The sequence below is a fragment of the Oncorhynchus mykiss genome, chromosome 19 (genome assembly GCF_013265735.2).
Source record: "Oncorhynchus mykiss isolate Arlee chromosome 19, USDA_OmykA_1.1, whole genome shotgun sequence".
In the NCBI taxonomy this organism is placed as follows: domain Eukaryota; kingdom Metazoa; phylum Chordata; class Actinopteri; order Salmoniformes; family Salmonidae; genus Oncorhynchus; species Oncorhynchus mykiss.
In genome coordinates, this window is record NC_048583.1 from 64,169,268 (window position 1) to 64,241,356 (window position 72,089).

Genomic DNA, 72,089 nt, shown 5'->3' on the forward strand with positions numbered 1-72,089 from the left:
AGGACAGGACAGAACGGGACAGGACAGAGCAGGACAGGACAGAGCAGAACAGGACAGAGCAGAAAGGAACAGGACAGAGCAGAACAGGACAGGACAGGGCAGGGCAGAGCAGAACAGGAAAGGACAGGACAGAGCAGAACGGGACAGGACAGAGCAGAGCAGAACAGGACAGAGCAGTACAGGACATAGCAGGACAGAGCAGGACAGAACAGGACCGAACAAAACAGGACAGAACAGGACAGAGCAGAACAGGACAGGACAGGACAGGACAGGACAGGACAGAACAGGACAGAGCAGAACAAGACAGGACAGGACAGGGCAGAGCAGAACAGGACAGGACAGAGCAGGACGGGACAGGACAGAACAGGACAGAGCGGAACAGGACACGACAGAACAGCACAGGACAGGACAGAACAGGAAAGAGCAGAACAGGACAGGACAGGACAGAACAGGACAGAGCAGAACAGGACAGAACAGGACAGAACAGAGCAGAACAGGACAGAACAGGACAGAGCAGAACAGGACAGGACAGAGCAGAACAGGACAGAACAGGACAGAGCAGGACAGGACAGGACAGAACAGATCAGGAAACAGCAGGACAGGACAGAGCAGAACGGGGCAGGACAGAGCAGAAAGGAACAGGACAGAGCAGAACAGGACAGGACAGGACAGAGCAGAAAGGAACAGGACAGAGCAGAACAGGACAGAACAGGACAGGACAGAGCAGAACAGGACTGGACAGGACAGGGCAGAGCAGAACATGACAGGACAGGACAGAGCAGAACGGGACAGGACAGGACAGAGCAGAACGGGACAGGACTGGACAGGACAGAGCAGAATAGGACAGGACAGGACAGAGCAGAACGGGACAGAGCAGAACAGGACAGGACTGAACAGAACAGGACAGGACAGGGCAGAGCAGAACAGGACAGGACAGGACAGAGCAGAACGGGACAGGACAGGACAGAGCAGAAAGGAACAGGACAGAGCAGAACAGGACAGGACAGGACAGAGCAGAACATGACAGGACAGAGCAGAACAGGACAGGACAGAACAGAGCAGAACGGGACCAGACAGGACAGAGCAGGACAGGACAGAGCGGAACAGGACAGGACAGGACAGAGCAGGACAGGACAGAGCAAAACAGGACAGGACAGATCTTAACAGGACAGGACAGGACAGGAGAGAACAGAACAGGACAGAGCAGAACAGGACAGGACAGAGCGGAACAGGACAGAGCAGAAAAGGACAGGACAGAACAGGACAGGACAGGACAGAGCAGAGCAGAACAGAGCAGAACAGGACAGGACAGAGCAGGACAGGACAGGACAGGGCAGGACATAGCAGAACAGAGCAGAGCAGAACAGAACAGATCAGAGCAGAACAGGTCAGGACAGAGCAGAACAGAACAGGACAGGACAGGACAGGGCAGGACAGAGCAGAAAAGAACAGGACAGGACAGAGCAGAACAGGACAGGACAGGACAGGACAGAGCAGGACAGGACAGGACAGGACAGGACAGAGCAGAGCAGAGCAGCACAGGACAGAGCAGAGCAGAACAGGACAGAGCAGAGCAGAACAGGACAGGACAGGACAGAGCAGAGCAGAGGAGAGCAGAACAGGACAGGACAGGACAGAGCAGAGCAGAACAGGACAGGACAGGACAGAGCAGAGCAGAACAGAACAGGACAGGACAGAACAGAACAGGACAGGACAGGACAGGACAGAACAGGACAGAGCAGAACAGGACAGGACTGAACAGAACAGGACAGGACAGGGCAGAGCAGAACAGGACAGGACAGGACAGAGCAGAATGGGACAGGACAGGACAGGACAGAGCAGAAAGGAACAGGACAGAGCAGAACAGGACAGGACAGGACAGAGCAGAACATGACAGGACAGAGCAGAACAGGACAGGACAGAACAGAGCAGAACAGGACAGGACAGAGCAGGACAGGACAGAGCAGAACAGGACAGGACAGGACAGAGCAGGACAGGACAGAGCGGAACAGGACAGGACAGGACAGAGCAGGACAGGACAGAGCAAAACAGGACAGGACAGAGCTTAACAGGACAGGACAGGACAGGAGAAAACAGAACAGGACAGAGCAGAACAGGACAGGACAGAGCGGAACAGGACAGAGCAGAAAAGGACAGGACAGAACAGGACAGGACAGGACAGAGCAGAACAGAGCAGAACAGGACAGGACAGAGCAGGACAGGACAGGACAGGGCAGGACAGAACAGAGCAGAGCAGAACAGAACAGATCAGAGCAGAACAGGACAGGACAGAGCAGAACAGAACAGGACAGGACAGGACAGGGCAGGACAGAGCAGAACAGAACAGGACAGGACAGAGCAGAACAGGACAGGACAGGACAGGACAGAGCAGGACAGGACAGGACAGGACAGGACAGAGCAGAGCAGAGCAGAACAGGACAGAGCAGAGCAGAACAGGACAGAGCAGAGCAGAACAGGACAGGACAGAGCAGAACAGGGCAGGATAGGACAGGACAGAACAGAACAGGACAGGACAGAACAGGACAGAGCAGAACAGAGCAGAACAGGACAGGACAGGACAGGACAGAGCAGGACAGGACAGGAAAGGGCAGGACAGAGCACAACAGAGCAGAACAGAACAGATCAGAGCAGAACAGGACAGGACAGAGCAGAACAGAACAGGACAGGACAGGACAGGACAGAGCAGGACAGGACAGGACAGGACAGGACAGGACAGGGCAGGACAGAGCAGAACAGAACAGAACAGGACAGGACAGAGCAGAGCAAAACAGGACAGGACAGGACAGGACAGAGCAGGACAGGACAGGACAGGACAGAGCAGAGCAGAGCAGAACAGGACAGAGCAGAACAGGACAGGACAGGACAGAGCAGAGCAGAGCAGAACAGGACAGAGCAGAGCAAAACAGGACAGGACAGGACAGAGCAGAAGAGGACAGGACAGGACAGAGCAGAGCAGAGCAGAGCAGAGCAGAACAGAACAGGACAGGACAGGACAGAACAGGACAAGACAGAGCAGAACAGGACAGGATAGGACAGGACAGGACAGAGCAGAGCAGAGCAGAGCAGAACAGGACAGAGCAGAGCAGAACAGGACAGGACAGGACAGAGCAGAAGAGGACAGGACAGGACAGAGCAGAACAGAACACGACAGAGCAGAACAGGACAGAACAGGACAGGATAGAGCAGAACAGGACTGGACAGAACAGGACAGGAAAGGGCAGGGCAGATCAGAACAGGACAGGACAGGACAGAGCAGAACGGGACAGGACAGGACAGAGCAGAATAGGACAGGACAGGACAGAGCAGAACGGGACAGAGCAGAACAGGACAGAACAGGACAGGACAGAGCAGAACAGGACTGGACAGAACAGGACAGGACAGGGCAGAGCAGAACAGGACAGCACAGGACAGAGCAGAACGGGACAGGACAGGACAGGACAGAGCAGAACAGGACAGAGCAGAACAGGACAGAACAGGACAGGACAGAGCAGAACAGGACTTGACAGAACAGGACAGGACAGGGCAGAGCAGAACAGGACAGGACAGGACAGAGCAGAATGGGACAGGACAGGACAGAGCAGAACATGACAGGACAGAGCAGAACAGGACAGGACAGGACAGAGCATAACATGACAGGACAGAGTAGAACAGGACAGGACAGGACAGAGCAGAACGGGACAGGACAGAGCAGGACAGGACAGAGCAGAACAGGACAGGACAGGACAGAGCAGGACAGGACAGAGCGGAACAGGACAGGACAGGACAGAGCAGGACAGGACAGAGCAGAACAGGACAGGACAGAGCGGAACAGGACAGGACAGAACAGAACAGGACAGAGCAGAATAGGACAGGACAGAGCGGAACAGGACAGAGCAGAACAGGACAGGACAGAACAGGACAGAACAGGACAGGACAGGACAGGACAGAACAGGACAGAGCAGAACAGAGCAGAACAGGACAGGACAGGACAGAGCAGGACAGGACAGGACAGGGCAGGGCAGGACAGAGCAGAGCAGAACAGAGCAGAACAGAACAGAACAGAGCAGAACAGGACAGAACAGGACAGGACAGGACAGAGCAGAGCAGAGCAGAACAGGACAGAGCAGAACAGGACAGGACAGGACAGAGCAGAAGAGGACAGGACAGGAAAGAGCAGAGCAGAACAGGACAGAGCAGAACAGGACAGGACAGGACAGAGCAGAAGAGGACAGGACAGGAAAGAGCAGAGCAGAACAGAACAGGACAGGACAGAGCAGAACAGGACAGAACAGGACATGACAGGACAGGACTGGACAGAGCAGAGCAGAACAGAGCAGAGCAGAGCAGAGCAGAACAGGACAGCAGAGCAGAGCAGAACAGGACAGGACAGGACAGGACAGAGCAGAAGAGGACAGGACAGGACAGAGCAGAACAGAACAGGACAGGACAGGACAGGACAGGACAGAGCAGAACAGGACAGGACAGAGCGTAACAGGACAAGACAGAGCAGGACAGAACAGGACAGGACAGAGCGTAACAGGACAAGACAAAGCAGGACAGAACAGGACAGGACAGAGCGTAACAGGACAAGACAGAGCAGGACAGAGCGTAACAGGACAGGACAGAGCAGGACAGGACCGGCCTGGAGTATCCCACACCTGCGCTCCCTATTCACCCCAGTGTTTACCCACTGTCATCCACAATTACAGGCTCTGGGGGCTGGGCTCTCTGCCCTCCACAGGGCCTCCGCACCCTGCCTGCACCCTGCCTGCACCCTGCAGCCTCCAGCCTGGGCCCTTATGGCTGCCTAATTGAGCATGGCACTCTGCTGATTGAATTAACAGCTCCGTCTCTGGGACCGACCTTTTCCCCTGGTTAGGGTAGAGGACGGGGGCTGTTGGCAGTGCGGGAATAGGGACTCCCCAGCCTGGAAAGAAGAGAGAACAGAGACCCTGTCCTGTAGGCTACCATCTCACAGTGAAAAGAGAGAGAGAAAGAGAGAGAGAGAAAGAGAGAGCGAGAGAGAGAGAGAGAGAGAGAGAGGGAGAGAGAGAGCGAGAGGGAGAGAGAGAGCGAGAGGGAGAGAGAGAGAGAGAGAGGGAGAGAGAGAGAGAGAGCGAGAGAGAGGGAGAGAGAGAGAGAGAGGGAGAGAGAGAGAGAGCGAGAAAGAAGGAGAGAGAGAGAGAGACAGAGATAGAAACACAGGGTCAAGAGGGGGGAGGATGGGAAGTTGTTGAAACTGTCAAGAAAATGTGTCCCTTTCTGTTGGCAAAGCCAGACTGGAAATGGAACCGGGGGCAACCAGAGGTCCTTGTCTTCACAGGAAAGACCACCAGCCAGCCGATAGGCTGCTGGGTCCTAAACTACGGCCTTCCGCTGAGGCAACACATAGGCTACCTAAAACATTATTTTTTTAAACCTTCGGTATCCCCAGACGATTTTGTTCACAATTTTGTTGTCGCCCTGAACTAGCTCAGCCGATTCAAGTCGTCAAGGGCTTGATTATTAGTTGAGAAGTTGGTGTGAAAGTTCTGGATCAAAAACATGGAACGCGAGACGTTTGAAAAAGTCTGACCTCTCTGTTCTGACAGAGAAGCTGGGAGAGACATAGAGTGCATCCTAGATGGCTCCCTTTTCCCTATACAGTGGGGCAAAAAAGTATTTAGTCAGACACCAATTGTGCAAGTTCTCCCACTTAAAAATATGAGAGAGGCCTGTAATTTTCGCCATAGGTACACTTCAACTATGACAGACAAAATGAGAAAAAAAATCCAGAAAATCACATTGTAGGATTTTTTATGAATTTATTTGCAAATTATGGTGGAAAATAAGTATTTGGTCACCTACAAACAAGCAAGATTTCTGGCTCTCACAGACCTGTAACTTCTTCTTTAAGAGGCTCCTCTGTCCTCCACTCGTTACCTGTATTAATGGCACCTGTTTGAACTTGTTATCAGTATAAAAGACACCTGTCCACAACATGGGGGTGGAAACATCATGCTTTGGGGCTGTTTTTCTGCAAAGGGACCAGGACGACTGATCCGTGTAAAGGAAAGAATGAATGGGGCCATGTATCGTGAGATTTTGAGTGAAAACCTCCTTCCATCAGCAAGGGCATTGAAGATGAAATGTGGCTGGGTCTTTCAGCATGACAATGATCCCAAACACACTGCCCGGGCAACGAAGGAGTGGCTTCGTAAGAAGCATTTCAAGGTCCTGGAGTGGTCTAGCCAGTCTCCAGATCTCAACCCCATAGAAAATCTTTGGAGGGAGTTGAAAGTCCGTGTTGCCCAGCAACAGCCCCAAAACATCACTGCTCTAGTGGAGATCTGCATGGAGGAATGGGCCAAAATACCAGCAACAGTGTGTGAAAACCTTGTGAAGACTTACAGAAAACATTTGACCTCTGTCATTGCCAACAAAGGGTATATAACAAAGTATTGAGATAAACTTTTGTTATTGACCATAATTTGCAAATAAATTCATTAAAAATCCTACAATGTGATTTTCTGGATTTTTTTTCTAATTTTGTCTGTCATAGTTGAAGTGTACCTATGATGAAAATTACAGGCATCTCTCATCTTTTTAAGTGGGAGAACTAAATAATTTTTTGCCCCACTGTATAGAATCATCTCTCTGACCATCTCATGGCATCTCTCGTCCTCTCTCTGGTTCTCTTTGTCGTATTCCCTATATAGTGCACTACTATAGACCAGAGACCCTATTCCCTATATAGTGCACTACTATAGACCAGAGACCATATTCCCTATATAGTGCACTACTATAGACCAGAGACCATATTCCCTATATATGACATTGCTTTTGACCAGGCCACTATATAGATAATAGGTTGCCATTAGGGATTCTATACTAGAATGATTGAGTCATTATACAGAGGATTTTAGTCATTTTAAATTTAACAGACTCTCTGAGCCAGAGCCACTACAGCAGTGAGTCATTTAACAGACTCTCTGATCCAGAGCCACTACAGTAGTGAGTCATTTAACAGACTCTCTGATCCAGAGCCACTACAGTAGTGAGTCATTTAACAGACTCTCTGATCCAGAGCCACTACAGTAGTGAGTCATTTAACAGACTCTCTGATCCAGAGCCACTACGGTAGTGAGTCATTTAACAGACTCTCTGATCCAGAGCCACTACAGTAGTGAGTCATTTAACAGACACTCTGATCCAGAGCCACTACAGCAGTGAGTCATTTAACAGACTCTCTGATCCAGAGCCACTACAGTAGTGAGTCATTTAACAGACTCTCTGATCCAGAGCCACTACAGTAGTGAGTCATTTAACAGACTCTCTGATCCAGAGCCACTACAGTCGTGAGTCATTTAGCAGACTCTCTGATCCAGAGCCACTACGGTAGTGAGTCATTTAACAGACTCTCTGATCCAGAGCCACTACAGTAGTGAGTCATTTAACAGACTCTCTGATCCAGAGCCACTACAGTAGTGAGTCATTTAACAGACTCTCTGATCCAGAGCCACGACAGTAGTGAGTCATTTAACAGACTCTCTGATCCAGTAGTGCGTAAATACAGTTTAGTTCTGGTCCACCGTGGGAATCGAACCCAAAATCCTGCCGTTTGCAAGCGCCATGCTCTACCAAAAGAGCTACAGGAAGGCCGGACATGGGCGACCTCCACAATGTCCCGTACCAGGAAAGGTGGTGGTGTTTTGGGGTTAGGAGAGGAGAGGAGAGGAGAGGAGAGGAGAGGAGAGGAAAGATGGTGGTGTTTTGGGGTTAGGAGAGGAGAGGTGTTTTGGGGTTAGGAGAGGAGAGGTGGTGGTGTTTTGGGGTTAGGAGAGGAGAGGTGTTTTGGGGTTAGGAGAGGAGAGGTGTTTTGGGGTTAGGAGTGGAGAGGTGTTTTGGGGTTAGGAGAGGAGAGGTGGAAGTTTTTGGGGGTTAGGAGAGGAGAGGTGGTGGTGTTTTGGGGTTAGGAGAGGAGAGGTGGTGGTGTTTTGGGGTTAGGAGAGGAGAGGTGGTGGTGTTTTGGGGTTAGGAGAAGAGAGGTGTTTTGGGGTTAGGAGAGGAGAGGTGGAAGTATTTTGGGGTTAGGAGAGGAGAGGTGGTGGTGTTTTGGGGTTAGGAGAGGAGAGGTGGTGGTGTTTTGGGGTTAGGAGAGGAGAGGTGTTTTGGGGTTAGGAGAGGAGAGGAGAGGTGTTTTGGGGTAAGGAGAGGTGGAAGTATTTTGGGGTTAGGAGAGGAGAGGAGAGATGTTTTGGGGTTAGGAGAGGAGTGAGAGGTGTTTTGGGGTTAGGAGAGGAGAGGTGTTTTGGGGTTAGGAGAGGAGAGGTGTTTTGGGGTTAGGGGAGGAGAGGAGAGATGTTTTGGGGTTAAGAGAGGATAGGAGTGGTGTTTTGGGTTTAGGAGATGATAGGAGAGATGTTTTGGGGTTAAGAGAGGAGAGGAGAAATGTTTTGGGGTTAAGAGAGGAGAGGAGAGGAAAGGAGAGGAGAGGAGAGGTGTTTTGGGGTTAGGAGAGGAGAGGAGAGATGTTTTGGGGTTAGGAGAGGAGTGAGAGGTGTTTTGGGGTTAGGAGAGGAGAGGTGTTTTGGGGTTAGGAGAGGAGAGTGTTTTGAGGTTAGGAGAGAAGAGGAGAGGAGATGTGTTTTGTGGTTAGGAGAGGAGAGGAGTGGTGTTTCGGGGTTAGGAGAGGCGAGGAGAGGTGTTTTGGGTTTAGGAGAGTAGAGGTGTTTTGGGGTTAGGAGAGGAGAGGTGTTTTGAGGTTAGGAGAGGAGAGGTGTTTTGGGGTTAGGAGAGGAGAGGTGTTTTGGGGTTAGGAGAGTAGAGGTGTTTTGGGGTTAGGAGAGGAGAGGTGTTTTGGGGTTAGGAGATGAGAGGTGTTTTGGGGTTAGGAGAGGAGAGGTGTTTTGGGGTTAGGAGAGGAGAGGTGTTTTGGGGCTAGGATAGGAGAGGAGAGGTGTTTTGGGGTTAGGAGAGGAGAGGTGTTTTATGTGTTTTGGGGTTAGGAGAGGAGAGGAGAGGTGTTTTGGGGTTAGGAGAGGAGAGGTGGAAGTTTTTGGGGGTTAGGAGAGGAGAGGTGGTGGTGTTTTGGGGTTAGGAGAGGAGAGGTGTTTTGGGGTTAGGAGAGGAGAGGAGAGGAGAGGTGTTTTGGGGTAAGGAGAGGTGGAAGTATTTTGGGGTTAGGAGAGGAGAGGAGAGATGTTTTGGGGTTAGGAGAGGAGTGAGAGGTGTTTTGGGGTTAGGAGAGGAGAGGTGTTTTGGGGTTAGGAGAGGAGAGGTGTTTTGGGGTTAGGGGAGGAGAGGAGAGATGTTTTGGGGTTAAGAGAGGATAGGAGTGGTGTTTTGGGTTTAGGAGATGATAGGAGAGATGTTTTGGGGTTAAGAGAGGAGAGGAGAGATGTTTTGGGGTTAAGAGAGGAGAGGAGAGGAAAGGAGAGGAGAGGAGAGGTGTTTTGGGGTTAGGAGAGGAGAGGAGAGATGTTTTGGGGTTAGGAGAGGAGTGAGAGGTGTTTTGGGGTTAGGAGAGGAGAGGTGTTTTGGGGTTAGGAGAGGAGAGTGTTTTGAGGTTAGGAGAGAAGAGGAGAGGAGATGTGTTTTGTGGTTAGGAGAGGAGAGGAGTGGTGTTTCGGGGTTAGGAGAGGCGAGGAGAGGTGTTTTGGGGTTAGGAGAGTAGAGGTGTTTTGGGGTTAGGAGAGGAGAGGTGTTTTGAGGTTAGGAGAGGAGAGGTGTTTTGGGGTTAGGAGAGGAGAGGTGTTTTGGGGTTAGGAGAGTAGAGGTGTTTTGGGGTTAGGAGAGGAGAGGTGTTTTGGGGTTAGGAGATGAGAGGTGTGTTGGGGTTAGGAGAGGAGAGGTGTTTTGGGGTTAGGAGAGGAGAGGTGTTTTGGGGCTAGGATAGGAGAGGAGAGGTGTTTTGGGGTTAGGAGAGGAGAGGTGTTTTGGGGTTAGGAGAGGAGAGGAGAGGTGTTTTGGGGTTAGGAGAGGAGAGGTGGAAGTTTTTGGGGGTTAGGAGAGGAGAGGTGGTGGTGTTTTGGGGTTAGGAGAGGAGAGGTGGTGGTGTTTTGGGGTTAGGAGAGGAGAGGTGGAGGTATTTTGGGGTTAGTAGAGGAGAGGTGGTGGTGTTTTGGGGTTAGGAGAGGAGAGGTGGTGGTGTTTTGGGGTTAGGAGAAGAGAGGTGTTTTGGGGTTAGGAGAGGAGAGGTGGAAGTTTTTTGGGGTTAGGAGAGGAGAGGTGGTGGTGTTTTGGGGTTAGGAGAGGAGAGGTGGTGGTGTTTTGGGGTTAGGAGAGGAGAGGTGTTTTGGGGTTAGGAGAGGAGAGGAGAGGAGAGGTGTTTTGGGGTAAGGAGAGGTGGAAGTATTTTGGGGTTAGGAGAGGAGAGGAGAGATGTTTTGGGGTTAGGAGAGGAGTGAGAGGTGTTTTGGGGTTAGGAGAGGAGAGGTGTTTTGGGGTTAGGAGAGGAGAGGTGTTTTGGGGTTAGGGGAGGAGAGGAGAGATGTTTTGGGGTTAAGAGAGGATAGGAGTGGTGTTTTGGGTTTAGGAGATGATAGGAGAGATGTTTTGGGGTTAAGAGAGGAGAGGAGAGATGTTTTGGGGTTAAGAGAGGAGAGGAGAGGAAAGGAGAGGAGAGGAGAGGTGTTTTGGGGTTAGGAGAGGAGAGGAGAGATGTTTTGGGGTTAGGAGAGGAGTGAGAGGTGTTTTGGGGTTAGGAGAGGAGAGGTGTTTTGGGGTTAGGAGAGGAGAGTGTTTTGAGGTTAGGAGAGAAGAGGAGAGGAGATGTGTTTTGTGGTTAGGAGAGGAGAGGAGTGGTGTTTCGGGGTTAGGAGAGGCGAGGAGAGGTGTTTTGGGGTTAGGAGAGTAGAGGTGTTTTGGGGTTAGGAGAGGAGAGGTGTTTTGAGGTTAGGAGAGGAGAGGTGTTTTGGGGTTAGGAGAGTAGAGGTGTTTTGGGGTTAGGAGAGGAGAGGTGTTTTGGGGTTAGGAGATGAGAGGTGTTTTGGGGTTAGGAGAGGAGAGGTGTTTTGGGGTTAGGAGAGGAGAGGTGTTTTGGGGCTAGGATAGGAGAGGAGAGGTGTTTTGGGGTTAGGAGAGGAGAGGTGTTTTGGGGTTAGGAGAGGAGAGGAGAGGTGTTTTGGGGTTAGGAGAGGAGAGGAGAGGAGAGGTGTTTTGGGGTTAGGAGAGGAGAGGAGAGATGTTTTGGGGTTAAGAGAGGAGATGTGTTTTGGGGTTAGGAGAGGAGAGGAGAGGTGTTTTGGGGTTAGGAGAGGAGAGGTGTTTTGGGGCAACTCCAGTCCAGGACAGTGATCCTATTAGTCTTCAAGGCATTAAAATGATTCCTAATTGGAGACAGAAAGAAGTCATTAATTTGAACGACAAAAGAAGACCTGAGGGTAAAGGTCTGCCAAAGGTCATGTAAGGTACGATTAAAGTGTTGGCTCTGACCGTTGGCTCTGACCTTTCCCCTGGGGGAACACCACAACTCTGCTCTCTAAACCGGCACTGATCAGCCAGGCACTGTACAACCGTTCCAGGCATTGGTTCAGGGTTCCACTGAGCAAAACGCCTCACCTCCAGATGAACCCCCAGTCGAACCAGCTTCGGGGAGCGATCAGAGCAGCATACCCCTGCACCAGTGAACTGTGGAGGGACACCCCCCTCCCATGTCCCCCCATCCCATCCCCTCCCCCCCCAGACCCCATGCCCCCTCATTCTTTCCCTTCCCCCCCCAGACCCCATGCCCCCATACCATCCCCTCCCCCCCTAGACCCCATGCCCCCCCAGACCTCAGGCCCCACTAGACCCAATGGCCCTGTTTAACAAGCCAGCCAGCACGTTCTCTGCTGTCACTTCTCACACATTTGTTTGTCCTCTGATGATACAGGCTTTTTTGGCCCACTGATGATACAGGCTTGGTTGGCCCTCTGATGATACAGGCTTGGTTAGCCCTCTGATGATACAGGCTTGGTTGACCCTCTGATGATACAGGCTTGGTTGGCCCTCTGATGATACAGGCTTGGTTGGTCCTCTGATGATACAGGCTTGGTTGGGCATCTGATGATACAGGTGGCTATCGGGGGGAGGGGCAAAGCAGAATTTGGAACACACACTCCCCCCCCAGACCGTCATGGGGTCAGGAGTTTAGTGGGTCATCACCATCATCATTGCTCTCCTCAGCTGCCTGTATCCTCTGGGTGGATAGTTAAACATCTCTCCTCAGCCTGCCTGTATCCTCTGGGTGGATAGTTAAACATCTCTCCTCTTAGCCTGCCTGTATCCTCTGGGTGGATAGTTAAACATCTCTCCTCTCAGCCTGCCTGTATCCTCTGGGTGGAGAGTTAAACATCTCTCCTCAGCCTGCCTGTATCCTCTGGGTGGATAGTTAAACATCTCTCCTCTCAGCCTGCCTGTATCCTCTGGGTGGAGAGTTAAACATCTCTCCTCAGCCTGCCTGTATCCTCTGGGTGGATAGTTAAACATCTCTCCTCTCAGCCTGCCTGTATCCTCTGGGTGGATAGTTAAACATCTCTCCTCTTAGCCTGCCTATATCCTCTGGGTGGATAGTTAAACATCTCTCCTCTTAGCCAGCCTGTATCCTCTGGGTGGATAGTTAAACATCTCTCCTCTTAGCCTGCCTGTATCCTCTGAGTGGATAGTTAAACATCTCTCCTCTTAGCCTGCCTGTATCCTCTGGGTGGATGGTTAAACATCTCTCCCCAGCCAGCCTGTATCATCTGGGTGGATAGTTAAACATCTCTCCTCTTAGCCTGCCTGTATCCTCTGGGTGGATAGTTAAACATCTCTCCTTAGCCTGCCTGTATCCTCTGGGTGGATAGTTAAACATCTCTCCTCTTAGCCTGCCTGTGTCCTCTGGGTGGATAGTTAAACATCTCTCCTCTTAGCCTGCCTGTATCCTCTGGGTGGATAGTTAAACATCTCTCCTCAGCCTGCCTGTATCCTCTGGGTGGATAGTTAAACATCTCTCCTCTCAGCCTGCCTGTATCCTTTGGGTGGATAGTTAAACATCTCTCCTCAGCCTGCCTGTATCCTCCGGGTGGGTAGTTAAACATCTCTCCTCTTAGCCTGCCTGTATCCTCTGGGTGGATAGTTAAACATCTCTCCACTCAGCCTGCCTGTATCCTCTGGGTGGAGAGTTAAACATCTCTCCTCTCAGCCTGCCTGTATCCTCTGGGTGGATAGTTAAACATCTCTACTCAGCCTGCCTGTATCCTCTGGGTGGATAGTTAAACATCTCTCCTCTTAGCCTGCCTGTATCCTCTGGGTGGATAGTTAAACATCTCTCCTCAGCCTGCCTGTATCCTCTGGGTGGATGGTTAAACATCTCTCCTCAGCCTGCCTGTATCCTCTGGGTGGATAGTTAAACATCTCTCCTCTTAGCCTGCCTGTATCCTCTGGGTGGATAGTTAAACATCTCTCCTCTTAGCCTGCCTGTATCCTCTGGGTGGATAGTTAAACATCTCTCCTCAGCCTGCCTGTATCCTCTGGGTGGATAGTTAAACATCTCTCCACTCAGCCTGCCTGTATGCTCTGGGTGGAGAGTTAAACATCTCTCCTCTTAGCCTGCCTGTATCCTCTGGGTGGATAGTTAAACATCTCTCCTCTTAGCCTGCCTGTATCCTCTGGGTGGATAGTTAAACATCTCTCCTCTCAGCCTGCCTGTATCCTCTGGGTGGATAGTTAAACATCTCTCCTCAGCCTGCCTGTATCCTCCGGGTGGGTAGTTAAACATCTCTTCTCTTAGCCTGCCTGTATCCTCTGGGTGGATAGTTAAACATCTCTTCTCTTAGCCTGCCTGTATCCTCTGGGTGGATAGTTAAACATCTCTCCTCTTAGCCTGCCTGTATCCTCTGGGTGGATAGTTAAACATCTCTCCTCTTAGCCTGCCTGTATCCTCTGGGTGGATAGTTAAACATCTCTCCTCAGCTTCCTGTATCCTCTGGGTGGATAGTTAAACATCTCTCCTCTTAGCCTGCCTGTATCCTCTGGGTGGATAGTTAAACATCTCTCCTCTTAGCCTGCATGTATCCTCTGAGTGGATAGTTAAACATCTCTCCTCAGCCTGCCTGTATCCTCTGGGTGGATAGTTAAACATCTCTCCTCTTAGCCTGCCTATATCCTCTGGGTGGATAGTTAAACATCTCTCCTCTTAGCCTGCCTGTATCCTCTGGGTGGATAGTTAAACATCTCTCCTCAGCCTGCCTGTATCCTCTGGGTGGATAGTTAAACATCTCTCCTCTTAGCCTGCCTGTATCCTCTGGGTGGATAGTTAAACATCTCTCCTCAGCCTGCCTGTATCCTCTGGGTGGATAGTTAAACATCTCTCCTCTTAGCCTGCCTGTATCCTCTAGGTGGATAGTTAAACATCTCTCCTCTTAGCCTGCCTGTATCCTCTGGGTGGATAGTTAAACATCTCTCCTCTTAGCCTGCCTGTATCCTCTGGGTGGATAGTTAAACATCTCTCCTCTTAGCCTGCCTGTATCCTCTGAGTGGATAGTTAAACATCTCTCCTCTTAGCCTGCCTGTATCCTCTGGGTGGATGGTTAAACATCTCTCCTCAGCCTGCCTGTATCCTCTGGGTGGATAGTTAAACATCTCTCCTCTTAGCCTGCCTGTATCCTCTGGGTGGATAGTTAAACATCTCTCCTTAGCCTGCCTGTATCCTCTGGGTGGATAGTTAAACATCTCTCCTCTTAGCCTGCCTGTGTCCTCTGGGTGGATAGTTAAACATCTCTCCTCTTAGCCTGCCTGTATCCTCTGGGTGGAGAGTTAAACATCTCTCCTCTCAGCCTGCCTGTATCCTCTGGGTGGATAGTTAAACATCTCTCCTCTCAGCCTGCCTGTATCCTCTGGGTGGATAGTTAAACATCTCTCCTCTCAGCCTGCCTGTATCCTCTGGGTGGATAGTTAAACATCTCTCCTCAGCCTGCCTGTATCCTCTGGGTGGATAGTTAAACATCTCTCCTCTCAGCCTGCCTGTTTCCTCTGGGTGGATAGTTAAACATCTCTCCTCTCAGCCTGCCTGTATCCTCTGGGTGGATAGTTAAACATCTCTCCTCAGCCTGCCTGTATCCTCTGGGTGGATAGTTAAACATCTCTCCTCAGCCTGCCTGTATCCTCTGGGTGGATAGTTAAACATCTCTCCTCTTAGCCTGCCTGTATCCTCTGGGTGGATAGTTAAACATCTCTCCTCAGCTGCCTGTATCCTCTGGGTGGATAGTTAAACATCTCTCCTCAGCGTGCCTGTATCCTCTGGGTGGATAGTAAAACATCTCTCCTCAGCCTGCCTGTATCCTCTGGGTGGGTAGTTAAACATCTCTCCTCTTAGCCTGCCTGTATCCACCCAATTTTTCAGTTTTTGATTTGTTAAAAAGGTTTGAAATATCCAATAAATGTCGTTCCACTTCATGATTGTGTCCCACTTGTTGTTGATTCTTCACAAAAAAAATACAGTTTTATATCTTTATGTTTGAAGCCTGAAATGTGGCAAAAGGTCACAAAGTTCAAGGGGGCCGAATACTTTCGCAAGGCACTGTACCTGGGTGTCTGGTTAGACTGTAAACTCTCCTTCCAGACTCACATTATGCATCTCCAATCCAAAATTAAATCTAGAATTGGCTTCCTATATCGCAACAAAGCATCCTTCACTCATGCTGCCAAACATACCCTCGTAAAACTGACCATCCTACCGATCCTCGACTTCGGTGATGTCATCTATAAAATAGCCTCCAACACTCTACTCAGCAAACTGGATGCAGTCTATCACAGTGCCATCCGTTTTGTCACCAAAGCCCCATACACTACCCGCCATTGCAACCTGTACGCTCTCGTTGGTTGGCCCTCGCCAACCAACTCGTCGCCAAACCCACTGGCTACAGGTTATCTACAAGTCTCTGCTAGGTAAAGCCCTGCCTTATCTCAGCTCACTGGTCACCATAGCAGCACCCACTCGTAGCACACGCTCCAGCAGGTATATCTCACTGGTCACCCCCAAAGCCAATTCCTCCTTTGGTCGTCTTTCGTTCCAGTTCTCTGCTGCCCATGACTGGAACGAATTGTAAAAATCTCTGAAGCTGGAGACTCACATCTCGCTAGCTTTAAGCACCAGCTGTCAGAGCAGCTCACAGATCACTGCACCTGTACATAGCCCACCTGTAATAGCCCATCTATCTACCTACCTCATCCCCATACTGTATTTATTTATTTATCTTGCTCCTTTGCACCCCAGTATCTCTACCTGCACATCCATCTTCTGCCGATCTACCATTCCAGTGTTTAATTGCTATATTGTAATTACTTCGCCACCATGGCCTATTTATTTCCTTATCTTACCTCATTTGCACTCACTGTATATAGACTTTTTGTTTTATTTTGTTCTACTGTATTATTGACTGTATGTTTTGTTTATTCCATGTTTAACTCTGTGTCGTTGTATGTGTCGAATTGCTACGCTTTATCTTGGCCAGGTCGCAGTTGCAAATGAGAACTTGTTCTCAACTAGTCTACCTGGTTAAATAAAGGTGGTTAAAAACTCCATTGGTTACCGTAGCCAGAAAACACTACTGGTTACCATAGCCAGAAAACACTACTGGTTACCATAGCCAGAAAACACCACTGGTTACCACAGACAGAAAACACTACTGGTTACCGTACTACTGGTTACCATAGCCAGAAAACACCACTGGTTACCACAGACAGAAAACACCACTGGTTACCACAGACAGAAAACACCACTGGTTACCACAGACAGAAAACACCACTGGTTACCACAGACAGAAAACACCACTGGTTACCACAGACAGAAAACACCACTGGTTACCACAGACAGAAAACACCACTGGTTACCACAGACAGAAAACGCCACTGGTTACCACAAACAGAAAACACCACTGGTTACCACAGACAGAAAACACCACTGGTTACCACAGACAGAAAACACCACTGGTTACCACAAACAGAAAACACCACTGGTTACCACAGACAGAAAACACCACTGGTTACCACAGACAGAAAACACCACTGGTTACCACAAACAGAAAACACCACTGGTTACCACAGACAGAAAACACCACTGGTTACCACACACAGAGAACACCACTGGTTACCACAGACAGAAAACATCACTGGTTACCACAGACAGAAAACACCACTGGTTACCACAGACAGAAAACACCACTGGTTACCATAGCCAGAAAACACCACTGGTTACCACAGACAGAAAACACCACTGGTTACCATAGACAGAAAACACCACTGGTTACCATAGACAGAAAACACCACTGGTTACCATAGCCAGAAAACACCACTGGTTACCACAGACAGAAAACACCACTGGTTACCACAGACAGAAAACACCACTGGTTACCACAGACAGAAAACACCACTGGTTACCATAGCCAGAAAACACCCTGGTTACCACAGACAGAAAACACCACTGGTTACCACAGACAGAAAACACCACTGGTTACTATAGCCAGAAAACACCACTGGTTACCACAGACAGAAAACACCACTGGTTACCATAGCCAGAAAACACTACTGGTTACCATAGACAGAAAACACCACTGGTTACCACAGACAGAAAACACCACTGGTTACCACAGACAGAAAACACCACTGGTTACCATAGCCAGAAAACACTACTGGTTACCATAGCCAGAAAACACCACTGGTTACCACAGACAGAAAACACCACTGGTTACCACAGACAGAAAACACCACTGGTTACCATAGCCAGAAAATACCACTGGTTACCACAGACAGAAAACACCACTGGTTACCACAGACACAAAACACCACTGGTTACCATAGCCAGAAAACACCACTGGTTACCACAGACAGAAAACACCACTGGTTACCACAGACAGAAAACACCACTGGTTACCACAGACAGAAAACACCACTGGTTACCACAGACAGAAAACACCACTGGTTACCACAGACAGAAAACACCACTGGTTACCACAGACAGAAAACACCACTGGTTACCACAGACAGAAAACACCACTGGTTACCATAGCCAGAAAACACCACTGGTTACCACAGACAGAAAACACCACTGGTTACCACAGACAGAAAACACCACTGGTTACCATAGCCAGAAAACACCACTGGTTACCACAGACAGAAAACACCACTGGTTACCACAGACAGAAAACACCACTGGTTACCATAGCCAGAAAACACCACTGGTTACCACAGACAGAAAACACCACTGGTTACCACAGACAAAAAACACCACTGGTTACCATAGCCAGAAAACACCACTGGTTACCACAGACAGAAAACACCACTGGTTACCATAGCCAGAAAACACCACTGGTTACCACAGACAGAAAACACCACTGGTTACCATAGCCAGAAAACACCACTGGTTACCACAGACAGAAAACACCACTGGTTACCACAGACAGAACCTGGTTAAATAAAAAGTTAAATAAATAAAAATAAAGTTAACTTCACAGTCAGAGGAAGCGCCTGTCACTGGATGTACATGTCAGTGTGAAATGCAACTTCTACACAAACACCAAGCTGTGTAGTAAATAAATATATGGTATATACTGTAGAGAGATCAGGAGTTTTTAGAATAGTCATTAGTATAGTTTTAAGAATAGGATAGAAATAGGATAGAGAGACAGTGAAACTCTTAAGGTCTCCTCATTAGCAATGTCTGTCTGTCCTCTAACCTTAAAACCTTAACTAACCCTTCAGGTTCAGGATCATGGAAATGTTCACTCTGTAAACACAGACTTTCAGCTCTGGAAAAAATCCTTGTTGGATATCAAAAATATTTAGACATCTTCTGCATAGTAAAGATGATTTCATAAGTGATGGGGCTTATTGTGTGAAGAGGGAATAAGGCTGACATAGCTGAATCCTGGTCAACAACAAAGGAAAATGTGGTAGAGAAAAGGGAGCCAGCGGGATTTTGAAGTGTGTTTGTAGAATACCTCCTTTGTTGACATCAAGGACTGCCTGGAAAAGTACAAGGAGGACCGAAAATGAAATATAGGCCTGGGCTAGCTCTAATATCAAATAAACATTAGGCTACATTTCAAGAGTTTTTGGCTCTCAGACTACTTGGTAGTTGCTAAACTCAGGCCCCAGAGCAAATAGTAAATTAATTAATGTTTTAAATACTTAGTGCGTGCAGGCCGCAAATAAAATGTTATATCCTCACGTAACAGGGTTGAGGGCTAAAACCCCAAGCAGCAAGCAATGCAGGTGTAGAAGCATGGTGGCTAATGAAAAACTACCTAGAAAAGTGGGAATCTGAGGGGTGGCCAGTCCTCTACTGGCTGTGCCGGATAGAGAGGATCCTAGGTTCTGAGGGGTGGCCAGTCCTCTTCTGGCAGTGCCGGGTAGAGAGGAACCAGGTTCTGAGGGGTGGCCAGTCCTCTACTGGCTGTACCGGGTAGAGAGGAACCAGGTTCTGAGGGGTGGCCAGTCCTCTACTGGCTGTGCCGGGTAGAGAGGAACCAGGCTATGAGGGGTGGCCAGTTTTCTGCTGGCTGTGCCGGGTAAAGAGGAACCAGTTTCTGAGGGGTGGCCAGTCCTCTACTAGCTGTGCCGGGTAGAGAGGAACCAGGCTATGAGGGGTGGCCAGTCTTCTGCTGGCTGTGCCGGGTAAAGAGGAACCAGTTTCTGAGGGGTGGCCAGTCCTCTACTGGCTGTGCCGGGTAGAGAGGAACCAGTTTCTGAGGGGTGGCCAGTCCTCTACTAGCTGTGCCGGATAGAGAGGAACCAGGTTCTGAGGGGTGGCCAGTCCTCTACTGGCTGTGCCGGGTAGAGAGGAACCAGGATATGAGGGGTGGCCAGTTTTCTGCTGGCTGTGCCGGGTAAAGAGGAACCAGTTTCTGAGGGGTGGCCAGTCCTCTACTAGCTGTGCCGGATAGAGAGGAACCAGGTTCTGAGGGGTGGCCAGTCCTCTACTGGCTGTGCCGGGTAGAGAGAAACCAGGCTATGAGGGGTGGCCAGTCTTCTGCTGGCTGTGCCGGGTAAAGAGGAACCAGTTTCTGAGGGTTGGCCAGTCCTCTACTGGCTGTGCCGGGTAGAGAGGAACCAGTTTCTGAGGGGTGGCCAGTCCTCTACTGGCTGTGCCGGGTAGAGAGGAACCAGGTTCTGAGGGGTGGCCAGTCCTCTACTGGCTGTGCCGGGTAGAGAGGAACCAGGTTCTGAGGGGTGGCCAGTCCTCTACTGGCTGTGCCGGGTAGAGAGCAACCAGGTTCTGAGGGGTGGCCAGTCTTATCAGAACCTTCTAAAGCCATGACATAATTTTCTGTAATTTTCCAAGCTGTTTAAAGGCAAAGTCAACTTAGTATATGTAAACTTCTGGAATTGAGATACAGTAAATTATAAGTGAAATAATCTGTCTGTAAACAATTGTTGGCAAAATTACTTGTGTCATGCACAAAGTAGATGTCTTAACCGACTTGACAAAGTTAACAAGAAATATGTGGAGTGGTTGAAAAACAAGTTTTAATGACTCCAACCTAAGTGTATGTAAACTTCCGACTTCAACTGTGTATAGGGCAGCGGCCTCTAAGGTGCAGGGTTGCGTAACCGGGTAGTTGTCAGCTAGTGATGGCTATTTAACAGTCTGATGGCCTTGAGATAGAAGCTGTTTTTCAGCTTTGATGCACCTGTACTGACCTCGCCTTGTGGATGATAGCGGGTTGAACAGGCCGAGCTGAAATGTCTGGAGTCAGTAAGTACGCCGTCTGGACAGGATCCTCTCGATTGTGCATCTGTAAAAGTTTTTGAGGGTTTTAGGTGACAAGCCAAATTTCTTGAGCCTCCTGAGGTTGAAGAGGCACTGTTGCGCCTTCTTCACCACACTGTCTGTGTGGGTGGACCATTTCAGATCGTTGGTGATGTGTATGTCAAGGTACTTGAAGCTTTTCACCTTCTCCACTGCGGTCCCGTCGATGTGGACAGGGGCTCGCTCTGCTGTTTCCTTCAAGTTCAGCTTCTTCGTTTTATTGACATTGAGGGAATAGGTTATTTTCCTGGAACCACTCTGCCAGGGCCCTCGCCTCCTCCTTGTAGGCTTACCAACAATGACCTCCTCATCTTTGTTGGTAATCAGGCCTACAACTGTTGTCTGCAAACTTGATGATTGAGTTGGAGGTGCGCGTGGCCATACAGTCATGGGTGAACAGGGAGTACAGGAGGGAGCTGAGAACGCATGCTTGTGGGGCCCCAGTGTTGAGGATTAGCGAAGTGGAGGTGATGTTTCCTACCTTCACCACCTGGGGGCGACCCGTCAGGAAGTCTATGACCGAGTTGTTAATGATGAGCTTGGAGGGTACTTTGGTGTTGAATGCTGAGCTGTAATCAATGAACAGCATTCTTACATTGGTATTCCTCTTGTCCAGATGGGATAGGGCAGTGCAAATATGCAAATTGAAGTGAGTCTAGGGTGACAGGTAAGGTAAAAGGTGATGTGATTCTTGAATAGTCTCTCAAAGCACTTCATGATGACAGAAGTGAGTGCTACGGGGCGATAGTAATTTACTTCAGTTACCATTGCTTTCTTGGGTACGGGAATAATGGTGGACATCTTGAAGCATGTGGGGACAGCAGACTGGGATAGGGAGAGATTCAATATGTGCGTAAACACTTCAGCCAGCTGCTCTGCGCATGTGGCAAGGGATTCCATTCCGTAAGGTCCCTTAGTCGAGCAGTGAATGTCAAACACAGATTTATTGAATATCCCTTTGAGCATGGTGAAGTTATTAATTACACATTGAATGGTGTATCAATAAACCCAGTCACTACAAAGATAAAGAAGTCCTTCCTAACTCAGTTGCCAGAGAGGAAGGAAACTGCTCAGGGATTTCACCAGGAGGCCAATGTTGACTTTAAAACAGTTACAGAGTTGAATGCTGTGATAGGAGAAAAGAACATTGCTGTTACTCCACAATACCTGCTTTCTACCAGACATTGAGAGATTAATTTAGCTTTCAGCAGGACAATAACCTTAAACACAAGGCCAAATCTACACTGGAGAAGACAGTGAATGTTCCTGAGTGGCTAAATTACAGTTTTGACTTTAATCTACTTGAAAACCTATGACAAGACCTAAAAATGGTTGTCTAGCTATGATCAACAACCAATTTGACAGAGCTTGAAGAATTTAGAAAATTATAATGGGCAAATGTTGCACAATTGATTGATTGATTCAATTTTTAAAATACCAATAAGAAAAGGGCCCTCCAGCTGGTGAAGCCTCCACACACAATTTCAGAAAATCATCAAGGATAACACGATAAAGCTTAACAACTTATTTCCTTTTGAAGAGGGAAGAGGAGAGAGGGAATGGGGAAGAGGGAAGGTGGAGGAGGAATGGGAAAGAGGGAAGGGGACAACTCAACTTAACAACTTGTGGTCCTTTTGAAGAGGGAAGAGGAGAGAGGGAATGGGGAAGAGGGAAGGTGGAGGAGGAATGGGAAAGAGGGAAGGGGAGAGAGGGAAGGGGGGAGGAGGAATAGGGAAGGAGGAATGGGGAAGAGGGAAGAGGAGAGAGGGAATGGGGAAGAGGGAAGGGGGAAGGAGGAATAGGGAAGGAGGAATGGGAAAGAGGGAAGGGGAAAGAGGGAAGGGGGAAGAGGGAAGGGGGGAGGGGGAATAGGGAAGGAGGAATGGGGAAGAGGGAAGAGGGAAGAGGAGAGAGGGAAGGGGGAAGGGGGAAGAGGGAAGGGGGGAGGAGGAATAGGGAAGGAGGAATGGGGAAGAGGGAAGAGGAGAGAGGGAAAAGGGGAAGAGGGAAGGGGGAATGGGGAAGAGGGAAGGAGGAATGGGGAAGAGGGAATGGGGAAGGAGGAATAGGAGAGAGGGAATGGGGAAGGAGGAATAGGGAAGGAGGAATGGGGAAGGAGGAATGGGGAAGAGGGAAGGGGGAAGAGGGAAGGGGGAGGAGGAATGGGGAAGGAGGAATGGGGAAGAGGGAAGGGGGAAGAGGGAAGGGGGAGGAGGAATGGGGAAGAGGGAAGAGGGAAGGGGGAAGGGGGAAGAGGGAAGGGGGAAGGGGGAAGAGGGACGGGGGAAGGTGGAAGAGGGAAGAGAGAAGGGGGAATGGGGAATGGGGAAGATGGAAGTGGGAAGGGGGAAGAGGGAAGGGGGAAGAGGGATGGGGGAAGGGGGAAGGGGGAAGAGGGAAGGGGGAAGAGGGACGGGGGAAGGGGGAATGGGGAAGAGGGACGGGGGAAGGGGGAAGAGGGACGGGGGAAGGGGGAAGGGGGAAGAGGGAAGGGGGAAGGGGGACGGGGGAAGGGGGAAGAGGGACAGAGGAAGGGGGAAGAGGGAAGGGAGAATGGGGAAGAGGATATAAGGAAGAGGGAAGGGGGAAGAGGGACGGGGGAAGGGGGAAGGGGGAAGAGGGAAGGGGGAAGGGGGACGGGGGAAGGGGGAAGAGGGACGGGGGAAGGGGGAAGAGGGAAGGGAGAATGGGGAAGGGGGACGGGGGAAGGGGGAAGGGGGAAGAGGGACGGGGGAAGGGGGAAGAGGGAAGGGAGAATGGGGAAGAGGGAAGAGGGAAGAGGGAAGAAGGAAGAGGGAAGGGGGAAGAGCGAAGTGGGAGGCGAGGTTAGGCAGGTTAGGCAGTAATAGTAGCAGCAACAGACAATGACAGACAAAATGGTTGTTTGTTTGAAAACATGAGATAATTAGTACAATCCCCTTTCCTAATAAACAACCACGGACAGGTACAGTACATCTCCCTTGTCTCACATACCCTTAATATATAAAGCAATCAATCCCTAATATATACAAGACATTCCCAATATGATAGACAACAGGTACCAAAAGGCAGACCATATCTCTGGCATTTCCTTCTCAGCCACAATCCAGGTGTGGAAAGCTCTTAGACACTTACCCAGAAAGACTCACAGCTGTAATCACTGTCAAAGGTACTTCTACAAACAATTGACTCAGGGCTGTGAATATTTATGCAAATCTTATTTGCATAAATGTCCAAAAATATTTTGTTCACTTTGTCATTATGCGGTATTGTGTGTAGATGGGTGATTTAATCCATGTTGAATTCAGGCTGTAACGTAACAAGTGGAATAAGTCGAGGGGTATTAATTATTTCTGAAGGCACTGTAAATTACAGCGCTGTAAAGCTAATACAATGAGCTTACAGCATCCCCTAGTGGCTATATGGGTTCATTGCAGTCTTGGCCACCCCCACCGAAGCCCACTGGCAGATATATACTGTCTATGGCAGATGGCTAGCTGCAGATGGATGAAATAACACAGAATTAGAACGTTGAACACAGCATCCTGTCTATTAATAGCTTGAATAATAAACATGTATTTTTTGGAAGCTTTCGGGATCTTTAATAAGGTAAGCGAGTTACTGGGTAACTACTGTTTTCGAATTTTGTTTTCTACTAAAGCCTAGGAAATGTAACATTGTATAAACATCCTAGTGGTCAATCGTTTACAATTATAGGCTTCCTATGGCCTACATAGGCCTTAGGTATATTGTTGCAAAATAGATACGAAATGCAACACTGCTATATTTTGGAAATAATCCAATATTATTCTATTATTGCAGTAATATAATATTGTCGTTTTATAATGTAAGATGAGCAGACAAAGGGAGAAGGGGAGATTGCATTGCAGTGCCATTGCACAATATATATATTTTTTTTTTACCATATTGTCACAAGCAGCAGCAGAAGCAGGCGGGGGCTGTAGTAGCGGATGAAGAGATGAGATGGAGGGATGGAGAGATGCGGGACAGAGCAGAACAGCAGGTGGAGACTGAGCACACCAGCCTAGCACAGAGACTAAGACCGACCCCCACAGAACATAGCCGAGCTATTTGCGGTTAAAAACAGATAGAAGCTGCAGATAAATGTAAACACGAAGAGTTGAAAGACATGCATCGAGTCGTGTCATCTAGAACGGCCCTGTGTAACAGAGGGAGAAAGACGGCGTCTGTGTCGCGTCGCTCAGAGGTCGCGGTGACGTCTGTGATCTTCCATCGCTGGGTCTGTCAGCGCACAGAGTAACTCCTCCGTCACCTGGTAGCATGCAGGGTGTGGAGGGGACTAAACGCACTCATTTGGAACTAGATAGCGTCGGTTTAGGAAACAATCGTTAAAGCGGCAGGTTAGTGACGGTTTTGTTTCAGTCAGTAGGTTATAGCGTATACATATGAATGATCATTGTTTTAATATGGGGGGGGGGGGGGGGGGGGGGACTATCTCGGTTTGGGGTGAGATGTGTCATCTGTGTTGATTATCTGTTGATGCGATGTGACAGGAGTTGTTTTGGTAGACGTAGGCCTGCAGACATAGCCTAATATATCAGCTTTAACATGGTAATGCACTATGTTTGATGTGTGTAGGCCTATGAATTACTTATTAATAAGTAATAAAATAGTATTATTTAAAGTACCTTTAATTATTATTATTTTTATTATATAGCTCTATTCTATTCTCTGTAATACACATTTAATTGGGATGTGGAAAAAATTGCCTGTAACAAGGGGTCAGTCTGTTAGGCGGTGTATGATTTGTGCAATGCAGCAGGCATCCTGTGCTTGTTCATAGCCATGTAAAATAATTCATATAAATGAATAGGTTCCCCCATCATCGTAGGATAATGCCATTACTTCTTGTTTGTTGGTTAATGAAAGTCCCCTGAAGATAGAAGGGCCTCAACAGGAACATAATCAGCCAATGTGAGTCATGTATGAATGTCTACAGCAGGTAGCAGCATACATCGCATGTCAAATATGTGCTAGATATTCCCTCACCCACACAGACAGACACACAGACAGACACACAGACAGACACACAGACAGATTAAGCCCTGGACAGAGTAGGACAGAGATGGCCTGATATAATCCTGCTTGCTTAAGTCTTCTATTCACCCCATTCCTCTACATTAATTCCCTCCCCCCCCCCCTCCTCCCTCTCTTGTTCTAATATTAGCCAGCTATGGTTGACCCGTCTGAGCCAGAGGACCAGACCAAGGAGAAACAGATGGATGCCCTGCCGGTGGCCTCTGCACCCACCAGACTACCAGACCAGGCCTCTGCACCCACCAGACTACCAGACCAGGCCTCTGCACCCACCAGACTACCAGACCAGGCCTCTGCACCCACCAGACTACCAGACCAGGCCTCTGCACCCACCAGACTACCAGACCAGGCCTATGCACCCACCAGACTACCAGACCAGGCCTCTGTACCCACCAGACTACCAGACCAGGCCTCTGCACCCACCAGACTACCAGACCAGGCTGATGGGAAAGCAACAGAGGAGGGCGAGTGTGTGGGTGGCAATGATGCAGAGACCACACCCATACACTCTGCTGGGCTGGGGGAGAGGATGGTAGCTCCTCCCCCTGTTGCACAGGAGGCCAGTCCTCCCAGTCCAAACAACCAGCCCCAGCTTCAGGGCCCTCAGGACAGGCAGCTTCATTCTCCAAGCCCTCCAGACTTCCAGCCTCCCAGTCCACACACCCAGCTCCAGCTTCAGGGCCTTCCAGACTTCCAGCCTCCCAGTCCACACACCCAGCCCCAGCTTCAGGGCCCTCCGGACAGGCAGCTTCAATCTCCAAGCCCTCCAGACTTCCAGCCTCCCAGTCCACACACCCAGCTTCAGGGCCCTCCAGATTTCCAGCCTCCCAGTCCACACACCCAGCTCCAGCTTCAGGGCCCTCCAGACTTCCAGCCTCCCAGTCCACACACCCAGCCCCAGCTTCAGGGCCCTCTGGACAGGCAGCTTCAGCTTCCTCACCTTGCCCCTCCAGACTTCCAGCCTTCCACTCCACATACCCAGCTACAGAGCCCTCAGGTCAGTCTGGAGGCAGCAACCCCCCTGTCGAACAGCAGCCAAGCTCTGAACCCTCTACCTCAAGACCTCCAGCCTCCAAGCATCGACCCAGAGCCCAGAAAACCATGCCCCAAGCTGCACCTGGACCTATATAACTTCGACACCCCGGTGGCAGAGGGAAGCCGTTATGTCCTGACCAGCCCCCGCTCCTTGGAGGCCTGCGCCCGCTGCGGGGTCAAACCCGTGGAGATCTTGTCGCGCCCGTTGTCAGACTTCGCCCGTGAGGCCCCGGGACGGTCCATGCGCGTGGCGACGGGCATGTTTGAGGTGTATGAGAAGGACAGGCACGCCAAGCTGAGAGCATGCCGGGAGGAGAGAGAGAGGATCATACGGGAAGATAAGAGGAGAATCCTTCAGGCTGCAGTCAACGGACATGCTGCATCATCAACAGAGGAACAGCACAGAGCACCAGTCACATCCAGCTTAACACCGCTATCTAAACCAGGCCCTGTGGCCTCTAGTCCTACTAAATCTAAACCTTCCCCCAGTAGTACAGGACAGGCCTCTAGAGCTGCTTCTACAACACCAGGTCCAAGCATTAATAAAACTAGTACAAATCTTCTAGCTAAAAGTAGCTCTCTGCAGTCTTCTAAGACCAGCTCATTCAGCTCTGCGTCCTCATCATCTAAAGGTCTGGACTGTGGTTTTGGTTCTGCTAAACATACTAAATCCTCAGAACTAACCAGGGCACCCCGCCCTGTCTCAGGTCCACCTCCAGTGGTCAGAAAGACCCCCAGCAGCAGCAGCACCACCACCACCACCACCACGCCGAAAGCCTCCAACACCTTCCCCAGATCAGCCTCCAAACCTTCCTCTTTCCCCAGAACAACCACCTCCATGACATCCACCATCTTCAAGAGTTCCGTGCAGAGCCCAGTCACCCCGACTACAGCAGCTCTCAATGGCATCACAGGGGGTCTAGGAGGGCCGTTCCCTCACCACAACGGCCAACCTGTGTCCACTCCAAAGGGCAGAGGGAAGAGCCACTCCCTTGAGTCCCTACAAAGGAGGATGGATACAATCTCCACCTCTACCACCACCTCCACCACCACCTGCACCTCCTCTGGAGAGGAGTCCGGCGCCTCCTCCTCCTACAGCTGGGATGGACCCAGAGACCCCTGGGCCAAGTCCTCCTCCCCCCGTGCCCGCACCCTGGCCACCTTCAACTCCTTGATGGGGAGGAGCCTTAGCCTTGGGGACCTCAGCCACTCCCTCCAGACCACCCAGAAGGTGGAGCGTATCGTCAAGGAGGTGCGGCGGCGGGGGCTGAAGGCGGTTCCGGAGCGGGACAGAAAGATCGCTGCTCTGATGCTGGCTCGGTACCAGGAGGAGGACATCATGAGCCAGACGCGCTACGTGGCTCACCTGCAGTGGGACAGCGAGAAGCGCCTGGGAGACCTGCAGCGGGAGCGGGAGGACCGGGAGAAGCAGCGGGCGGTGCTGCAGTGCCAGCGGGCGTGGCAGTCGCAGGTGTCCCACCGCCAGCGTCGGCTCAGCCAGCAGGAGAGAGAGTCGTCGGCCGCTAAGCTGCGTCAGGTGGCGGAGAGCGAGGAGCGGTGGAGGGAGCTGGCAGAGCTGCAAGAGCGCAGTAGGCAGCAGAGGCTCCAGCAGGCTGCCAGGGAGGAGAAACAGAAGAAGGAACAGCAGGAGCAGAACCTCAAGGCTCTAGAGGAGGACAGGGCTGCAGTGCTGGAGCAGGAGCAGCTACTCCTCAAGGAGAAACTTACCATTGCTGAGCTGAAGAAGCAGGAGAAGGAGCACCAGGCCCATGAGGAGCGCCGGGGACTGAACCGGGCCGAGAGGAGGCGCCACGCAGCCCTGATCAGGGAGATCGCCCGGAGAGAGGAGGAGGAGCGGGAGGATGCACGGAAGGCTGCTGAGGAGAAGCTGAGCCGTTCCCTGGAGAACTATGAACAGATCGTAGAGAGGAGAGACAAGGAGCTGAAGGAGAAGGCTAAGAGGGAGGAGCAGCAGATTCAGAAGGCAAGGAGGTCTGCGGAGAAGAGGGAGAAACAGCAGCAACAGCAGGTGGAGGCCCGGGCCAAGGAAGCAGAGAGACGGGCCCAGCAGGCAGCTTTGGTGGCAGAGGAGAGGGCCAAGGAGAAATCCCAGAGAGCAGTACAGAGCAGGCAGGAGAAGGAGAGACTACAACGACTCAACAGACAGCGTGTGGAAGGGGAAGAGCTAGCCAGGAGGATGGAGCTCCTCCAGTCCATCGAGAGGAAGCTGGAGAAGAGTGAGCAGATTTTCAGGGAGAAGAGAGCCGTGCTGGAGAGCGCTCGCTCTACCGCCCGCGCCTCCTTCCACGTACGGGACCGGGTCAGGGAGGAGACCAACATGAGGACCTTTGATAAGATGGATCTAGAGGCCCAGTTCCAGTTCAAAGCCAGCCTGGATGACAAGTGATGAGGCACAACTTCATGCTACTGGTGAACTACTGGTTACTGGTAACTACTGGTTACTACTAGTTACTACCCTGGACTACTGGTTCCTGGTAACTACTGACTACCCTGGACTACTGGTTACTACCCGGGATTACTGGTTCCTGGTAACTACTGACTACCCTGGACTACTGGTAACTACTGGTTACTACCCTGGACTACTGGTTCCTGGTAACTACTGGTTACTACCCCGGGACTACTGGTTCCTGGTAACTACTGACTACCCTGGACTACTGATTCCTGGTAACTACTGACTACCCTGGACTACTGGTAACTACTGGATACTACCCGGGACTACTGGTTCCTGGTAACTACTGACTACCCTGGACTACTGGTTACTACCTGGGATTACTGGTTCCTGGTAACTACTGACTACCCTGGACTACTGGTTACTACCCTGGACTACTGGTTCCTGGTAACTACTGGTTACTACCCCGGGACTATTGGTTCCTGGTAACTACTGACTACCCTGGACTACTGGTTCCTGGTAACTACTGACTACCCTGGACTACTGGTAACTACTGGTTACTACCCTGGACTACTGGTTCCTGGTAACTACTGACTACCCTGTACTACTGGTTCCTGGTAACTACTGACTAGCCTCAACTACTGGTAACTAATGGTTACTACCCGGGACTACTGGTTCCTGGTAACTACTGACTACCCTTGACTACTGGTAACTACTGGTTACTACCCGGGACTACTGGTTAGTGATAACTACTGACTACCCTGGACTACTGGTAACTACTGGTTACTACCCAGGACTACTGGTTCCTGGTAACTACTGACTACCCTCAACTACTGGCAACTGCTGGTTACTACCCAGGTCTACTGGTTCCTGGTAACTATTGACTTCCCTGGACTACTGGTTCCTGGTAACTACTGACTACCCTGGACCACTGGTTCCTTGTAACTACTGACTACCCTCAACTACTGGTAACTAATGGTTACTACCCGGGACTACTGGTTAGTGGTAACTACTGACTACCCTTGACTACTGGTAACTACTGGTTACTACCCGGGACTACTGGTTACGACTAGTTAATGCCCTGGACTACTGGTAACTGCTGGTTACTACCTGGGACTACTTGTTCCTGGTAACTACTGACTACGCTGGACTACTGGTAACTACTGGTTACTACTAGTTAATACCCTGGACTACTGGTAACTACTGGTTACTACCCTGGACTACTGGTTCCTGGTAACTACTGACTACGCTGGACTACTGGTAACTACTGGTTACTACTAGTTAATACCCTGGACTACTGGTAACTACTGGTTACTACTAGTTAATACCCTGGACTACTGGTAACTACTGGTTACTACCCTGGACTACTGGTTCCTTGTAACTACTGACTACCCTGGACTACTGGTAACTACTGGTTACTACCCGGGACTACTGGTTCCTGGTAACTACTGACTACCCTGTACTACTGGTTACTACCCGGGATTACTGGTTCCTGGTAACTACTGACTACCCTGGACTACTGGTAACTACTGGTTACTACCCTGGACTACTGGTTCCTGGTAAATACTGACTACCCTGGACTACTGGTTACTACCCGGGATTACTGGTTCCTGGTAACTACTGACTACCCTGGACTACTGGTAACTACTTTCTAGCCTGGACTACTGGTAACTACTGTCTAGCCTGGACTACTGGTTCCTGGTAACTACTGACTACCCTGGACTACTGGTAACTACTTTCTAGCCTGGACTACTGGTAACTACTGTCTAGCCTGGACTACTGGTAACTACTGGTTACTACCCTGGACTACTGGTTCCTTGTAACTACTGACTACCCTGGACTACTGGTAACTACTGTCTAGCCTGGACTACTGGTAACTACTGGTTACTACCCTGGACTACTGGTTCCTGGTAACTACTGACTACCCTGGACTACTGGTAACTACTGGTTACTACTAGTTAATACCCTGGACTACTGGTAACTACTGGTTACTACTAGTTAATACCCTGGACTACTGGTTCCTGGTAAATACTGACTACCCTGGACTACTGGTTACTACCCGGGATTACTGGTTCCTGGTAACTACTGACTACCCTGGACTACTGGTAACTACTGTCTAGCCTGGACTACTGGTAACTACTGTCTAGCCTGGACTACTGGTAACTACTGGTTACTACCCTGGACTACTGGTTCCTGGTAACTACTGACTACCCTGGACTACTGGTTACTACCCGGGATTACTGGTTCCTGGTAACTACTGACTACCCTGGACTACTGGTAACTACTGGTTACTACTAGTTAATACCCTGGACTACTGGTAACTACTGGTTACTACTAGTTAATACCCTGGACTACTGGTAACTACTGGTTACTACCCTGGACTACTGGTTCCTGGTAACTCCTGGTTACTACCTGGGACTACTGGTTCCTGGTAACTACTGACTACCCTGGATTACTGGTTCCTGGTAGCTACTGACTACCCTGGACTACTGGTAACTCCTGGTTACTACCGAGGACTACTGGTTCCTGGTAACTACTGACTACCCTCAACTACTGGCAACTACTGGTTACTACCCCGGCCTACTGGTTCCTGGTAACTACTGACTTCCCTGGACTGCTGGTTACTACCCGGGACTACTGGTTAGTGATAACTACTGACTTCCCTGGACTACTGGTTACTACCTTGGACTACTGGTTCCTGGTAACTACTGACTACCCTGGATTACTGGTAACTACTGTCTAGCCTGGACTACTGGTAACTACTGTCTAGCCTGGACTACTGGTAACTACTGGTTACTACCCTGGACTACTGGTTCCTGGTAACTACTGACTACCCTGGACTACTGGTATCTACTGGTTACTAGTTACTGCTGTTAACTACTGGTTACTACCCTGGATTGCTGGTTACTACTGGTTACCATGTGCTTGGCTATAGCCAGGGTTGGACAGGTTACTTTGTAAATGTAATTCGTTACAGTTGCAAGCTACCTGTGCAAAATCTACTTTTGGATTACCCAAACTCAGTAACGTAATCTGATTATTTTGGATTTCTTTTCCCTTAAGAGGCATTAGAAGAGGTCTAAAAGGATCCATCCAACACATGGTGTCTGATTGGTGGTCATCATTTGGTGTGTCATCATAGTGCTCTCTGATTGGTGGTCATCATTTGGTGTGTCATCATAATGGTGTCTGATTGGTGGTCATCATTTGGTGTGTCATCATAGTGCTCTCTGATTGGTGGTCATCATTTGGTGTGTCATCATAGTGCTCTCTGATTGGTGGTCATCATTTGGTGTATCATCATAGTGCTCTCTGATTGGTGGTCATCATTTGGTGTGTCATCATAGTGCTCTCTGATTGGTGGTCATCATTTGGTGTGTCATCATAGTGCTCTCTGATTGGTGGTCATCATTTGGTGTGTCATCATAATGGTGTCTGATTGGTGGTCATCATTTGGTGTATCATCATAGTGCTCTCTGATTGGTGGTCATCATTTGGTGTGTCATCATAGTGCTCTCTGACTGGTGGTCATCATTTGATGTATCATCATAATGGTGTCTGATTGGTGGTCATCATTTGGTGTGTCATCATAGTGCTCTCTGATTGGTGGTCATCATTTGGTGTGTCATCATAGTGCTCTCTGATTGGTGGTCATCATTTGGTGTGTCATCATAGTGCTCTCTGACTGGTGGTCATCATTTGATGTATCATCATAATGGTGTCTGATTGGTGGTCATCATTTGGTGTGTCATCATAGTGCTCTCTGATTGGTGGTCATCATTTGGTGTGTCATCATAGTGCTCTCTGACTGCTAACAGCCTCCTAACTAGCTTCAATGCTGCACAGCTTTAAAACGTTTGTCTCTCATGAGGAATGGTGTCTCCTGTCCTATGATGACCCTTTCCTCTTTACACCTCACCCATTTATTTGGTGAAATCAGAAGCATTCCTTTGTATGGTTTAGACATATTATCTTAAAGCCAAAAGTACACTTTATAATATGCAAATCAATGAAGAAGACAAATAAGTAAAATAAAATAGTGAATGCAGGTTGACTTGGACAAAGATCTGCTCTTGTGGATTATAAACTAACAGTTTGGGACATAATATATTATGTGGATCAGAGTGTTCCACCTAGTAACACAGCCCCTTCCATGCTCCCTCTTTATCAGATCTACCCAACTGAGAGCTGTGCTGTTGGAATGAAAAGAACCATTGTTGCCCCGGGAAGCACAACTCCATGACAACTAGCCACATTGGCTGCTTTTAACAGAGCCCTTCTCTCTCTGTAGGGGGAGAGAGAATCAGATAGAAAGGGGGAAAGGGAAGCGCAAGTGAGTGGTCTGAGAGCCCTAAAGCAGACCAGGGACTCTTTTGTGTGTTGCGATGCAGATGGAGAAACTGTGTGTTGTACACTCTTAGAAAAAAAGGTGCTATCTAGAATCTACAAGGGTTCTTCGGCTGTCCCCATAGGAGAACCCTTTGAAGAACCCTTTCCAGAGAGGGTTCTACATGGAATCCAAAAAATAGTTTTTACCCGGAACCGAAAAGGGTTCTAACTGGAATCAAAAAGAGTTATCCTATGGTGGCAGCCAAATAACCATTTTGGAAGTCTTTTTTTCTAAGTGTGTAGTGTATACTGTACTTGTGCTGTTTCTGAGCCCTTGGCTGTACTCTCCTCCTGTCTTCACCGTACGGCCGAGCCGACCGATCAACCGCTGACGAAGCAGCTGTGGCAGAGCAACGTGACATCACTCAGAGTGATGTCAGCACAACACAACCCAGCCAGCTGCTGATGAGGCATCAGAGAGAACCCTGATTCTACTGCAGTATAGAATCTACCTGGCCCCTGATTCTACTGTAGAATATAATCTACCTGGCCCCTGATTCTACTGTAGAATATAATCTACCTGGCCCCTGATTCTACTGTAGAATATAATCTACCTGGCCCCTGATTCTACTGTAGAATATAATCTACCTGGCCCCTGATTCTACTGTAGAATATAATCCACCTGGCCCCTGATTCTACTGTAGCATATAATCTACCTGGCCCCTGATTCTACTGTAGAATATAATCTACCTGGCCCCTGATTCTACTGTAGAATATAATCTACCTGGAACCTGATTCTACTGTAGAGGTGTTCTATAGTATAAAGACCGGTATGTTCTACAAACACTCCTGGACTGTCCTCCAGGATCCTATGCCTGTCTCTCCTCATGTCATATAACAGGAAACATCAGAGCCTTGGTTGTGCAGTGGAGTATAGTATAGAATCTACACCTTCCTAGTTTTGCTGCAGAGGTTTTCTATACCCTCCTAGACACTCTCTCCTGTTCCACCCCCTCTGCTGCTATTATGGATTCTATACCCTCCTGGTTCTGCAGTGGAGGACATTCTATACCCCCCATGGTTCTGCAGTGGAGGACATTCTATACCCTCCTGGTTATGCAGTGAAGGACATTCTATACCCTCCTGGTTCTGCAGTGGAGGACATTCTATACCCTCCTGGTTCTGCAGTGGAGGACATTCTATACCCTCCTGGTTCTGCATTGGACGACAATCTAGACCCCCTGGCTATGCAGTGGAGGACATTCTATACCCTCCTGGTTCTGCAGTGGAGGACATTCTATACCCTTCTGGGTTTTCCGTTTGGAGGACAATCTAGACCCCACTGGTTATGCAGTGGAGGACATTCTATACCCTCCTGGTTCTGCAGTGGAGGACATTCAATACCCCCCCATGGTTCTGCAGTGGAGGACATTCTATACCCTCCTGGTTCTGCAGTGGAGGACATTCTATACCCCCCTGGTTATGCAGTGGAGGACATTCTATACCCCCTATGGTTCTGCAGTGGAGGACATTCTATACCCCCTATGGTTCTGCAGTGGAGGACATTCTATACCCCCCCATGGTTCTGCAGTGGAGGACATTCTATACCCTCCTGGTTCTGCAGTGGAGGACATTCTATACCCCCCTGGTTATGCAGTGGAGGACATTCTATACCCCCTATGGTTCTGCAGTGGAGGACATTCTATACCCCCTATGATTCTGCAGTGGAGGACATTCTATACCCCCCCATGGTTCTGCAGTGGAGGACATTCTATACCCTCCTGGTTCTGCAGTGGAGGACATTCTATACCCCCCTGGTTATGCAGTGGAGGACATTCTATACCCCCTATGGTTCTGCAGTGGAGGACATTCTATACCCCCTATGGTTCTGCAGTGGAGGACATTCTATACCCTCCTGGTTATGCAGTGGAGGACATTCTATACCCTCCTGGTTCTGCAGTGGAGGACATTCTATACCCTCCTGGTTCTGCAGTGGAGGACATTCTATACCATAGAGATTAGATATCGCTATGTTTTATACCCTCCTGGTTCTGCAGTGGAGGACATTCTATACCCTCCTGGTTCTGCATTGGACGACAATCTAGACCCCCTGGTTATGCAGTGGAGGACATTCTATACCCTCCTGGTTCTGCAGTGGAGGACATTCTATACCCTTCTGGGTTTTCCGTTTGGAGGACATTCTATACCCTCCTGGTTCTGCAGTGGAGGACATTCTATACCCCCCCATGGTTCTGCAGTGGAGGACATTCTATACCCCCTATGGTTCTGCAGTGGAGGACATTCTATACCCCCTATGGTTCTGCAGTGGAGGACATTCTATACCCTCCTGGTTCTGCAGTGGAGGACATTCTATACCATAGAGATTAGATATCGCTATGTTTTATACCCTCCTGGTTCTGCAGTGGAGGACATTCTATACCCTCCTGGTTCTGCAGTGGAGGACATTCTATACCCTTCTGGGTTTTCCGTTTGGAGGACATTCTATACCCTCCTGGTTCTGCAGTGGAGGACATTCTATACCCTCCTGGTTCTGCAGTGGAGGACATTCTATACCCCCCTGGTTATGCAGTGGAGGACATTCTATACCCCCTATGGTTCTGCAGTGGAGGACATTCTATACCCCCTATGGTTCTGCAGTGGAGGACATTCTATACCCTCCTGGTTCTGCAGTGGAGGACATTCTATACCCTCCTGGTTCTGCAGTGGAGGACATTCTATACCATAGAGATTAGATATCGCTATGTTTTATACCCTCCTAGACCCTTCCTCCAGTCTCTGCTCCAGTCTCTGCTCCAGTCTCTGCTCCAGTCTCTGCTCCAGTCTCTGCTCCAGTCTCTGCTCCAGTCTCTGCTCCAGTCTCTGCTTCAGTCTCTGCTTCAGTCTCTGCTCCAGTCTCTGCTCCAGTCTCTGCTCCAGTCTCTGCTCCAGTCTCTGCTCCAGTCTCTCCTCCTGGACCTTCCTCATGTCACGTGACTTAACAGGAAAGTGCTGTGTTCTAGCCAGAGACCATCGGACCCCAAATCCCCACCTTCTATCCCCGGCATCCATCCAGTTTGCCTCTCTGTGCGAAGTTTAACAGGTATGTACAAGCTTTTTGCGTTGTTATCCAATTATATGTAGTAGTTGGTTTTACATATCATATGTATCGTGTTCAGTATTTGTGTTATTCCTCCTTACTACATCCGTGACCAAACACACGCAACCACACACACACACAAAACACGCTACACACACACACACACATGCACAACCTGCCATCGCAGCCAACAAGCTTTAGAGGCCAGTGTCTCTCTGATTAAAACAGAAAGACAAATACACACGCCGGTGACTTGGCCTCCGATGTAAGAGTTACCATGGTAACAGCACCAGGGGATGGGGCGGAGCTGAGGGGTGGCAGAAGTTAGAGCTGAGACAGAGAGGGCAGGGGTACGTGGGAACGTGAGGGACTGTCAGTGTTGGTGCTGGTTGGAGAAGGGGAGGGGTGCTGGTTGGAGAAGGGGAGGGGTGCTGGTTGGAGAAGGGGAGGGGCTGTCAGTGTTGGTGCTGGTTGGAGAAGGGGAGGGACTGTCAGTGTTGGTGCTGGTTGGAGAAGGGAGGGGTGCTGGCAGGCTGGAGAGAGGAGGGAGAGGAGGGGAATGGTGCTGGCAGGAGAAGAGGCGGTTGAAGGGGAGGGGGGGAGAAGGAGAGGGGGAGCTGGCAGGCTGGAAAGAAGGGGGAGGGAGAAGAGGGGAGGGCTGCTGACAGGCTGCAGGCTGGAGAGACGCGGGGGGGGGGGGGCAAACGCCTCCAGCTTTTCATTCCTGCACACAGCAGAAAGTGTGTCTCTCAACTGACTTACAGTTGCAGATTTCTCTCATCTAGAAAGTAGATTCCTAAAGGACATTTATTGGAGACATAATAACATTGACGACTGTGTGGAGCAGGGAGGGACATCACTGCAGAGCTTTCTGCTCATTCCCCAACAGGGTTCAGTGTGGGAGAGAAATCCCTTAAAGGAAAACTGGGATTTGTTCATTAGTCGATCATACCTGCCAGATTGCTATATTTTGAAAGTTACATATCTTGAAAACTGAAACTGAAAATTGCTGACAAGCAAAACATGTTGGGACTGTGTCAACAATAGACTAATGAAACAAACACAAAAAGACCTAGTCAGTTAGCCCCTCTTTCTTTCTTTCTCTCTCTCTCTCTCCTACACTCTGTATCTCTCCATCCCTCTCTTTCTCTGCACAGATACTCTCAATCTCTCTCTCCCTCCCTCTCTCCCTTTCTCTCTCTGCACATATCCCTCTCTCTCTGTCTCTGCACAGATTCCTCCCTCCCTCTCTCTCTCTGCACAGATCCCTCTCTCTCTCCATCTGCACAGATCCCTCCCTCCCTCTCTCTCTCCATCTGCACAGATCTCTCTCTCTCTCCATCTGCACAGATCCCTCTCTCTCTCCATCTGCACAGATCCCTCTCTCTCCCTTCCTCTCTCGCTCCATCTGCACAGATCCCTCTCTCTCTCCATCTGCACAGATCCCTCTCTCTATCCATCTGCACAGATCCCTCTCTCTCTCCATCTGCACAGATCCCTCTCTCCCTTCCTCTCTCACCATCTGCACAGATCCTTCTCTCCCTCCATCTGCACAGATCCCTCTCTCTCTCCATTTGCACAGATCCCTCTCTCTCTCCATCTGCACAGATCCCTCTCTCTCTCCATCTGCACAGATCCCTCTCTCTCCCTGCCTCTCTCTCTCCATCTGCACAGATCCCTCTCTCTCTCCATCTGCACAGATCCCTCTCTCCCTTCCTCTCTCTCTCCATCTGCACAGATCCCTCTCTCTCTCCCTTCCTCTCTCTCTCCATCTGCACAGATCCCTCTCTCTCTCCATCTGCACAGATCCCTCTCTCTCTCCATCTGCACAGATCCCTCTCTCCCTTCCTCTCTCCATCTGCACAGATCCCTCTCTCTCTCCATCTGCACAGATCCCTCTCTCCCTTCCTCTCTCTCTCCATCTGCACAGATCCCTCTCTCTCTCCCTTCCTCTCTCTCTCCATCTGCACAGATCCCTCTCTCTCTCCATCTGCACAGATCCCTCTCTCTCTCCATCTGCACAGATCCCTCTCTCCCTTCTTCTCTCCCTCCATCTGCACAGATCCCTCTCTCTCTCCATCTGCACAGATCCCTCTCTCCCTTCCTCTCTCACTCCATCTGCACAGATCCCTCTCTCCCTTCCTCTCTCTCTCCATCTGCACAGATCCCTCTCTCCCTTCCTCTCTCTCTCCATCTGCACAGATCCCTCTCTCCCTTCCTCTCTCTCTCCATCTGCACAGATCCCTTTCTCTCTCCATCTGCACAGATCCCTCTCTCCCTTCTTCTCTCCCTCCATCTGCACAGATCCCTCTCTCTCTCCATCTGCACAGATCCCTCTCTCCCTTCCTCTCTCACTCCATCTGCACAGATCCCTCTCTCCCTTCCTCTCTCTCTCCATCTGCACAGATCCCTCTCTCCCTTCCTCTCTCTCTCCATCTGCACAGATCCCTCTCTCTCTCCATCTGCACAGATCCCTCTCTCTTAGACTGGCACCTGTCCTGTAATTATTTTTGCTTTTAACAGACTAGAAAATCTGCCAAAATCCATCTAGATTCTAAATGATGAGATGAAATATAAAGGCTGAAATATATTAGAGATGTTCCCTGTCGCATTAGTCCGGTCTGGCAGAGAGGAGTATTTTGGGCGTACTATACTGACTGCAGACCTCTGCCTGCGTCCCCTCTGCCTGCACCCTATTCCCTATTTAGTGCACTACTTTTGACCATGGGCTTTGGTTAAAAGTAGTGTACTAAATAGGGAATAGAGTGCCATTTGGGATGTAAATTGTGTGTGTCCTTCAGCTGGCCAGAGGGGAGGTGAACTGGAGTCAGCTGGCAGAATTACAAACATGGGCTTTTTATCTGCCTGTAAGGAAAAATATACAGTGGGGCAACAAAGTATTTAGTCAGCCACCAATTGTGCAAGTTCTCCCACTTAAAACGATGAGAGAGGCCTGTAATTTTCATCATAAGTACACTTCAACTATGACAGACAAAATGAGAAGAAAAAAATCCAGAAAATCACATTGTAGGATTTTTTATTAATTTATTTGCAAATTATGGTGGAAAATAAGTATTTAAAGGGAACATCTTTATCTTAACTTCAATATAAAATGTCATAATGGATTATATGTGTTATATAGTGTTATATGTGTTATATAGTGTTATATGTGTTATATAGTGTTATATGGGTTATATAGTGTTATATGTGTTATATAGTGTTATATGTGTTATATAGTGTTATATGTGTTATATAGCGTTATATGTGTTATATAGTGTTATATGTGTTATATAGTGTTATATGTGTTATATAGCGTTATATGTGTTATATAGTGTTATATGGGTTATATAGTTATATAGTGTTATATAGTGTTATATGTGTTATATAGTGTTATATGTGTTATATAGCGTTATATGTGTTATATAGTGTTATATGTGTTATATAGTGTTATATGTGTTATATAGCGTTATATGTGTTATATAGTGTTATATGGGTTATATAGTTATATAGTGTTATATAGTGTTATATGTGTTATATAGTGTTAAATGTGTTATATAGGGTTATATAGTGTTATATGGGTTATATAGGGTTATATAGGTTATATAGGTTATATGTGTTATATAGTGTTTATATAGTGTTATATGTGTTATATAGTGTTATATGTGTTATATAGTGTTATATGTGTTATATAGTGTTATATGTGTTATATAGTGTTATATGTGTTATATAGTGTTATATGGGTTATATAGTTATATAGTGTTATATGTGTTATATAGTGTTATATGTGTTATATAGTGTTATATGGGTTATATAGTGTTATATGTGTTATATAGTGTTTATATAGTGTTATATGTGTTATATAGTGGTATATGTGTTATATAGTGTTATATGTGTTATATAGTGTTATATGTGTTATATAGTGTTATATGTGTTATATAGTGTTATATGTGTTATATAGTGTTATATGTGTTATATGTGTTATATAGTGTTAAATGTGTTATATAGTGTTATATGGGTTATATAGTGTTATATGGGTTATATAGGGTTATATAGGTTATATAGGTTATATGTGTTATATAGTTATATAGTGTTATATGTGTTATATAGTGTTATATAGTGTTATATGGGTTATATAGTGTTATATGGGTTATATGTGTTATATGTGTTGTGTGTTATATGTGTTATATAGTGTTATATGTGTTATATAGTGTTATATGTGTTATATAGAGTTGTATAGTGTTATATAGTGTTATATAGAGTTATGTAGTGTTATGTCGTGTTATATAATGTTATATAGAGTTATATAGTGTTATATGTGTTATATAGAGTTGTATAGTGTTATATAGTGTTATATAGAGTTATGTAGTGTTATGTCGTGTTATATAGTGTTATATAGAGTTATATAGTGTTATATGTGTTATATAGTGTTATATATTGTTATATGTGTTATATAGTGTTATATCGTGTTATATGGGTTATATGTGTTATATGTGTTGTGTGTTATATGTGTTATATAGTGTTATATGTGTTATATAGTGTTATATGTGTTATATAGTGTTATATATACAGTGCCTTGCGAAAGTATTCGGCCCCCTTGAACTTTGCGACCTTTTGCCACATTTCAGGCTTCAAACATAAAGATATAAAACTGTATTTTTTTGTGAAGAATCAACAACAAGTGGGACACAATCATGAAGTGGAACGACATTTATTGGATATTTCAAACTTTTTTAACAAATCAAAAACTGAAAAATTGGGCGTGCAAAATTATTCAGCCCCCTTAAGTTAATATTTTGTAGCTCCACCTTTTGCTGCGATTACAGCTGTAAGTCGCTTGGGGTATGTCTATATCAGTTTTGCACATCCTCCTTGCAAAACAGCTCGAGCTCAGTGAGGTTGGATGGAGGTTGGATGGAGAGCATTTGTGAACAGCAGTTTTCAGTTCTTTCCACAGATTCTCGATTGGATTCAGGTCTGGACTTTGACTTGGCCATTCTAACACCTGGATATGTTTATTTTTGAACCATTCCATTGTAGATTTTGCTTTATGTTTTGAATCATTGTCTTGTTGGAAGACAAATCTCCGTCCCAGTCTCAGGTCTTTTGCAGACTCCATCAGGTTTTCTTCCAGAATGGTCCTGTATTTGGCTCCATCCATCTTCCCATCAATTTTAACCATCTTCCCTGTCCCTGCTGAAGAAAAGCAGGCCCAAACCATGATGCTGCCACCACCATGTTTGACAGTGGGCATGGTGTGTTCAGGGTGATGAGCTGTGTTGCTTTTACGCCAAACATAACGTTTTGCATTGTTGCCAAAAAGTTCAATTTTGGTTTCATCTGACCAGAGCACCTTCTTCCACATGTTTGGTGTGTCTCCCAGGTGGCTTGTGGCAAACTGTGGCACACTTTTTATGGATATCTTTAAGAAATGGCTTTCTTCTTGCCACTCTTCCATAAAGGCCAGATTTGTGCAATATACGACTGATTGTTGTCCTATGGACAGAGTCTCCCACCTCAGCTGTAGATCTCTGCAGTTCATCCAGAGTGATCATGGGCCTCTTGGCTGCATCTCTGATCAGTCTTCTCCTTGTATGAGCTGAAAGTTTAGAGGGACGGCCAGGTCTTGGTAGATTTGCAGTGGTCTGATACTCCTTCCATTTCAATATTATCGCTTGCACAGTGCTCCTTGGGATGTTTAAAGCTTGGGAAATCTTTTTGTATCCAAATCCGGCTTTAAACTTCTTCACAACAGTATCTCAGACCTGCCTGGTGTGTTCCTTGTTCTTCATGATGCTCTCTGCGCTTTTAACGGACCTCTGAGACTATCACAGTGCAGGTGCATTTATACGGAGACTTGATTACACGCAGGTGGATTATATTTATCATCATTAGTCATTTAGGTCAACATTGGATCATTCAGAGATCCTCACTGAACTTCTGGAGAGAGTTTGCTGCACTGAAAGTAAAGGGGCTGAATAATTTTGCACGCCCAATTTTTCAGTTTTTGATTTGTTAAAAAAGTTTGAAATATCCAATAAATGTCTTTCCACTTCATGATTGTGTCCCACTTGTTGTTGATTCTTCACAAAAAAATACAGTTTTATATCTTTATGTTTGAAGCCTGAAATGTGGCAAAAGGTCGCAAAGTTCAAGGGGGCCGAATACTCTCGCAAGGCACTGTAGTGTTATATAGTGTTATATGTGTTATATGGTGTTATGTGTTATATAGAGTTATATAGAGTTATATAGAGTTGTATAGTGTTATATAGTGTTATATAGTGTTATATAGAGTTATGTAGTGTTATGTCGTGTTGTATAGTGTTATATAGAGTTATATAGAGTTATATAGAGTTATATAGTGTTATAAAGTGTTATATAGAGTTGTATAGTGTTATATAGTGTTATATAGAGTTATGTAGTGTTATGTCGTGTTATATAGTGTTATATAGTGTTATATGTGTTATATAGTGTTATATGTGTTAGTGTTATATAGTGTTATATGTGTTATATAGTGTTATATGTGTTATATATTGTTATATGTGTTATATATGTTATTGTGTTATATGTGTTATATAGTGTTATATAGTGTTATATGTGTTATATAGTGTTATATGTGTTATATAGTGTTATATAGTGTTATATGTGTTATATATTGTTATATGTGTTATATATGTTATTGTGTTATATGTGTTATATAGTGTTATATAGTGTTATATGTGTTATATAGTGTTATATGTGTTATATAGTGTTATATGTGTTATATAGTGTTATATGTGTTATATATTGTTATATGTGTTATATATGTTATTGTGTTATATGTGTTATATAGTGTTATATGTGTTATATAGTGTTATATGTGTTATATATGTTATTGTGTTATATAGTGTTATATAGTATTATATGTGTTATATAGTGTTATATGTGTTATATATGTTATTGTGTTATATAGTGTTATATAGTATTATATGTGTTATATAGTGTTATATAGTGTTATATAGTGTTATATAGTGTTATATGTGTTATATAGTGTTATATAGTGTTATATAGTGTTATATGTGTTATATAGTGTTATATGTGTTATATTGTGTTATATGTGTTATATAGTGTTATATGTGTTATATAGTGTTATATAGTGTTATATGTGTTATATAGTGTTATATGTGTTATATAGTGTTATATGTGTTATATAGTGTTATATAGTGTTATATAGTGTTATATGTGTTATATAGTGTTATATGTGTTAGTGTTACATAGTGTTGTATGTTTTATATGTGTTATATATGTTATTGTGTTATATGTGTTATATAGTGTTATATGGGTTATATAGTGTTATATGTGTTATATGTGTTATATAGTGTTATTGTGTTATATGTGTTATATATGTTATTGTGTTATATGTGTTATATAGTGTTATATAGTGTTATATGTGTTATATAGTGTTATATGTGTTATATAGTGTTATATGTGTTATATGTGTTATATAGTGTTATTGTGTTATATGTGTTATATATGTTATTGTGTTATATGTGTTATATGCGTTATATATGTTATTGTGTTATGTGTTATATGTGTTATATAGTGTTATATGTGTTATATAGTGTTATATGTGTTATATAGTGTTATATGTGTTATATAGTGTTATATAGTGTTATATGTGTTATATAGTGTTATATGTGTTATATAGTGTTATATGTGTTATATAGTGTTATATGTGTTATATAGTGTTATATGTGTTATATATGTTATAGTGTTATATGTGTTATATAGTGTTATATGTGTTATATAGTGTTATATGTGTTATATAGTGTTATATGTATTATATAGTGTTATATAGTGTTATATGTGTTATATAGTGTTATATGTGTTATATAGTGTTATATGTGTTATATAGTGTTATATGTGTTATATAGTGTTATATAGTGTTATATAGTGTTATATAGTGTTATATGTGTTATATAGTGTTATATGTGTTATATAGTGTTATATAGTGTTATATGTGTTATATAGTGTTATATGTGTTATATAGTGTTATATGTGTTATATAGTGTTATATGTGTTATATAGTGTTATATGCGTTATATATGTTATTGTGTTACGTGTTATATAGTGGTATATGTGTTATATAGTGTTATATAGTGTTATATGTGTTATATAGTGTTATATGTGTTATATAGTGTTATATAGTGTTATATAGTGTTATATGTGTTATATGTGTTATATATGTTATATGTGTTATATAGTATTTTATGTGTTATATGTATTATATAGTGTTATATGTGTTATATGTGTTATATAGTGTTATATGTGTCATATAGTGTTATATATGTCATATAGTGTTATATGTGTCATATAGTGTTATATAGTTATATAGTGTTATATGTGTCATATAGTGTTATATAGTATTATATGTGTTATATGTGTTATATAGTGTTATATAGTATTACATGTGTTATATAGTGTTATATGTGTTATATAGTGTTATATAGTGTTATATAGTGTTATATAGTGTAATATGTGTTATATAGTGTTATATGTGTTATATAGTGTTATATAGTGTTATATGTGTTATATAGTGTTATATAGTGTTATATAGTATTATATCTGTTATATAGTGTTATATAGTGTTATATGTGTTATATAGTGTTATATAGTGTTATATAGTGTTATATAGTATTATATGTGTTATATAGTGTTATATAGTGTTATATGTGTTATATAGTGTTATATAGTGTTATATAGTATTATATGTGTTATACGTGTTATATAGTGTTATATGTGTTATATAGTGTTATATGTGTTATATAGTGTTATATAGTGTTATATAGTGTTATATAGTATTATATGTGTTATATAGTGTTATATAGTATTATATGTGTTATATAGTGTTATATAGTGTTATATAGTGTTATATGTGTTATATAGTGTTATATAGTGTTATATAGTGTTATATAGTGTTATATGTGTTATATAGTGTTATATGTGTTATATGTGTTATATAGTGTTATATGGTGTTATATAGTGTTATATGTGTTATATAGTGTTATATAGTGTTATATAGTATTATATGTGTTATATAGTGTTATATAGTGTTATATAGTGTTATATGTGTTATATAGTGTTATATAGTGTTATATAGTGTTATATAGTGTTATATGTGTTATATAGTGTTATATGTGTTATATAGTGTTATATGTGTTGCAGATCATGGCAAGGATGAAAGGGCGATGACGTTCTCCACCTACCTAGTGCCCCCACCTCCACCTCTACCTACCACACCCTACAGAACACATCTATTGCCAAAAGAACCTACTAGTCTGTGTCCTACAGAACACTACAGCCACGCCTACAGCCAATAGAACTCTGCCTTCTACCATGATGCCCTGGAGAACTGTCCTGAATGTCCTACAGAACACTGACCTACAGAACACTGACCTACAGAACACTGTCCTACAGAACACTGTCCTACAGAACACTGACCTACAGAACACTGTCCTACAGAACACTGTCCTACAGAACACTGTCCTACAGAACACTGTCCTACAGAACGCCGACCTACAGAACACCGACCTACAAAACGCCGACCTACAGAACACCGATCTACAGAACACCGACCTACAGAACGCCGACCTACAGAACGCCGACCTACAGAACGCCGACCTACAGAACGCCGACCTACAGAACGCCGACCTACAGAACGCCGACCTACAGAACGCCGACCTACAGAACGCCGACCTACAGAACGCCGACCCACAGGGCTATCCTCAATGGGCTCTTAAAGGGCTTCAGTGTATTGAACCAGAACAAGGCCTAGGTTAGAGTTATGGGTCTGTAATGTATTGAACCAGAACAAGTCCTAGGTTGAACATTATTACCACAATATTAGGTTCAATATGATGTTATGTTTCCCTGCCCTAAAACATGAGGGCTTATTTTCCACTGTGGTACATGTCATGTGTTAAGTTATACACTGCATTCAGAAACCATTAACTAGTTCCACATTTTGTTACGTTACAGCCTTATTCTAAAATGGATTAAATAAAAATGTTCCTCATCAATCTACACACACTACCCCATAATGACATCACAATACCCCATAATGACATCACAATACCCCATAATGACATCACAATACCCCATAATGACAAAGCGAAAAACAGACATACCTTTATTTGCATAAGTATTCAGACCCTTTGCTATGAGACTTGAATTTGAGCTCAGGTGCATCCTGTTTCCATTGATCATCCTTAAGATGTTTCTACAACGTCCTTGGAGTCCATCTGTGGTCAATTCAATTGATTGGACATGATTTCGAAAGGCACACACCTGTCTATATAAAGGTCCCACAGTTAACAGTGTATGTCAGAGCAAAAACCAAACCATGAGGTCGAAGGAATTATCCGTAGAGCTCCGAGACAGGATTGTGTCGAGGCACAGATCTGGGGAAGGGTACCAAAACATTTCTGCAGCATTGAAGGTCCCCAAGAACACAGTGGCCTCCATCATTCTTAAATGGAAGAAGTTTGGAACCACCAAGACTCTTCCTAGAGCTGGCCGTCCAGCCAAACTGAGCAGTCGGGGTAGAAGGGCCTTGGTGAGGGAGGTGACCAAGAACCTGATGGTCACTCTGACAGAGCTCCAGAGTTCCTCTGTGGTGATGGGAGGACCTTCCAGAAGGACAACCATCTCTGCAGCACTCGACAAATCAGGCCTTTATGCTAGAGTGGCCAGATGGAAGCCACTCCTCAGTAAAAAGCTCATGACAGCCTGCTTGGAGTTTGCCAAAAGGCACCTAAAGGACTCTCAGACCATGAGAAACAAGATTCTCTGGTCTGATGAAACCAAGATTGAACTCTTTGGCCTGAATGTCAAGCGTCACGTCTGGAGGAAACCTGGCACCATCCCCCATGAGTAAAAGGTCTGAATACTAATGTAAATGTTATATTTCAGTTTTTTTTTATTTGTATAAATTTGCTAACATTTCTAAAAACCTGTTTTTTGCTTCGTCATTATGGTGCATTGTGTGTAGATTGATGAGTTGAATTTTTTGGGGGGGATTTAATTCACTTTAGAATAAGGCTGTAATGTAACAAAATGTGGATACAGACACGTTGAATACTTCCTGAATACTCTGTATATACTTAATATATATATATATTAATTTGTATAATTTACAGTGAGATGCTTGTTTAGCAGTGAGTGTGATGAGTGTTTCTGACTTTGTGTTTCTGGTCGAGAACAGAATATACCCATGTAGCATTGAACCTGTTCCTGTCCCAAATCTGTTTGTGTTGTCTTGTCAAATCCTATGGTCATTGTCAAGCAATACAGCACAAACTGATCTGTGACCAGGCTAAGTTAGAAACTGGTTTTCAATATTATAATTATATCAGACACAAATCTTATCTCTTGTCAGTTTACCTTCAAAATGTATTCAAAGATTTTTTTTTTTTTCAAAAAGTTGGCAATCTATGTAAATACAAAATCAACAATCAAAGACGAGAAAAATAAATCCCAACGTGGTTTCCAAGTCGACTTGCATTGTGTCTATTTTCAAGAGTACATCTTTGGTGTAGAGGTCAGGTCAAACTGCCTGTTCTGTATGTGGCTAGTTTGTTTATACCATCATGTCACAGTGGTTAAAAAGCTGCTCACATCCTATTGGCTCAATAACTATATACATTATTTTTTCCAGATGTCCTTGAATTTATTTTATGTATTTTTATTTCACCTTTATTTAACCAGGTAGGCTAGTTGAGAACACCTTTATTTAACCAGGTAGGCAAGTTGAGAACAAGTTCTCATTTACAATTGCGACCTGGAATCATTAATAGAGGACAGTATATAGATGACTTGTATGCCATATACAATAAACATATATTTATTTTTAATAAAAAAATATTTTATTAAATAAAATGCTTTTCATGTTTACAAACAAATTTAAAATGAAAACCTGAAACGTCTTAAGTCAGTAAGTATTCAACCCCTTTGTTATGGCAACGAGAGCCTGTAGTCGGATTGCGTCCGTGAAACAGGTGGCCAGGTGTCCGTTAACAAGCTGGAAACAGGTGGCCAGGTGTCCGTTAACAGGCTGGAAACAGGTGGTCAGGTGTCCGTTAACAGACTGGAAACAGGTGTCCGTTATTAACAGACTGGAAACAGGTGTCCGTTAACAGGCTGTAAACAGGTGGCCAGGTGTCCGTTAACAAGCTGGAAACAGATGGCCAGGTGTCCGTTAACAGGCTGGAAACAGGTGTCCGTTAACAGACTGGAAACAGGTGTCCGTTATTAACAGACTGGAAACAGGTGTCCGTTAACAAGCTGTAAACAGGTGGCCAGGTGTCCGTTAACAAGCTGGAAACAGGTGGCCAGGTGTCCGTTAACAGGCTGGAAACAGATGGCCAGGTGTCCGTTAACAGGCTGGAAACAGGTGTCCGTTAACAGATTGGAAACAGGTGGCCAGGTGTCCGTTAACAGACTGGAAACAGGTGTCTGTTAACAGACTGGAAACAGGTGTCCGTTAACAGACTGGAAACAGGTGTCCGTTAACAGGCTGTAAACAGGTGGCCAGGTGTCCGTTAACAGGCTGGAAACAGGTGGCCAGGTGTCCGTTAACAGTGACGAACATGTGATTGTTGGAGGACAGTTCCCCACATCAAAATATATTTTCCACCGACACAGGTGTCATAAATTCACAAATAGGGATTAAATATTCACTTACTTTTTGAAGATCTTCCTCTGATTTGTCATCCAAAGGGTCCCAGCAATGACATGTAGTGTTGTTTTGTTAGATAAAATCGGCGCCATCGATTTGATTGATGTGTTATATAGTGTTATATGTGTTATATAGTGTTATATGCGTTATATATGTTATTGTGTTACGTGTTATATAGTGTTATATGTGTTATATAGTGTTATATAGTGTTATATGTGTTATATAGTGTTATATGTGTTATATAGTGTTATATAGTGTTATATAGTGTTATATGTGTTATATGTGTTATATATGTTATATGTGTTATATAGTATTTTATGTGTTATATGTATTATATAGTGTTATATGTGTTATATGTGTTATATAGTGTTATATGTGTCATATAGTGTTATATATGTCATATAGTGTTATATGTGTCATATAGTGTTATATAGTTATATAGTGTTATATGTGTCATATAGTGTTATATAGTATTATATGTGTTATATGTGTTATATAGTGTTATATAGTATTACATGTGTTATATAGTGTTATATGTGTTATATAGTGTTATATAGTGTTATATAGTGTTATATAGTGTAATATGTGTTATATAGTGTTATATGTGTTATATAGTGTTATATAGTGTTATATGTGTTATATAGTGTTATATAGTGTTATATAGTATTATATCTGTTATATAGTGTTATATAGTGTTATATGTGTTATATAGTGTTATATAGTGTTATATAGTGTTATATAGTATTATATGTGTTATATAGTGTTATATAGTGTTATATGTGTTATATAGTGTTATATAGTGTTATATAGTATTATATGTGTTATACGTGTTATATAGTGTTATATGTGTTATATAGTGTTATATGTGTTATATAGTGTTATATAGTGTTATATAGTGTTATATAGTATTATATGTGTTATATAGTGTTATATAGTATTATATGTGTTATATAGTGTTATATAGTGTTATATAGTGTTATATGTGTTATATAGTGTTATATAGTGTTATATAGTGTTATATAGTGTTATATGTGTTATATAGTGTTATATGTGTTATATGTGTTATATAGTGTTATATGGTGTTATATAGTGTTATATGTGTTATATAGTGTTATATAGTGTTATATAGTATTATATGTGTTATATAGTGTTATATAGTGTTATATAGTGTTATATGTGTTATATAGTGTTATATAGTGTTATATAGTGTTATATAGTGTTATATGTGTTATATAGTGTTATATGTGTTATATAGTGTTATATGTGTTGCAGATCATGGCAAGGATGAAAGGGCGATGACGTTCTCCACCTACCTAGTGCCCCCACCTCCACCTCTACCTACCACACCCTACAGAACACATCTATTGCCAAAAGAACCTACTAGTCTGTGTCCTACAGAACACTACAGCCACGCCTACAGCCAATAGAACTCTGCCTTCTACCATGATGCCCTGGAGAACTGTCCTGAATGTCCTACAGAACACTGACCTACAGAACACTGACCTACAGAACACTGTCCTACAGAACACTGTCCTACAGAACACTGACCTACAGAACACTGTCCTACAGAACACTGTCCTACAGAACACTGTCCTACAGAACACTGTCCTACAGAACGCCGACCTACAGAACACCGACCTACAAAACGCCGACCTACAGAACACCGATCTACAGAACACCGACCTACAGAACGCCGACCTACAGAACGCCGACCTACAGAACGCCGACCTACAGAACGCCGACCTACAGAACGCCGACCTACAGAACGCCGACCTACAGAACGCCGACCTACAGAACGCCGACCTACAGAACGCCGACCCACAGGGCTATCCTCAATGGGCTCTTAAAGGGCTTCAGTGTATTGAACCAGAACAAGGCCTAGGTTAGAGTTATGGGTCTGTAATGTATTGAACCAGAACAAGTCCTAGGTTGAACATTATTACCACAATATTAGGTTCAATATGATGTTATGTTTCCCTGCCCTAAAACATGAGGGCTTATTTTCCACTGTGGTACATGTCATGTGTTAAGTTATACACTGCATTCAGAAACCATTAACTAGTTCCACATTTTGTTACGTTACAGCCTTATTCTAAAATGGATTAAATAAAAATGTTCCTCATCAATCTACACACACTACCCCATAATGACATCACAATACCCCATAATGACATCACAATACCCCATAATGACATCACAATACCCCATAATGACAAAGCGAAAAACAGACATACCTTTATTTGCATAAGTATTCAGACCCTTTGCTATGAGACTTGAATTTGAGCTCAGGTGCATCCTGTTTCCATTGATCATCCTTAAGATGTTTCTACAACGTCCTTGGAGTCCATCTGTGGTCAATTCAATTGATTGGACATGATTTCGAAAGGCACACACCTGTCTATATAAAGGTCCCACAGTTAACAGTGTATGTCAGAGCAAAAACCAAACCATGAGGTCGAAGGAATTATCCGTAGAGCTCCGAGACAGGATTGTGTCGAGGCACAGATCTGGGGAAGGGTACCAAAACATTTCTGCAGCATTGAAGGTCCCCAAGAACACAGTGGCCTCCATCATTCTTAAATGGAAGAAGTTTGGAACCACCAAGACTCTTCCTAGAGCTGGCCGTCCAGCCAAACTGAGCAGTCGGGGTAGAAGGGCCTTGGTGAGGGAGGTGACCAAGAACCTGATGGTCACTCTGACAGAGCTCCAGAGTTCCTCTGTGGTGATGGGAGGACCTTCCAGAAGGACAACCATCTCTGCAGCACTCGACAAATCAGGCCTTTATGCTAGAGTGGCCAGATGGAAGCCACTCCTCAGTAAAAAGCTCATGACAGCCTGCTTGGAGTTTGCCAAAAGGCACCTAAAGGACTCTCAGACCATGAGAAACAAGATTCTCTGGTCTGATGAAACCAAGATTGAACTCTTTGGCCTGAATGTCAAGCGTCACGTCTGGAGGAAACCTGGCACCATCCCCCATGAGTAAAAGGTCTGAATACTAATGTAAATGTTATATTTCAGTTTTTTTTTATTTGTATAAATTTGCTAACATTTCTAAAAACCTGTTTTTTGCTTCGTCATTATGGTGCATTGTGTGTAGATTGATGAGTTGAATTTTTTGGGGGGGATTTAATTCACTTTAGAATAAGGCTGTAATGTAACAAAATGTGGATACAGACACGTTGAATACTTCCTGAATACTCTGTATATACTTAATATATATATATATTAATTTGTATAATTTACAGTGAGATGCTTGTTTAGCAGTGAGTGTGATGAGTGTTTCTGACTTTGTGTTTCTGGTCGAGAACAGAATATACCCATGTAGCATTGAACCTGTTCCTGTCCCAAATCTGTTTGTGTTGTCTTGTCAAATCCTATGGTCATTGTCAAGCAATACAGCACAAACTGATCTGTGACCAGGCTAAGTTAGAAACTGGTTTTCAATATTATAATTATATCAGACACAAATCTTATCTCTTGTCAGTTTACCTTCAAAATGTATTCAAAGATTTTTTTTTTTTTCAAAAAGTTGGCAATCTATGTAAATACAAAATCAACAATCAAAGACGAGAAAAATAAATCCCAACGTGGTTTCCAAGTCGACTTGCATTGTGTCTATTTTCAAGAGTACATCTTTGGTGTAGAGGTCAGGTCAAACTGCCTGTTCTGTATGTGGCTAGTTTGTTTATACCATCATGTCACAGTGGTTAAAAAGCTGCTCACATCCTATTGGCTCAATAACTATATACATTATTTTTTCCAGATGTCCTTGAATTTATTTTATGTATTTTTATTTCACCTTTATTTAACCAGGTAGGCTAGTTGAGAACACCTTTATTTAACCAGGTAGGCAAGTTGAGAACAAGTTCTCATTTACAATTGCGACCTGGAATCATTAATAGAGGACAGTATATAGATGACTTGTATGCCATATACAATAAACATATATTTATTTTTAATAAAAAAATATTTTATTAAATAAAATGCTTTTCATGTTTACAAACAAATTTAAAATGAAAACCTGAAACGTCTTAAGTCAGTAAGTATTCAACCCCTTTGTTATGGCAACGAGAGCCTGTAGTCGGATTGCGTCCGTGAAACAGGTGGCCAGGTGTCCGTTAACAAGCTGGAAACAGGTGGCCAGGTGTCCGTTAACAGGCTGGAAACAGGTGGTCAGGTGTCCGTTAACAGACTGGAAACAGGTGTCCGTTATTAACAGACTGGAAACAGGTGTCCGTTAACAGGCTGTAAACAGGTGGCCAGGTGTCCGTTAACAAGCTGGAAACAGATGGCCAGGTGTCCGTTAACAGGCTGGAAACAGGTGTCCGTTAACAGACTGGAAACAGGTGTCCGTTAACAAGCTGTAAACAGGTGGCCAGGTGTCCGTTAACAAGCTGGAAACAGGTGGCCAGGTGTCCGTTAACAGGCTGGAAACAGATGGCCAGGTGTCCGTTAACAGGCTGGAAACAGGTGTCCGTTAACAGATTGGAAACAGGTGGCCAGGTGTCCGTTAACAGACTGGAAACAGGTGTCTGTTAACAGACTGGAAACAGGTGTCCGTTAACAGACTGGAAACAGGTGTCCGTTAACAGGCTGTAAACAGGTGGCCAGGTGTCCGTTAACAGGCTGGAAACAGGTGGCCAGGTGTCCGTTAACAGTGACGAACATGTGATTGTTGGAGGACAGTTCCCCACATCAAAATATATTTTCCACCGACACAGGTGTCATAAATTCACAAATAGGGATTAAATATTCACTTACTTTTTGAAGATCTTCCTCTGATTTGTCATCCAAAGGGTCCCAGCAATGACATGTAGTGTTGTTTTGTTAGATAAAATCGGCGCCATCGATTTGATTCAACATGCAGAGAAAGGAATCCAAAAATGTACCCCTAAACTTTGTTTCAAAGAGTCAAAATAGATTTCTATTCACTCCTCAGATACCCTAAAATGTAATCAAACTATAATATTTCTTTCGGAAAGAAGTATGTTCAATAGGAAACTGAATTTAGCAGGTGCGTCCTGTCTTCATGGCGCGTGCAAACACGAATTTCCAAGACTGTGTCCCTGTACTACAACTGATATTTCTTATTCGTTTTTGAAGTTATAAGCCTGCAGCCTTGAACATAGACTGCTGACACCCTGTGGAAGCCATAGGAATTGCATCCAGGGAGCTAATTTTCAGTATGACCTTATAAGAGGATGGTCTCTCAAAAAACAAACATTCCGGTTGGTTTTTCTTTGGATTTTCTCCTACTATATCTATTGTGTTATATTGTCCTACATTATTTTAACATTTCTACAAACTTCAAAGTGTTTTCTTTCCTATGGTACCAATTATATGCATATCCTGGCTTCAGGGCCTGAACTACAGGCAGTTTACTTTGGGCACGTGATTCAGGCAGAAATTGAGAAAAAAGGGGCCGAGCCCTAAGTCACATAAAAGGTTGCATGGACTCACTCTGTGTGCAATAATAGTGTTTAACATGATTTCTGAGTGACTACCTCATCTCTGTACCCTACTCATACAATTATCTGTAACGTCCTTCAGTCGAGCAGTGAATTTCAAACACAAATTCAACCACAAAGACCAGGGAGGTTTTCCAATGCCTCGCAAAGAAGGCCACCTACTGGTAGATGGGTAAAAAAAAAGCAGACATTGAATATCCCTTTGAGCATGGTGAAGATATTAATTACACTTTGAATGGTATATCAATACACCCAGTCACTACAAAGATACAGGCATCCTTCCTAACTCAGTTGCCAGAGAGGAAGGAAACTGCTCAGGGATTTCAAATCAAATCAAATCAAATCGTATTTGTCACATACACATGGTTAGCAGATGTTAATGCGAGTGTAGCGAAATGCTTGTGCTTCTAGTTCCGACAATGCAGTAATAACCAACGATTAATCTAACCTAACAATTCCACAACTACTACCTTATTCACACAAGTGTAAAGGGATAAATAATATGTTCATAAAGATATATGAATGAGTGATGGTACAGAATGGCATAGGCAAGATGCAGTAGATGGTATAGAGTACAGTATATACATATGAGATGAATAATGTAGGGTATGTAAACATTATATTAAGTGAAATTGTTTAAAGTGGCTAGTGATACATTTTTACGTAAATTTCCATCAATTTCCATTATTAAAGTGGCTGGAGTTGAGTCAGTATGTTGGCAGCAGCCACTCAATGTTAGTGGTGGCTGTCCTTGATGATCTTTTTGGCCTTCCTGTGACATCGGGTGGTGTAGGTGTCCTGGAGGGCAGGTAGTTTCCCCCCGGTGATGTGTTGTGCAGACCTCACTACCCTCTGAAGAGCCTTACGGTTGTGGGCAGAGCAGTTGCCGTACCAGGCGGTGATACAGCCCGCCAGGATGCTCTCGATTGTGCATCTGTAGAAGTTTGTGAGTGCTTTTGGTGACAAGCCAAATTTCTTCAGCCTCCTGAGGTTGAAGAGGCGCTGCTGCGCCTTCTTCACGATGCTGTCTCTGTGTGGGTGGACCAATTCAGTTTGTCTGTGATGTGTACGCCGAGGAACTTAAAACTTACTACCCTCTCCACTACTGTTCCATCGATGTGGATAGGGGGGTGTTCCCTCTGCTGTTTCCTGAAGTCCACAATCATCTCCTTAGTTTTGTTGACGTTGAGTGTGAGGTTATTTTCCTGACACCACACTCCGAGGGCCCTCACCTCCTCCCTGTAGGCCGTCTCGTCGTTGTTGGTAAATCAAGCCTACCACTGTAGTGTCGTCCGCAAACTTGATGATTGAGTTGTGGAGGCGTGCGTGGCCACACAGTCGTGGGTGAACAGGGAGTACAGGAGAGGGCTCAGAACGCACCCTTGTGGGGCCCCAGTGTTAAGGATCAGCGGGGTGGAGATGTTGTTACCTACCCTCATCACCTGGGGGCGGCCCGTCAGGAAGTCCAGTACCCAGTTGCACAGGGCGGGGGTCGAGACCCAGGGTCGAAGCTCGATTACGAGTTTGGAGGGTACTATGGTGTTAAATGCTGAGCTGAAGTCGATGAACAGCATTCTCAAATAGGTATTCCTCTTGTCCAGATGGGTTAGGGCCGTGTCCAGTGTGGTTGCGATTGCGTCATCTATGGACCTATTGGTGTGGTAAGCAAATTGGAGCCTTGATGTTATGATATGGTCCTTGACTAGTCTCTCAAAGCTCATGATGACGGAAGTGAGTGCTACGGGGCAGTAGTCGTTTAGCTCAGTTACAGTGCCTTGCGAAAGTATTCGGCTCCCTTGAACTTTGCGACCTTTTGCCACATTTCAGGCTTCAAACATAAAGATATAAAACTGTATTTTTTGTGAAGAATCAACAATGAGACACAATCATGAAGTGGAACGACATTTATTGGATATTTCAAACTTTTTTAACAAATCAAAAACTGAAAAATTGGGCGTGCAAAGTTATTCAGCCCCCTTAAGTTAATACTTTGTAGCGCCACCTTTTGCTGCGATTACAGCTGTAAGTCGCTTGGGGTATGTCTATATCAGTTTTGCACATCGAGAGACTGAATTTTTTTCCCATTCCTCCTTGCAAAACAGCTCGAGCTCAGTGAGGTTGGATGGAGAGCATTTGTGAACAGCAGTTTTCAGTTCTTTCCACAGATTCTCGATTGGATTCAGGTCTCGACTTTGACTTGGCCATTCTAACACCTGGATATGTTTATTTTTGAACCATTCCATTGTAGATTTTGCTTTATGTTTTGGATCATTGTCTTGTTGGAAGACAAATCTCCGTCCCAGTCTCAGGTCTTTTGCAGACTCCATCAGGTTTTCTTCCAGAATGGTCCTGTATTTGGCTCCATCCATCTTCCCATCAATTTTAACCAAAAGCAGGCCCAAACCATGATGCTGCCACCACCATGTTTGACAGTGGGGATGGTGTGTTCAGGGTGATGAGCTGTGTTGCTTTTACGCCAAACATAACGTTTTGCATTGTTGCCAAAAAGTTCAATTTTGGTTTCATCTCCACATGTTTGGTGTGTCTCCCAGCTGTGGCAAATTTTAAACGACACTTTTTATGGATATCTTTAAGAAATGGCTTTCTTCTTGCCACTCTTCCATAAAGGCCAGATTTGTGCAATATACGACTGATTGTTGTCCTATGGACAGAGTCTCCCACCTCAGCTGTAGATCTCTGCAGTTCATCCAGAGTGATCATTTGCTGCACTGAAAGTAAAGGGGCTGAATAATTTTGCACGCCCAATTTTTCAGTTTTTGATTTGTTAAAAAAGTTTGAAATATCCAATAAATGTCGTTCCGCTTCATGATTGTGTCCCACTTGTTGTTGATTCTTCACAAAAAAATACAGTTTTATATCTTTATGTTTGAAGCCTGAAATGTGGCAAAAGGTCGCAAAGTTCAAGGGGGCCGAATACTTTCGCAAGGCACTGTACCTTAGCTTTCTTGGGAACGGGAACAATGGTGGCCCTCTTGAAGCATGTGGGAACAGCAGACTGGGATAAGGATTGATTGAATATGTCCGTAAACACACCAGCCAGCTGGTCTGCGCATGCTCTGAGTGCGCGGCTGGGGATGCCGTTCTTGGCCTGCAGCCTTGCGAGGGTTAACATGTTTAAACGTTTTACTCATGTTGGCTGCAGTGAAGGAGAGCCCGCAGGTTTTGGTAGCGGGCCATGTCAGTGGCACTGTATTGTCCTCAAAGCAGGCAAAAAAGTTATTTAGTCTGTCTGGGAGCAAGACATCCTGGTCCGCGACGGGGCTGGTTTTCTTTTTGTAATCCGTGATTGACTGTAGACCCTACCACATACCTCTTGTATAGAGACTCTACTTTGTCTCTATACTGACGCTTAGCTTGTTTGATTGCCTTGCATTAGGAATAGCTACACTGTTTGTATTCGGTCATATTGCCGGTAACCTTGCCCTGGTTAAAAGCAGTGGTTTGCGCTTTCAGTTTCGTGCGAATGCTGCCATTAATCCACGGTTTCTGGTTTGGGAATGTTTTAATCGTTGCTGTGGGTATAATTAACTCGCTCACCGAATCAGCGTATTCGTCAATGTTGTTGGAGGCAATGCAGAACATATCCCAATCCACGTGATCGAAGCAGTCTTGAAGCGTGGAATCAGATAGGTCGGACCAGCGTTGAACAGAACTGAGCACGGGAGCTTCTTGTTTTAGTTTCTGTCTGTAGACTGGAAGCAACAAAATGGAGTCGTGGTCAGCTTTTCCGAAAGGAGTGCGGGGGAGGGCCTTATATGCGTGCGGAAGTTAGAATAACAATGATCCAGGGTTTTACCAGCCCTGGTAGCACAATCGATATGCTGATAAAATTTAGGGAGTCTTGTTTTCAGATTAGCCTTGTTAAAATCCCCAGCTACAATGAATGCAGCCTCAGGATATGTGGTTTCTAGTTTACATAGAGTCAAATAAAGTTTGTTCAGGGCCATTGATGTGTCTTGGTGGGAATATGATTATAATAGAAGAGCATTTTCTTGGTAGATAGTCGACATTTGATTGTGAGGAATTCTAAATCAGGTGAACAGAAGGACTTGAGTACCTGTATGTTGTTGTGATCACACCACATCTCGTTAATCATAAGGCACACGCCCCCGCCCTTCTTCTTACCAGAAAGATGCTTGTTTCTGTCGGTGCGATGCGTGAAGAAACGTTACAGAACGTTACAGTCTCTTATGTCTCTCTGGAATGCTTTTTGCTCAGATTTCATCAACCTTGTTGTCAAGAGACTAGACATTGGCGAGTAGTATGCTAGGGAGTGGTGCGCGATGTGCCCATCTCCGGAGCCTGACCAGAAGACCGCTTCGTTTGCCCCTTTTACGGCGTCGTTGTTTAGGGTCACCGGCTGGGATCCCATCCATTGTCCTGGGTGGAATGCAAAACACAGGATCCGCTTCGGGAGAGTTATAGTCCTGGTCGTAATGATGGTGAGTTGACGTTGCTCTTATATTCAGTAGTTCCTCCCCACTGTATGTAATGAAACCTAAGATTACCTGGGGTACCAATGGAAGAAATAACACGTAAAAAAACTAAATACCGCATAGTTTCCTAAGAACGCGAAGCGAAGTCACACCATCTCTGTCGGCTCCGGAAGTAGACCTGAAAAACCTCCCCTTACATTAATCCGCGGAAGATGTGGAACATGCGCTGTCAACTGTGGGACCTTATATAGACAAGTGTGTGCCTTTCTAAATCATGTCCAAGCAATTGAATTCATCACAGGTGGACTGTTGTAGCAAAGGGTCTGAATACTTATGTAAATAAGGTACGCGCTCTCGTTCTCTCACCTTCTCCTTGTGGACTTCAGTGCACAACACAGCAGCTGTCTTTGACCAGGCAAAAAAATAAAAAAATATCTGTGTGTGGAGAAGTTTTAAAGAACAAATTACTATTTACAATTATGGCAAAAGGCCTCCTGCGGGGATTAATAGGATACATATATAGGATGTAAAACACACATCACAACACTACATAAAGAGAGACGTATGTGGAGGATGAGGGCTGCAGTACATATCTCAGATAAGGGGGAGATGAGGCCTAAGAGGGTTTTATAAATAAGCATCAAACAGTGGGTCTTGTGACGGGTATACAGAGATGACCAGTTTACAGAGTAGTATAGAGTGCAGTGATGTGTCCTATAAGGAGCATTGGTGGCAAATCTGATGGCCGAATGGTAAAGAATATCTAGCTGCTCGAGGGCACCCTTACCTGCCGATATATAACTTATGTCGCCGTAATCTAGCCTGGGTAGGATGGTCATCTGAATCAGGGTTAGTTTGGCAGCTGGGGTGAAAGAGGACCGATTACGGTACTCTTTAACCTTAGCCTCCAGCTTTGATATGTGCTGAGAGAAGGACAGTGTACCGTCTAGCCAAACTCCCAAGTACTGGTATAAGGTGACTACCTCAAGCTCTAAACCCTCAGAGGTAGTAATCACACCTGTGGGGAGAGGGGCATTCTTCTTACCAAACCACATGACCTTTGTTTTGTAGGTGTTCAGAACAAGGTTAAAGGCAGAGAAAGCTTGATGGACACTAAGAAAGCTTTGTTGTAGAGCATTTAGCACAAAATCCAGGGAGGGCCCACCTGAGTAGAAGACTGTATCATCTGCATATAAATGGGTGAGAGAGCTTCCTACTGTCTGAGCTATGTTGTTAGGTATAATTAACTAGACAGGAACTACCTGCTGCTAGGTATAATTACCTAGGCAGGACCTACCTGCTGCTAGGTATAATTAACTAGACAGGACCTACCTGCTGCTAGGTATAATTAACTAGACAGGACCTACCTGCTGCTAGGTATAATTAACTAGACAGGACCTACCTGCTGCTAGGTATAATTAACTAGACAGGACCTACCTGCTGCTAGGTATAATTAACTACGCAGGACCTACCTGCTGCTAGGTATAATTAACTAGACAGGACCTACCTGCTGCTAGGTATAATTAACTAGACAGGAACTACCTGCTGCTAGGTATAATTAACTAGACAGGAACTACCTGCTGCTAGGTATAATTACCTAGACAGGAACTACCTGCTGCTAGGTATAATTAACTAGACAGGAACTACCTGCTGCTAGGTATAATTAAGAATCTGTATCAGAGGCAGAACAACAACAAGCACGCTACTTTCTAGCAAAGAGCATGTTAGGTAGTGAAATGAAAAACAGGGTTTGTTATGTGTACATCACAGGAGATTGGCGGCTTCTTTTGTGGAGAACGGGCTCGTGGTAACGGCTGGAGCGGAATAAGTGGAATGGCATCATCAAAGATACGGTTCCATTCGCTCAGTTCCGGACATTATTATGAGTCCTGTTGTATACAACTGAATGGTTACTAGGTGACAGACAGTGGTGATTTTAGCATGTACATCTTGGTGTGCAAACTCCCGTCCCCCCCCCCAAAAAAAAAAATTGAGGCTGCATGCCAGCAAAGCCACTACACTACATTACACACTACACACTAAAGTCATTGCACTATAACGGTGACAACAAGCTGTCCCTTATAAAGCTGTCCCAACAGCAGAGCTTTCTATTCAGCACCATGGAGTGAATCCTCTGCTACACCTGGCTATCAGCGGAGCCTTGTCTGGCAGCGAAACAGTTCATTCAGCCTCATTTACTGCCTTTTAAAAAACATCACTGACATGGCTGACTTGGTTAAACGAATGTGGTGTCTACTGACAATCAAAATGTACAAACTATGGCATAAGGAGATGACAAGCTGATAAGAGGCAATCCGTAATTTCGTTTAAGACATTAATGAGCGAGCTAGAATGGGTGTAGTCAATATAACTATTTGTTCAGCACTTTTGAAATTTACAGCAACGGAATTCAGAACAGTATTCTCCCTGTACACCAAGTCAGAACCGTAGGATAAATAAAGGGGGCATATAAGCAGACAATGAAAGCTCTTACAATATTCAATGACTACATTATTCTAAGGCAGGATATAGGCTACATGTGCAACACCAAGTCAGAACAGTAGGCTAAATTATGAGGGGAAAACATACCAAATTATTAGCATGAGACACATGGGCTACTAACAGCTTACTACACAACATACACTTAGTATTACTTTCTTAGCTACATATCTCCCTTACATATTCTATCATTTATGCAGCACTATAGAATACATTTTTGGTCTCACCTTATTGTGCTGTGCTCACTTAAACAGGAAGATGGCGCGTCGGTCCTTCACGAGAAAATGTTGACATCAAACTTTGTCATCAAATGTATGGCATTCTCTGGATTTATGTTGCTTTCAAGACAACTGGGAAATCGTTAAACGCCAGTGACCGGCCCGACTTGGAATTCCGAGTTGGATGATCGTATTTTCCCAGTCGGAGCTCCCTTTTTTTTTTTTTTTTTGAGTCCCCAGTTGTCTTGAACACGGCAGAAGTCATGCTGGATTGACAGCATGGCCACTGTATTCAACCTTTTGTGGCCCATGGTGTTGAATGTTTATAATTTTAAGCTTGGTAAAGAGACCCTTATACCTAGACTTGGACCACACACCCACTCCACTGAATAGCAGGCTAGTGATTGCTTTGCAACACAAGCAGTTAGCCACTGATTCCTTCCAAAACACTCATTGTTGAATTTGCAATTTCCAACACGTTATGTAATGTTTATTTCCAATGGCCGATGAGCACCGATATGTTTTATCTATAATTTATCTTTATATGACAAGAGTTTAAAAGGATTTGCCAGTAGATTGTCGACTTGATTCATGATGATGACTGCTAGCTAAGATTTTGAAAGTATGATGTTGACATGATCAGTCCAATCAAAGCTACGGTATTTATAATGTGATGTAATGTCATTTTATCTGTGGCCAATGACCTTGAGCCTTCTTGGATGCGCACTAGCCTTCTTGGATGGGCACTAATGTAACTCTATGGCAGCACCCAAGGGGCTTGAATTTTCAAGCTCTACCCATAGATTTTGCAGTGACGTAGTGTCCCCATGAGTGACAGAACACTGAGCCAATCACGGTGCAACTAGAGAACATTACCAACCCCTATACTCCATATTTTCCGCTGGCTGCCCCACCACCACCACAGAAGGCACTGAGCTAGGCTGAAACACCTGCATTTTGGAGCTGCCTTACTCAAGAAAGCAGAAAAGAGACCATGTCTGTATGTAGCTTTATTAACTCAAATGTATATATATTTTTGTACATCCACCTATAGGACAGCTCTGCCTCTGCATCCACCTATAGGACAGCTCTGCCTCTGCATCCACCTATAGGACAGCTCTGCCTCTGCATCCACCTAGGACAGCTCTGCCTCTGCATCCACCTATAGGACAGCTCTGCCTCTGCATCCACCTATAGGACAGCTCTGCCTCTGCATCCACCTTTAGGACAGCTCTGCCTCTGCATCCACCTATAGGACAGCTCTGCCTCTGCATCCACCTATAGGACAGCTCTGCCTCTGCATCCACCTATAGGACAGCTCTGCCTCTACATCCACCTATAGGACAGCTCTATGGGTTGATTAAAAGCTATAGACAGCTCTGCCTCTGCATTCACCTATAGGACAGCTCTGCCTCTGCATCCACCTATAGGACAGCTCTGCCTCTACATCCACCTATAGGACAGCTCTGCCTCTACATCCACCTATAGGACAGCTCTGCCTCTGCATCCACCTATAGGACAGCTCTGCCTCTACATCCACCTATAGGACAGCTCTGCCTATACATCCACCTATAGGACAGCTCTGCCTCTACATCCACCTATAGGACAGCTCTGCCTATACATCCACCTATAGGACAGCTCTGCCTATACATCCACCTATAGGACAGCTCTGCCTATACATCCACCTATAGGACAGCTCTGCCTCTACATCCACCTATAGGACAGCTCTGCCTCTACATCCACCTATAGGACAGCTCTGCCTATACATCCACCTATAGGACAGCTCTGCCTCTACATCCACCTATAGGACAGCTCTGCCTCTACATCCACCTATAGGACAGCTCTGCCTCTACATCCACCTATAGGACAGCTCTGCCTCTGCATCCACCTATAGGACAGCTCTGCCTCTACATCCACCTATAGGACAGCTCTGCCTCTACATCCACCTATAGGACAGCTCTGCCTCTACATCCACCTATAGGACAGATCTGCCTATACATCCACCTATAGGACAGCTCTGCCTATACATCCACCTATAGGACAGCTCTGCCTATACATCCACCTATAGGACAGCTCTGCATCCACCTATAGGACAGCTCTGCCTCTACATCCACCTATAGGACAGCTCTGCCTCTACATCCACCTATAGGACAGCTCTGCCTCTACATCCACCTATAGGACAGCTCTGCCTCTGCATCCACCTATAGGACAGCTCTGCCTCTACATCCACCTATAGGACAGCTCTGCCTCTACATCCACCTATAGGACAGCTCTGCCTCTACATCCACCTATAGGACAGCTCTGCCTATACATCCACCTATAGGACAGCTCTGCCTCTACATCCACCTATAGGACAGCTCTGCCTATACATCCACCTATAGGACAGCTCTGCCTCTACATCCACCTATAGGACAGCTCTGCCTCTACATCCACCTATAGGACAGCTCTGCCTCTGCATCCACCTATAGGACAGCTCTGCATCTACATCCACCTATAGGACAGCTCTGCCTCTACATCCACCTATAGGACAGCTCTGCATCTACATCCACCTATAGGACAGCTCTGCCTCTACATCCACCTATAGGACAGCTCTGCCTCTACATCCACCTATAGGACAGCTCTGCCTATACATCCACCTATAGGACAGCTCTGCCTCTACATCCACCTATAGGACAGCTCTGCCTATACATCCACCTATAGGACAGCTCTGCCTATACATCCACCTATAGGACAGCTCTGCCTATACATCCACCTATAGGACAGCTCTGCCTATACATCCACCTATAGGACAGCTCTGCCTCTACATCCACCTATAGGACAGCTCTGCCTATACATCCACCTATAGGACAGCTCTGCCTATACATCCACCTATAGGACAGCTCTGCCTCTACATCCACCTATAGGACAGCTCTGCCTCTACATCCACCTATAGGACAGCTCTGCCTCTACATCCACCTATAGGACAGCTCTGCCTATACATCCACCTATAGGACAGCTCTGCCTATACATCCACCTATAGGACAGCTCTGCCTCTACATCCACCTATAGGACAGCTCTGCCTCTGCATCCACCTATAGGACAGCTCTGCCTATACATCCACCTATAGGACAGCTCTGCATCCACCTATAGGACAGCTCTGCCTCTGCATCCACCTATAGGACAGCTCTGCCTCTACATCCACCTATAGGACAGCTCTGCATCTACATCCACCTATAGGACAGCTCTGCCTATACATCCACCTATAGGACAGCTCTGCATCTACATCCACCTATAGGACAGCTCTGCCTATACATCCACCTATAGAACAGCTCTGCCTCTACATCCACCTATAGGACAGCTCTGCCTCTGCATCCACCTATAGGACAGCTCTGCCTCTACATCCACCTATAGGACAGCTCTGCCTATACATCCACATATAGGACAGCTCTGCCTCTACATCCACCTATAGGACAGCTCTGCATCTACATCCACCTATAGGACAGCTCTGCATCTACATCCACCTATAGGACAGCTCTGCCTATACATCCACCTATAGGACAGCTCTGCATCTACATCCACCTATAGGACAGCTCTGCCTATACATCCACCTATAGAACAGCTCTGCCTCTACATCCACCTATAGGACAGCTCTGCCTCTACATCCACCTATAGGACAGCTCTGCCTCTGCATCCACCTATAGGACAGCTCTGCCTATACATCCACCTATAGGACAGCTCTGCCTATACATCCACCTATAGGACAGCTCTGCCTATACATCCACCTATAGGACAGCTCTGCCTCTACATCCACCTATAGGACAGCTCTGCCTATACATCCACCTATAGGACAGCTCTGCCTATACATCCACCTATAGGACAGCTCTGCCTCTACATCCACCTATAGGACAGCTCTGCCTATACATCCACCTATAGGACAGCTCTGCCTCTACATCCACCTATAGGACAGCTCTGCCTCTACATCCACCTATAGGACAGCTCTGCCTCTACATCCACCTATAGGACAGCTCTGCCTCTACATCCACCTATAGGACAGCTCTGCCTCTACATCCACCTATAGGACAGCTCTGCCTCTGCATCCACCTATAGGACAGCTCTGCCTATACATCCACCTATAGGACAGCTCTGCCTCTACATCCACCTATAGGACAGCTCTGCCTCTACATCCACCTATAGGACAGCTCTGCCTATACATCCACCTATAGGACAGCTCTGCCTCTACATCCACCTATAGGACAGCTCTGCCTCTACATCCACCTATAGGACAGCTCTGCCTCTACATCCACCTATAGGACAGCTCTGCCTCTACATCCACCTATAGGACAGCTCTGCCTCTACATCCACCTATAGGACAGCTCTGCCTCTACATCCACCTATAGGACAGCTCTGCCTCTACATCCACCTATAGGACAGCTCTGCCTCTACATCCACCTATAGGACAGCTCTGCCTATACATCCACCTATAGGACAGCTCTGCCTCTACATCCACCTATAGGACAGCTCTGCCTCTGCATCCACCTATAGGACAGCTCTGCCTCTACATCCACCTATAGGACAGCTCTGCCTCTGCATCCACCTATAGGACAGCTCTGCCTCTACATCCACTTATAGGACAGCTCTGCCTCTACATCCACCTATAGGACAGCTCTGCCTCTACATCCACCTATAGGACAGCTCTGCCTCTGCATCCACCTATAGGACAGCTCTGCCTCTGCATCCACCTATAGGACAGCTCTGCCTCTGCATCCACCTATAGGACAGCTCTGCCTCTACATCCACCTATAGGACAGCTCTGCCTCTACATCCACCTATAGGACAGCTCTGCCTCTACATCCACCTATAGGACAGCTCTGCCTCTACATCCACCTATAGGACAGCTCTGCCTATACATCCACCTATAGGACAGCTCTGCCTCTGCATCCACCTATAGGACAGCTCTGCCTATACATCCACCTATAGGACAGCTCTGCCTATACATCCACCTATAGGACAGCTCTGCATCCACCTATAGGACAGCTCTGCCTCTACATCCACCTATAGGACAGCTCTGCCTATACATCCACCTATAGGACAGCTCTGCCTCTACATCCACCTATAGGACAGCTCTGCCTCTACATCCACCTATAGGACAGCTCTGCCTCTGCATCCACCTATAGGACAGCTCTACATCCACCTATAGGACAGCTCTGCCTCTACATCCACCTATAGGACAGCTCTACATCCACCTATAGGACAGCTCTGCCTCTACATCCACCTATAGGACAGCTCTGCATCCACCTATAGGACAGCTCTGCCTCTACATCCACCTATAGGACAGCTCTGCCTCTACATCCACCTATAGGACAGCTCTGCCTCTACATCCACCTATAGGACAGCTCTGCCTATACATCCACCTATAGGACAGCTCTGCCTCTACATCCACCTATAGGACAGCTCTGCCTATACATCCACCTATAGGACAGCTCTACATCCACCTATAGGACAGCTCTGCCTCTACATCCACCTATAGGACAGCTCTGCCTATACATCCACCTATAGGACAGCTCTACATCCACCTATAGGACAGCTCTGCCTCTACATCCACCTATAGGACAGCTCTGCCTATACATCCACCTATAGGACAGCTCTACATCCACCTATAGGACAGCTCTGCCTCTACATCCACCTATAGGACAGCTCTGCCTATACATCCACCTATAGGACAGCTCTACATCCACCTATAGGACAGCTCTGCCTCTACATCCACCTATAGGACAGCTCTGCCTATACATCCACCTATAGGACAGCTCTGCCTATACATCCACCTATAGGACAGCTCTGCATCCACCTATAGGACAGCTCTGCCTCTACATCCACCTATAGGACAGCTCTGCCTATACATCCACCTATGGGACAGCTCTACATCCACCTATGGGACAGCTCTGCCTCTACATCCACCTATAGGACAGCTCTGCATCCACCTATGGGACAGCTCTGCCTATACATCCACCTATGGGACAGCTCTGCATCCACCTATGGGACAGCTCTGCCTATACATCCACCTATGGGACAGCTCTGCCTCTACATCCACCTATAGGACAGCTCTGCCTATACATCCACCTATGGGACAGCTCTGCCTATACATCCACCTATGGGACAGCTCTGCCTATACATCCACCTATGGGACAGCTCTGCCTATACATCCACCTATGGGACAGCTCTACATCCACCTATGGGACAGCTCTGCCTATACATCCACCTATAGGACAGCTCTGCATCCACCTATAGGACAGCTCTGCCTCTACATCCACCTATAGGACAGCTCTGCCTATACATCCACCTATGGGACAGCTCTACATCCACCTATGGGACAGCTCTGCCTCTACATCCACCTATAGGACAGCTCTGCCTCTACATCCACCTATAGGACAGCTCTGCCTCTACATCCACCTATAGGACAGCTCTGCCTATACATCCACCTATAGGACAGCTCTGCCTCTACATCCACCTATAGGACAGCTCTGCCTATACATCCACCTATAGGACAGCTCTGCCTCTGCATCCACCTATAGGACAGCTCTGCCTCTACATCCACCTATAGGACAGCTCTGCCTATACATCCACCTATAGGACAGCTCTGCCTCTACATCCACCTATAGGACAGCTCTGCCTCTGCATCCACCTATAGGACAGCTCTGCCTATACATCCACCTATAGGACAGCTCTGCCTCTACATCCACCTATAGGACAGCTCTGCCTATACATCCACCTATAGGACAGCTCTGCCTATACATCCACCTATAGGACAGCTCTACATCCACCTATAGGACAGCTCTACATCCACCTATAGGACAGCTCTGCCTATACATCCACCTATAGGACAGCTCTGCCTATACATCCACCTATAGGACAGCTCTACATCCACCTATAGGACAGCTCTACATCCACCTATAGGACAGCTCTATGGGTTGCTGGATAAATAACACATGAAAGTGTTCTCCAAGACCAAGGGATCATTTTTCATTCTATACATACCGTAGGTGAACATTACAATTGTGTTTGAAACCTCAAAATAATTGTAAACTTACAATTTATACAGCATTAGACTTCATGCAAAACAAAACACTCTTATTCGCTAGTTCCTCGTCATTTGGATCTCCACGACTTCCTATTCTGGGCCAGGTCCTGACGCGGTGTTGAGTCCCAGGTCCTGATGTGGTGTTGAGTCCCAGGTCCTGATGTGGTGTTGAGTCCCAGGTCCTGACGTGGTGTTGAGTCCCAGGTCCTGACGCGGTGTTGAGTCCCGATAGTCTACTCCCCTCTCTACTGTGATAGGCTACTCCCCTCTCTACTGTAATAGGCTACCCCCTCTCCTCTCTACTGTGATAAGCAACCCTCTCCTCTCTACTGTGATAGGCTCCTCTCTACTGTGATAGGCTACTCCCCTCTCTACTGTCATAGGCTGATATCCTGATGTGGTGTTGAGTCCCAGGTCCTCTCCTCTCTACTGTGATAGGCTACTCTCTCCTCTCTACTGTGATAGGCTACCCTGCTCTCTACTGTGATAGGCTACTCCCCTCTCTACTGTGATAGGCTACCCTGCTCTCTACTGTGATAGGCTACCCTCTCCTCTCTACTGTGATAGGCTACTCTCTCGCCTCTACTGTGATAAGCAACCCTCTCCTCTCTACTGTGATAGGCTCCTCTCTACTGTGATAGGCTACTCCCCTCTCTACTGTGATAGGCTACCCTCTCCTCTCTACTGTGATAGGCTACCCTCGCCTCTCTACTGTGATAAGCAACCCTCTCCTCTCTACTGTGATAGGCTCCTCTCTACTGTGATAGGCTACTCCCCTCTCTACTGTCATAGGCTACTCTCTCCTCTCTACTGTGATAGGCTACCCTCGCCTCTCTACTGTGATAAGCAACCCTCTCCTCTCTACTGTGATAGACTCCTCTCTACTGTGATAGGCTACTCCCCTCTCTACTGTCATAGGCTACTCTCTCCTCTCTACTGTGATAGGCTACTCCCCTCTCTACTGTAATAGGCTACCCCCTCTCCTCTCTACTGTGATAAGCAACCCTCTCCTCTCTACTGTGATAGGCTCCTCTCTACTGTGATAGGCTACTCCCCTCTCTACTGTCATAGGCTGATATCCTGATGTGGTGTTGAGTCCCAGGTGTTGAGTCCCAGGTCCTGATGTGGTGTTGAGTCCGAGGTCCTGACGCGGTGTTGAGTCCCAGGTGTTGAGACCCAGGTCCTGATGTGGTGTTGAGTCCCAGGTCCTGATGTGGTGTTGAGTCCAAAGGTTGTGTAACTCAGGCGTGGCCAGTTCGGGGATGGCTCCTTCGGGATGAGGGTAGGATCCAGAGGTGGGTTCGATCTGGCTACCCTGCTCTCTACTGTGATAGGCTACCCTGCTCTCTACTGTGATAGGCTACCCTATTCCCATGTAAAACTCAATTCAAAGCTTAACTTATAATAAAATGTTATTTGTATTTGGACTGGACTCCCCCACTCAAACCTTTTGTGACCTGGGCCTTCCTATTCCCCCTGCCCTGCAAGGCCAGAAACCACTGAAGCACTGTAGCCTATGCTGCCCAGGCCAGCAGAATGAGAGCGAGCCTCTGTGGGTAAAGGTGAGTAGGGCACCTCTTAAGTATTATTGGAAGGCGTTCCAATGGCAAACCCCATTAAAAAAAAAGGTTCTGAACGGTCATTCTGAAAAGTACTTCTTTCCTCTCATGGCTAACTACCAGGAAGATTGAAAAAAAAAGACAAGCTGAGTGGGCTTATATTCATGAGCTCGTTTTGACCGACGGCTCTTTGGGGAAAAAAGGCCTAGGTCAAGACACTTGGATGCGGCGTTGCAGTAAAATCATCTCAAGCTAATTTTGCATGAACAATATCGAAATGTTTGTATACAGCTCCCGTTCGGCGTGTCTCTCGTGATGCGGTTCACAGCAGTACTGGCGGATGTATTGACTCGACAACTGCGTCTTGAGTTTCTCCTCCACATGCTCGCTGTAGACCTAGCTCACTAGTAAATAGCTAAACACCAGACACAGACGTAATGGGAAACATATCATTATCGTTGCCATAGATTTTAACTATATTTGCGGACACTCTACAGTCACATTTTGCCACGAGTAGAGTAGCTACCTAGTTATATAAACCACGACCCTCTGCAAATGCCTTCTCCGACCGTTGTTCACTTGTACTCATTTAAATGAGTTAATAGAATAGCATGTTACCCATTTGGTGTATTTAAATGAGTTAATAGAATAGCATGTTACCCATTTGGTGTATTTAAATGAGTTCAGAGAATAGCATGTTACCGTATTTAAATGAGTTAATAGAATAGCATGTTACTCATTTGGTGTATTTAAATGAGTTCAGAGAATAGCATGTTACCGTATTTAAATGAGTTCAGAGAATAGCATGTTACCCATTTGGTGTATTTAAATGAGTTCAGAGAATAGCATGTTACCCATTTGGTGTATTTAAATGAGTTAAGGTGACATCACTGTATTCCATGAATAATGAATCCTAGTGTTTGACATGGAGGAGGGGACTAGTAGAAGAAACAGTCATTGCTCATACTTTTATATTCCTTCTTTGATCTGGTTTCTTTCAAATATCATCACATTTCATGACAAGCATGACCTTTTAAGTGCACTACCTACACCAGGGCCCATAGGGCTCTGGTCTAAAGTAGTGCACTACCTACACCAGGGCCCATAGGGCTCTGGTCTAAAGTAGTGCACTACCTACACCAGGGCCCATAGGGCTCTGGTCTAAAGTAGTGCACTACCTACACCAGGGCCCATAGAGTTCTGGTCTAAAGTAGTGCACTATATAGAGAATAGGGTGTCATTTGGGATGCACCGAGAGACCGTTATTTTATTGTGGAAAAAGTTATTATGTACAGCATCAAGACATACATGTCAGTGGAGGCTGCTGAGGGGAGGACGGCTCATAACAATGTCTGGAACGGAGCAGATGGAATGGCATCAACCACATGGAAACCACGTATTTGATCCCATTCCACTAATTCCACTCCAGTCATTACCACAAAAC

At 45.7% G+C, this 72,089-nt stretch overlaps 3 protein-coding genes across 4 annotated transcripts; all 3 read left to right on the plus strand.

Annotated features, from left to right (window-relative positions):
* Positions 1-24,241: 24,241 nt before the first annotated feature.
* ccdc177 (coiled-coil domain containing 177) lies at positions 24,242-32,467 on the plus strand. 2 transcript variants are annotated; one of them, XM_036955381.1, is made up of 2 exons: positions 24,242-24,337; positions 25,938-32,467. In XM_036955381.1, the coding sequence occupies exons 1-2, from the start codon at positions 24,302-24,304 to the stop codon at positions 29,247-29,249; spliced, it is 3,348 nt and encodes a 1,115-aa protein (XP_036811276.1). In that variant the 5' UTR covers positions 24,242-24,301; the 3' UTR covers positions 29,250-32,467. The 2 variants fall into 2 exon arrangements, with proteins under 2 accessions (XP_036811276.1, XP_036811277.1); XM_036955382.1 differs by lacking the exon at positions 24,242-24,337 and adding an exon at positions 24,707-25,110.
* Positions 32,468-32,952: 485 nt separating this feature from the next.
* On the plus strand, positions 32,953-46,350 carry LOC118941525. The gene is made up of 3 exons (XM_036955383.1): positions 32,953-35,582; positions 35,647-36,681; positions 45,880-46,350. Exons 1-2 carry the CDS (start codon positions 34,992-34,994, stop codon positions 36,325-36,327), a joined length of 1,272 nt encoding a protein of 423 aa, XP_036811278.1. The 5' UTR covers positions 32,953-34,991; the 3' UTR covers positions 36,328-36,681; positions 45,880-46,350.
* On the plus strand, positions 46,019-51,302 carry LOC118941526 (uncharacterized protein in mobD 3'region-like). Its single transcript, XM_036955384.1, has 2 exons — positions 46,019-46,425; positions 51,074-51,302. Exons 1-2 carry the CDS (start codon positions 46,051-46,053, stop codon positions 51,275-51,277), a joined length of 579 nt encoding a protein of 192 aa, XP_036811279.1. The 5' UTR covers positions 46,019-46,050; the 3' UTR covers positions 51,278-51,302.
* The last annotated feature ends 20,787 nt before the right edge of the window (positions 51,303-72,089 follow it).

Excerpts from the sequence above, each read along its gene's own strand:
- ccdc177 (XM_036955381.1), top strand. The coding sequence starts at position 24,302 with ATGTATTTTTTGGAAGCTTTCGGGATCTTTAATAAG. Across the intron at positions 24,338-25,937 it reads CTTTCGGGATCTTTAATAAG|CCAGCTATGGTTGACCCGTC; the intron begins GTAAGCGAGTTA and ends TTCTAATATTAG.
- LOC118941525 (XM_036955383.1), top strand. The coding sequence starts at position 34,992 with ATGGTTCTGCAGTGGAGGACATTCTATACCCTCCTGGTTCTGCAGTGG. Across the intron at positions 35,583-35,646 it reads CTGGTTCTGCAGTGGAGGAC|ATTCTATACCCTCCTGGTTC; the intron begins ATTCTATACCAT and ends GCAGTGGAGGAC.
- LOC118941526 (XM_036955384.1), top strand. The coding sequence starts at position 46,051 with ATGATGCCCTGGAGAACTGTCCTGAATGTCCTACAGAACACTGACCTA. Across the intron at positions 46,426-51,073 it reads CCGACCTACAGAACGCCGAC|CTACAGAACGCCGACCTACA; the intron begins CCACAGGGCTAT and ends CAGAACACCGAC.